Here is a 63581-nt window from a genome sequence, read left to right as displayed (position 1 = left end):
TTGGTCTGAGCACCCTGTGACAGCCGAGTCGCTGCTCAGCGGCAGCTGGGGACTCACCCCACAGCCAGACCCAGGCCCTTTAGGGTCGCCCCACCACGGGGGCTCAGATTTGGATAGGCAGGGGAGTCCCCAGCACACTGGGAGCTGCCCAAAGACCCCAAATCGTGGCCATGGATGGCAGAGCTTAGGTTCGGCTGTGCCCCCACAGAGTGCAGCCGCGAGCACGGGGATTTCTTCGTGAGCATCATCTCCAGCCACGGAGAGGAGGGGGCCGTATTCGGCTCTGACTGCAAACCTCTTAAGCTGACCCGGATCTTCCGGATTTTGTCACCGCAGAATTGCCCGGTGCTTGCCGAAAGACCTAAAGTCTTCTTTATCCAGGTAACGCAGCTGCTGGTGATAATTTGATCCCTTTTTGCTAAGATTCTGCAGTTAGACTAGCACAAACACAAGCTGTCAGCCTGTATTTGGTTTAACTGTGGACTTTGCTACCCCTGTGCAAGCTCGGTCTCTTCTTCACCCCCCCCCAGCTCCCCCCACAACCCACCGCCCCTCTGTTTTTCATGCTGATTTTGGGGTCTCCTTGCTCACTGCACTATCCCCCCCCAGACGCCACCAGGGTGTGGATAAATCAGTAAGAGTTGCCTTCAAATTCCATCACCGTGCCCCCCTCCTGCGGTGGGGCTGGGAGAAGCGCAGGAGGGGCCTGGTGGTGTGGAGGAAAATCCCCACGCCTGGTCCCCTGGGGACTGGGAGCGTGCCCTGGCAGGACAGCACTGGGAGCTGGAAGTGATCGGCTCAGGGAGGATTAGGCTAGCTCCCTGAGGAAACAGTCAGTCTAGCAACCTGCAACCTTGACTGATACCAGCTCTGCCGCTCAAATATGCAGATACACAGAAATCTTCAGCTGAAAGCGAGTGTAAATTACTCACGGTGCTCGCTTCCTTCTGGTCAAAGGGCTCAGCACCGTGCAGGGCATGGTGACGACCAAGGACGTCTCCAACAGCCAAGCCAGCAAAACCGGGGACCGGTGCGGGCCCACGCTGACACCTCGCCCCGAGGGCTGTCCTCCCTTTGGGCTAACACCCCAGGGCCGTGCTGGTCCCCTTGGCATCACCGCGACTCCGGGTGGCCTTCACCCACCTCTCGTTCAGTGCAGCTCCTTTGTGGGCAGCCAAAGCGAGGATTTGCCGCTGGGGCTTTGTAGCACAAGGGGATGCGATGGGTCCTCAGGGCGGGCTCGGCGGTGCTGGTCCTCCTCCAGCCTTCCCCAAACCCCATCCCTGGAAGAAAGCAACAAAGCACCGCATGGAATCAGCAGCCACACACAAAACGTTGCACTCCAGGAGGAGTCTGCTGGCGCTTTCCGAGCAGACTCAGGGGTCTCTGGGTGTATTCCTGGAGCCCCAAAGGGAACCAGGCTCACATAGGGAGGAGAGGAGGCAGCAAGGCTCATGGGGAAGGGAGGCTCAGCAAAGCTGAGCTCGGGCCTGGATGGATGGGGAGGGAAGAGCCTGGAGAGGAGCCACGTGGGGCCTGGGGAGCGGGATGGAGTGCAGAGTTCTCCTGGGGGTGCTGCAGGTCCACAGGGGGGCCCTGAAGACCCCAGGAGCTCTCTGGGAGCAGAGCAGGGGAAGCCAACAGCCGTGGTTCTGCCCACAGGCCTGCCGGGGGGGCACGCTGGACCAGGGGGTGTTTTTGGAGACTGACGGCGGGCAGCCGGAGCCATGCAGCTTCTCAGAGTACCTCCGCATCCCTCCCAACACCGCCGTCATGTTCGCCTGCAGCCCGGGTAAGGAAAAGCCTCGTGAGCTAAAACCTGGAGGAGACACGGCCGGGTCCAACACGTCTCTCCTTCCTCTGCAGGCTACGGGGCCTTCCTGAACCCCTCGGGATCCAGTTTCCTGCAGGCGCTGCTCAGGGCGCTGGACGGGGAGGAGCGGAGCCTGGCCCTCAGCCGCCTGGCCACCCGGCTCAACGGGGACGTGGCCCTTCACTTCCAGGCCCGGGGCACATACGAGGGCTGCAAGCAGATGCCCTGCTTCGTCACCAACCTGCCGCGGGAGGTCTTCCCCTTCTCGGCCATGTCTGGGAGCCCCTGGCTCCTTCCCAGCCTGGCTGCGCAGGGAGGGCCGGAGGAGGAAGAGCAGCAGCCTGGCTGCAAGAAGTCCCTGGCTACGTAGTTGGGGGGCGGGGAAGGGGAAGTTGTGGGAAAACCAGCAGAAAACCCCTCTGAGAAGGTGACCTGGGGTGTGCCAGAACCGCCTGGGGGAGTAGCACCAGGAAGATCTGGGCCAGATCCTTCCCATGTTGGAGGGAGCAGGGTCTGAGAGCAGGGCTGCCCGAAAGAAGCCCGTGATGGCAGCCCTGAGCCCCGGCATGGCTCCAGCAGGGCTCTTGGACCTGCTCAGCCCCCAGCTGTCTCCCACGGAAGAGCTCCAGCATTGTACACTCTATCTTATCTCAGTGAACCTGCACGGGCCATGGGACGTGGGCTTTTTTCCTGGAAAAGGAAAAGCTGATGTTTACCTGCCCTACCCACAATGAAAATACTGCTGCTGCGGTGTAAAGATCACCTCAGGCTCGAGCTGTTTGTTCATAAGGCTGCTTCTCGCTCAAGGCTTTAAAAAATGAGGGTGCTCAGTGGGACTTGCAGGCTGGGGGGTTAACTTGGGATGGGGGCCGGGGTGCGGATTTGGGAGCTTTGCTCAAGGCAGGGCTCAGTTCACGACCGAGAACTGGCTCTTTGCAAGCCTCCTGTTCCACGGGTTGCACACAGGGTGGGCTGGGACACCCCATGGGATGCGTGCAGGGGGCTGGGTGGGCTGGGACACCCCATGGGACCGAGGTGCTTGCTTGACCTGCTCCTCCTGCACGTTCCTGGGTGTCTGAGGCACTGCAGCAGGCAGGGGATGCCCCCACCCTCGCCCCAGGGCTGAGCAGATTTGTGCTCCCACGTTAACTCCTTAACTCCGCCGCCTCCACCCTGAGGGCCTCTCGCAGAAAACCTGCCTGTATCGGTATTTCTCAGCTTAGCCCCGCATAACTGGGCTCCGGTAAACAGAGCCCTGCCCAGCTCGCAGATAATTTGTGTTTCACTAAGCATTTTGCCCTCCCCTGGACTTTGAGACCTCCATGGGCGTGCGGTGTCACTGCCCCGACACAACCCCACGCTCAGCATTCACCTGGAGCCTGGGTCGCCACATCGCAGGACCTGCTAGGGTGCTGCTTCCCTCTACCTGTAGGAAGAAAATAGTTTTGAGGCCCTTATGGCACCCCCAAATCAGGCTGGAACTGAGCAAGGCGGTTGAGGAGTTGTTGGAGGAGCACAACCCTTATTTCTTTGGGAAATCACCCTGAAGACATGCAGCAGAACAGCACTCATCTCCTCGCAGGAAGGTGTGGAAGGGCACTCCGCCTGACAGCCCACCATGCGACCAAACAGAATTTTCATTTTAATTCCCTGCTTTCACCCTTTCTTTTAATTCTCTCAGCAATGGGGTCAACTAGGGGGAAAAAAAGGCAAAATAAAAGCAGCCCTCCCTGTTCCTCCAGCCCGTCCCTTGCACACACCGCAGGGTCAGCCAAGCCGGAGGCGAGCGTAGCAGGGCGGATTTTCTCCTTTCAGAGAAAAAGTGGAGGACAGGGGAAAGTTTCTTCCATGTGGAAGCAGCTGCAGGTGCTACCCCGAGGTGCCCTCAGGAGCGGCAGCTCAGGCCCGTGGCAGCTTCTTCTCCCCGTTCCAGGCTGGTCACCAGCAGCACCCCACACAGCCTGGCCCTGATTCCCTTGGCTCCCTCTTTCCCAGTCCATCCCAGTTTCAGTTGCTGCGCTGGGTCCTGCTCAGGGAGCCTCCCTGTGGGAGAAGGAGGGAATGCAGCAGGACAAATCTCAAAGCATCGCTACTGCAGCCTCAGCTCCTCGCTAACCCCACAGCCTGCAGCCTGAAGAGGGAACCAAGTCAGCAGGCAGGGAAGCGCCTGCTGATCGCGAAGCCGACCGTGAAACCGTCTGGAAACTTCTCACACAGGCTGGCAGCTGAAGGCTGTCTCGGCTCTTTCCGGCTGCAGGGTGCTTGGTGACACGCCGTCTGAGTTTACCTGTGCGAATCGAGGCTCCCCCACAAAGCTTAGAACATAAATCACAGCTCGAAGACTTTGTGGGTTTTCTAAAGCTTTTTTTTTTTTTTTTTTTTTTTGCAAAAGGAGGAACTAACCTGCACCGTCGCTGCCAGGTTTCAAAGACCAGGCAAATAACGCATGCAGAAAAAAAAAACAGAGGTGAAAACAGCATATTTTTTAAATCATTTATTGACTTTATCACACAGAAAAAAGTACAAAGAAATATAAAAATTCTGATCCTTCAAAGCAAGGTGCGTTGCACTGCAGCAGAAAACAAACCATTTGCTGATTCAAACTGGCAAGGCAGCTGGCCTAACAGGAACGTTTGGCAAAAATTACGTACCGACAGATACCATCCATTCAAAAACGTCTTGTGTCCAAAGGGAAAAGGTTCCACGCACCTTGACCAGTTCGAAACGCATTGCATAAATTCAAATTCCATTAAAAACAAAACAAAACAGAAATCAACAGAAGTCATTCCCAGAGGTTTCACGCCGTTGGGGTACGGAGGCTGCTGCCAGGAACAGAGGGCACCTGGGAGCTGCTGGGCAGGAGGAGGCTGAGCTGCGAGTCCCCCGCTGCCGCGCGAGCTCTGCCGGCCGAGGCTCCTGCCCTCGGTGCTGGCTCGGCCTCTCGGCGCCTTCCCGCTTTGCCGGAGCCACCAAGCAAGGCGACAGCTCCGGCAGAGACGTGAGGTTCGATCTCGGCAACCTGGTAAAAAGCTCGTGCTGCTCTGCCCGGCACAACCTGACAGTGGAACAGCGACTGAGACGCCTGAGGTACAGCGGCCCTGCTATCAGAAGCTTCAGCTTGCTACCAACAGCCCAGCGCTCTCAACGGGGGTGGGATTTCCACCAGAACTCGGAGTGATGGAGGACTGAAAGACATCTGAAAAAGCTCGTGGGATATAAAAGCAAGCAAGTTGTAGAAACGCCTTTGTAAACTATTCTTCAATGCTTTTTTTAAAAAAAAGAAACAGGACAAAGCAGGAGCACAGCACAAACTCTAAAACTTCAGGAAGGAGCAGCTCAGACGCACGCGCTATTTCACGTCTTGGCAGACGGTTTCCCCCCGCTGGCACTAGACAGAAGCCCCCGCCTCCCACCCCGCATCCTGTCCGTACACCGGCCGCCCGACAGCGCGCCTGACTTCGCAGCCGGCATCTCTCAAACAGCGACGCCTTGTTGCGCGAGCTCCCACCCCTCCCAGACAGCGCATGTCCCTCCAGGGTTATGTTCCCAGACTTGTTTTCCTTTCTCTTCCCCCCACCTCCCGCTCCCGCTCACCAAAATAGCTTCTGCAAGTACTTTTAGCATCAGAAGTTTGCTACGAAAACCTTGGGAGCTATTTAAAGTCAAGAGGGACTTTCTCCCGCTCTCCCTTTGTGCTGGCTGACAGCTAGGGAAAAAAGGAAAAAAAAAAAAAGGATTTTTCTCTTAAGTGGGTCAAGCTGTGCACAGAGCCCCCCCTCTCCCCTCTTACAAGAGGAATGAGCCACAAGAAAAACAGAACAGAGCTGCAGCTTTCATCTCCAGGCAAGGAAACCAGGCCCCTGTCAACGTGACTATCTGTAGCGACCGCAGGCAGATCCCCGTTTGTCCACAGCCTCGGGAGGCTGCAGGAGGGCAGGCCTGGTGCCGCGAGGCGCTCCTGCGGCCAGCGGAAGGGAAATCGGCCCCCGAGCTCAGCGGCTCACACGGGGACAGGATTCTTCCTGTGCAGTCAGTCGGCAAGGGGATGACTCACGTACGGTCGGCAAGAGCTTCGGGCGTGGAAGCTTACCCGTGTGAAGAACTCCAAATGCGTCGCGCTTTTCTTTTTTCTGCCCACATCGGGGGGGAAAAAAAAAGCACAAAATAACAAGCTGGCAGGCACTTCGCGCGCCCTCCCAAAATGCCCTGTCTCAAACAAACATCTTTGGAGTAGAACTACAAAAATAAGAACAGCGTCACAGCTCTAACTCAGCGATCAACGTGTTTTGCAGCCTGAAATACAGCCGGTACGTCCCGGGCCCTGGTTTAAGTGCTCCACAGTGATACCGAGGCAACCAGCTCGGCGCCGAGCAGCTGCCCGTGTGTGTGCATTCAGCGACACAAAACTCCTCAAAGCAGGGGCTGGCAGAGGCGCGTGAGCAGCCACGATGCCTCCCACGGGCAGGGCACCTGGCTCGGGAGATGCCTCCACGCAGGAGCCACGTGGAGGCAGCGCGCCCCGCCGTGGGCAGCGACGGCTTCGGAGGTGGTGCTGTGAGCCACGAGGTGCCCAGCACGCCGCGACGCGCCCACCTATGTGCAGTCCCAGGACCGGCAGCTTCCTCACGCCTCAGCGGTCTCGGAGCCGCGCTTCTTCAGCGGGAACCGACCCACGGACTCGGGCACAGCGAGCCCCACGATCGACGCGGAGGCTGGCTCAGCGCCGCAGAGAAGAGCGCTGAACGCTCACGGGCCTCGGCGCTGCGTTTCTGAGGAAGGGGGCTGAAGGGCTGCGAGTTTCGCCCATCCCAAACGCTGCCGGATTACCGCACACCTCGCGCTACCACACGGCGACATCCTACAGCAGGGAGGAAATGAAGTCTCTCGAGTCCGCCACAACTCGACCGCAGCGATTTGGCACAGGGCTCCGTAAGCCTGAGCGGCCCCTTCACAGCCTCCAACCGAACGCCACCGTCAGGGCGAGCACCCGAGCCGCGGGGACTGCGAGGGAACGAGCCGCGCGGAGCGCAACCTCCACGAGGCAGGCAGAGGAAGTTTAAGCTACAGCAAAAGGGCCAGGGACAAGCTCCAGCACCTCCCAAGAAGCGCGTTACAGAGAAACCTCGATGTCAGACCGACATTTTCTTCATCACAGGGAGAAAGAAAGCAGGAAAATCAAATCAGGGTCCGTGGCGGATGATTTCCAAGCTAGTGCAATCAGCCTCGCTCTGAACCTTAGCATCCAAATAGAAAGGACAGAGGAAGAGATCTCTGTGCTGGTTTCAAAGGCAGCTCTAGGACTCAGAGGAGACAACCAGATGGCTCATTTCGCAGGCAGACTTTTTTCAAGAGCAGACGTCAGTACAGTAGATGGCCGATTCCACTTAAGTCGGACACAGGAGTTCTGCCAGGTGCCGGGAGCTGGCTTTTCGCGCGCCACAGACAAGAGCCTGGACGCCTGGGCAGAAAAGCAGCTCACCTTCAGGCAGCTGGGGCAGGAGAAATGCATTTTAAGGAAGTGAGAGGTTTAACGTTACCAAGGTGCAGGTGCAGAACTAGAAGCATTTCTCCTTCCTGTTCTCTGAAGTCCGAAGACGACAGCAAAGCTACGATTCAGAGTGCTACAGCAGGGCAGTCGGTGGGGTCCCAGGATTCCAGTGCCGGGCATCCTTGTTCCATTCGACACCTGAGGAGGAATCTAGATCTGGAAAGGCAAAACGAGAGGTTTAAGCAATTACCCTGAGAAAGCACCAGGCCTTCAGAGGGCCGAACCTCGCTGAGGAACTTTCAAACAAAAGCCGAGCCCTTTCCAACTGCCCGGCCACCTGACCGCACCCCAGGGGCAAGTCAGGAAATTCCTGGCAGGGCAAACAACTTCCCCAAACCCTGCGGAGGGGAAATGGGGAGGTTTGAGCCGGCAGATCAGGCAGGCCTTACCTTTTGATCCAGCCTCTGGTAATCGCCAGATTTGGGCCGTCGACCACCTTTCGATCTTTTCCCTTCCAGAGCAAAAGCGATGATCTTTGGAGAGAGAGAGAGAGGCAGGGCCAACGCGGGCAGGTCAGTAAAAACCAAATACCTTCTTCTCACTTCAAACAGAGCCAAACTTCTGCTGAGCTAAGGACAAGCTCCACTTACCTCCGTCTAAAGCCCGTGTTTCATTTGAAAAAGCACTCGAAACAAACAAGTGTCATAATTTAAAAGCAGCTAAGACTGAAAGCAGGCAATGAGGAGCTTTGCCTAACAGGCAGAGAACAGTAAGAAGCTGTTCTCTTTTCCCCACCTCAAAAATAGCTCTGCAGGAGGGAAAAAGCAGCAGAGGACAACAGCTCTGTCCTCTGAGCTGCGTCCCTCCGTGCACTGCTATTTAAAGACGAGTCTTTTGCAACCTGCTACAGAAAACTCCTCGTCTGTGAGAGGCACGGGGTAACTTCACACGTCGTTTCCTTTCCTCCTCTCCCAGCTCCATTTCTCGGAGCTGAAAATAACTGCCGGAGCTGAGGCCACCCGATTTCCATGGAGACCCACCTTCCTCGTCACAACTCCCCTCTGTTCATCCCAAAAACCCGTCACAACACCCAAATTCATCCCAAAAACATGCCACAACACCCAAATTCATCCCAAAAACCCGTCACAACACCCCTCTGTTCACCCCAGAGCTGCTGAGACCGGGGCTCAGATCGACATTAACCCTCAGCGACATTAATGCTCAGCGAACGGGAGGCTTTGGCAGGAAACCAAAGACAAAAACCAGAGCAGCAGAGGGGAAAGGGCTGCAGCCGAGCACGTCCCAGACAGTCTGGCAGGAAGCTCCCAGCCCACAAGGTGCGGTCCAGGTGAGGAGCAGAGGCACTCACCTTGCGCTTGTTGTGGTAGGCGACGTACAGGGCAGCGACAACGATGGCCGTGGTCACCAGATAGGCAAAGAAGTGGCTGTTCTCCGACTGCTCCCTGGGAGCGGCGGGGATGCTCTTCTCTCTCCCCTTACTAACCGAGGAGCCCCCGTTGCCGTTCCCACCCCCACCCTCTTCCTCTTGGAGCTCCCCGCTGTCTGGAGAGCCTTCGTTGTCACGAAGGGGTACGGACGACTGCGACGATGGGTTTTTCTCTCTCTGTGAGCCCGTCTGAGCGCCCTGGCTGCTGCCTTGCTTGTTGGTGTCGCTGCTTTCCTGCCTGTCGGTGTGCTGCTGGCTTCCATTTTCCTTCACGTTGCTCTCTTCCTGGTGGTTGCCAGTTTGCTGCCTGCTGCTGTCTTGCTCATTTTTGCTGTTTTCCTGCCTGTTGTCATCTTGCTGCTGGTCCTTGTTTTCCTGCCTGTTGTCGTCGCGCTGCTGGTCCTTGTTTTCCTGCCTGTTGTTGTCTTGCTGCTGGTCCTTGTTTTCCTGCCTGTTGTCGTCGCGCTGCTGGTCCTTGTTTTCCTGCCTGTTGTTGTCTTGCTGGTCCTTGTTTTCCTGCCTGTTGTTGTCTTGCTGCTGGTCACTGTTTTCCTGCCTGTTGTTGTCTTGCTGCTGGTCACTGTTTTCCAGCCTGTTGTTGCGCTCGTGGTCCTTGTTTTCTTGCATCTTGCTATCTTGCTCGTGGTCCTTGTTTTCCTGCTTCTTGTCTTGCTTCTGGTCCTCGTCTTGCTGCCTGTTGTTGTCCTGCTGCTGGGCATCGTTTTGCTGCTTGTTTCTGTCTTCCTGGTGGTCACCATTTTGCTGCCCATCACTGTTCTCCTGCCTGTTGTTGCCTTGCTGCTGGCCGCCATTTCCCTGGCTGCTGCTGTCTTGCTGCTGGTTGCTGTTCACCCCCCCGTTGTCTTGCTGCTGGCCACCGTTTCGCTTCATGTTGTTGTCTTGCTGCTGGTCGTCACTTCCCTGCCTGTTGTTGCCTTGCTGCTGGGTGCTGTCTACCTGCTTGTGCTTGTCCTGCTCAGTGTTGTTTTCTTCCCCGTTGCTGCCACGACCGTCGTTGCCGCCACCCTGCTGGGTTTTCTTCTGTGTCTCGGTGTCATTGACGCCATTTGGCTCGTTTTTGCCTTCTTTATCTTTGCCGTTCTGACTGCTGCTGTTGACATCATTCTGGTGTTGCCCACCAGTGCTGCTGCCATGCTGCCGGCGATCTTCGTCACTGGTGTTGTCGTTGCCCTGGTGCTGGGTGCTGCCGCTCTGCGGCTCCCCGTTGTTGCCTCCCTCACTCGGGGGATTGCTCTGGTTCCCGTTACCCGTGTTCTGCTCCCGTTTTACCTTTCTGCTGTGGGCTGCCAACAACTCCGAGCTCTCCCCCCACGCTCGGTTCCCGCCGGGCAGGCCGTGGCTCCCGCCGGGCCGGCTTTCCAGCCGCTCGGGGGCACCGGGCAGCGATCCCTCAGCGATCCCGGGGGTGCTGCGGGCCTCGGGGAGCTCCGCGCCCTGCCCCGCACCTGCAACGAGCACACAGACCGCCGTCACCGCCCGCAGCCAACGCTAAAAGCTCCCGTGCGGCAGCCCCGGCCCGGGGGACGGAACGGGGCGGCCCAAAGGGCCCAAACCGGGGCGGGCGGCCCCGAAGCCCCATACGCAGCCCCCCGGGGGGCGAAAAGCCGAGAGTCTGCACGTACCCCAGCGGGACCCAGCCCCCCCCGGGCTCCCCCTCGCGGTCCCAGGGCCCCCGCTCACCCCCGGTCCCGGTCCCGGCGCCGAGCAGCAGCAGCAGCAGCAGCAGCAGCCGCAGCGCCATGGCAGCCCCGCTCCGACCACCCGGCCCGCTTCCGCTTCCGGCCAGGCGGCGCCGCTTCCGGGAGGAGATCTCGCGAGAAGGGGGCAGGGCGAGAGGGAGCGGCCAAGAGCCGCGTGCGGGGCGGGGCTTCGTGTGAGGCGGGGCGGGGCTTGGCGAGAAGAGGGGCGGGGCTAACGGCAGGGGCGGGGCTGTTGGGCGTGGGCGGGGCTTGTTGGTGGGGAGAGCGGTGGGCGTGGCTTTGTGGAGTGGGGGCGTGGCTTAGCCGGAGTGGGCGGGGCTTATCGCCCTGCGGGCCTCAGCACGGCGCGCTCCAGCCCGGGCCGGAAGCGGCGTTTTGGGGCCAAAGCGGCCGGTTTTGGGGCCGCTCCCGGGCCCCGTGTGGCTCCCAGGAACTGGCGGGTCACGTCCCGCTGCGCCTCCCTTCCCCGTTTCCGTATTTCCCCTGGGGTGTGCTCGCTGCGCCCCCCGTTGCACCCTCCAGGCAGGCACTCTGCGTTTCCGAGGATATTGCCCCAAACCGGGGACGGTTCCAGGGCCGAGCCCCTCGCTGCCGTCACCCCCTCAGTGCCGTGGTCCTGCCGCTGCCATCACTCGCTGCCTTCCAGCCCCGCGTCACCTCAGCCGTCCAGAGGTGCTCTGGGGTTGTCTCCTGCCAGGCACTGATGTCTGGGGGCTTTTTGGGGGGGATTCCGGTAAAATAAAGAGTTCCAAACGTTCCTGGGTCTCGTGTTCCTCGCTGCCACCCGGCGAGCTCGGCTCTGTCCCTCGGCGAGGGGAATTGGGCAGGGGTCGCATCGTTCTTCGTGAGGTTTCACCCCAGCTTTCCCTGCCCTCCCCAAACCACGACTTCTGATACCGGGCCTCCAGGCGTGTGAGTGGTGCCGCCGAGCCTCCGCAGTTTGATTTATAGGCACAAATCCCAGCTGCCCTCCCGCTCAGCTCGCTCCTTCCCCTTTGGACCAGCGGATTTGCCGAGAAGAGCCTTCAGGTGTCTGACCGCGCCAGGCCGCGCGCGCTTCCCGGTGTTCCCTCGGTGTCCCCGGAGCCATCTCGTCCGTAACGCACCCTCCTGCGGCGCTGAGCACTGCTGAACCTTCAACGACCAGCAACAAGTCCCACGTGCCTCCAGAAGGAACCGCAAGGATGCCACAAATTCGTTAGCCTCCCCTGTTTAACGCTGAAAAACAGAAAAACAGCACAGCATCATCCAACATGCAAACCGAACGAGTCCTGCGCAGCGCTAATGCTTTGGGGAATAATCCCGACTTGGCCTCGGAGCATGATGGATTATGTGGTTGATTTTTCTTTCTTTCTTTTTCTTTTTTTCAGCCCGCTATTCAATTCAATGCATTCCAATAATCCTAACGGCTCGGTTCTGCCCATGCCTGCCTTTCTAAGGAGACAGAAGAACAGTTGGCCCGATGCTTTTGTTGAGATTTAAAACAGACAAGCGAGGCTATTTCGCATGCCCAGCCAATTCGGCTTTCACTCACACCCCTGGAAGTCAAGAGTAACTGAACCGAGGCCAAGTTCCTCTGGATTTACAACAATATATCTGGGAACTGAATTCTGCCCAAATACCGAGCGCGGGGCTGACATCAGCGCAGCGCCGGGTGGCTCGCACCGGGCTCGCTTTCCTCCGACCCTTTTCTTGACTGAAACAAGATAAAAAGGATGGCGAGCGTGCCCGGCCCCACGCAGCAAGGAAGACCGCAAGGCCACAGAGGAAGAGGAGGGCTGAGGGCCGCTATCGCCGTCCGCTGCAAAGCAGGAGGAGGAAATTCCCCTTGGGTCCCACCCAGCTGCTTCCCAGAGCTGCTTCCCACTTTCCAGGGAAGAGCCAAGAGGCCGAGAGCCGCCAGGACGCACGGATCCGTCCTGCCCTTGGGCACCGAGCGCTCCCCAGGCCCGGCGACATCGCGGTGCCCGGCGCTGACAAAGCCCTCACCTTGCCACAAGTGTCTGCGCCCCCTCCCCTGAGGGCTGATCCGGTCAGGATAAAGGACCGAAAGGAGAAACAATTAGCAAATGGAAGAATTTAACGACGCTAATTAAAATGTATTAAGTGTAGCCACCGCCTCTGCACCAGCTGCTTTGGCAGGAGCCCGGAGCCCGCGGAGCGCCGGCCTTGCCCCGGTGCAGAGCGGGGAAATGGGACATCTGGTGTGCACCCCCCGGCCCCTCGCGAGGAGCGGGCTCGAGGAAGCCTTTGCTTCGTTTGCTGCTGCTCGCCGGGTTCGCGGCGGAGCCCCTAATTAGCTCCATCTCTGCAGGAGACCCCTGGGACCTCATTAGGCATTTCAATTAGTGAATAGCCAGAGCTGCGTCGGGAGAGGGGGCTGGGGGCCGCTGGATCAAGATGGCTGCAATTAGGCAAGCGGGCGGAGGTGACAGAAGTAACCCCGCTTCCCAAAATAAAATAAATATTTAAAAAAAAAAGCAGGGAAAGCACCAAGCTGGCTCCCAGATGCTCCCCGCGCTCACCAGAGCTCTCCGAGAAGTTTGCTCCCAAGCTCTCGACGAGGCGTTCGCCAGCTCCCAGCAGGAAGACACAATGGCTGCAGTGAGCCCAGGGAAAAACGTCACCCTGGTGGCGAGGGGACGGGAGGGACGCGCTGCCCTCATCCAGCGCCTGGTGGCTCAGTGGCATCCGGAGCCAAAACCGGGACAGCGACGGGGTCACCGTCACGGGGACGCAGTTGTCCGATGCAGTTGGGATGTGTCCTATGAACAAGCAGCCTGCGAAGAGGTGTGGAGCGGTGGGTGCCCTGTGTTCTCGGGGTAACGAAGGGAAAGAAATCAGGAATCTTTGGCCCCAACCTTGGGTTTTGTTTTGCTTTTGTCACAAGTTCAGTAAGTGAATTCTCTTAACGGGGAAATAGCGCGGGAGCGCTGCCCGGCCCCTGTGCCCAGCTGGATCTCGGCTCCTAGCTCGGAGGACGCGTTAGGCATCGGCAGAAATGCAGCCTAAAAGTTGTCCCAAAAAGAGGAAGGGGACTACGGATGCCTTTGCCACAGCAGCCATAACCGAAATACGCCAGCCTTTTTGCCCCAGCTGAACCCCAGAATTCTTCTCATTGAAGCGCCTCCAGGAGGATGAAAAACCTTTGGCATTTTTTTGAACATTTTATCTCACGTTTTCACCCAGCCCCGTCGCTGCATGACGAACGTGCGGATTCCCCGAGCAGCCCGGTTAAACCAGGAGAGGTTAAACCAGGAGAGGTTTAACAGGAGAGGTTTAACAGGGGAGGTTTAACAGGAGAGGCTGCTTCAGCGTGCTCGTCTGAGCCCAGAGCAGAGTGTAACCGATCTCCTCCTCGTCTCCTCCTCGTCTGCAGGAGGAGCAGAGCCACGAGGGCTCTCCTGGGCCGCGGCGGCCACTTGCTCCTCTTCCAGCAGGGCTAATCCCAGCCCAGCCCAGCTCAGGAGCACGGCAAAAGCATCGGAACAGATGTTCCTTTTCTGTATGGGAAAATGCCGAGTAAAACAAAGAAATATTCTCCTGCTGAAGACCAACATCTGTTTGAAGCTGTCTGGCTCCGGTTCAGACTTTAATTCTTGTGACAGGTCTCTTCATGCCTTTAATTTCCCATGAAATCTAATTCAAGAAGTTGTTTGTCTGCAGCCTGCTCCCGGTGTTGGGGAGAGCGAGGCCGCATGCGATCCAGACGTTCCTTGCAGAAAACCAGTTTTTTGGAACGGCCTTTCTAAAAAAAGCCCCGTTTTGCCTCTTTTCAAATTACGGCCCCGCACGTTTTCGGCGACACCCTAATCCCCTCAGTTCTGGAGCTCGCACGGCCGCGCGACACGCTATCAGGATGCCATCAATTAAAGCGTCGTGGCCGGTCCTCCGGGGTGCTGCTGCGGAGGCGTCGTGCCCTACCCCGTTTCCGAGTTTGTTCTTCGAAAGCGAAGTGTTTAAACAATTCTGCGCGTGGAATGGAAACGCCTCCCGAGTCCGGGGCTGTCTTGGGTGCGAGGGTGAACGGAGATGCTCCAGGCACCTCCTCGTGCTCAGAGGCTTTGGTGGTGACCACCAGGAGCTGGGGCTGCTGCAGGCTCCTCTCGCTGCTCGAGGCTCTCGGCGAGCCGGGCCCCCTTAGAGCAGTGATTTGGGGAGCTTCCAGCCAGCTCCGAGCTGGGGCTGGCTGCGGATTTAAGCTGTCGCCGAAGACAATCCTCAGCTGGACGCGAGGAGCTGTGCTCGCAGGACTCATCTGGAGCTGCCACATAGCCACAGGAGGTGACATTTGCCCCAGACCCATTCCCAGTGCTCGTGCAAGGGCTCCAGAGTGGCCCCATCCTGTTTTCTTCTCTGCTCCCATAGCTGAGGGCATCCGTCAGCCATGGTTTTGGTAATCCTGCCCAGCCGCAATCCGTGCACAGGAACTCACGAATCCAGGTGTCATCTTCTGGGGCCACAGCTGCCGGCACCATCCCAGGCGCGCACCCATCCTGCACGGCATCTGGCAAAGGCGAGCTCCATCTTCCATTTCCTTGAGGACCAGGCACACGAGGACAGTCCCTTTTCCTTTGACCTGCAGGAGGACGTCCGCTGCTGCTCCAGCCGGCTGCAAACGCTTCCTCTGCGGCATCCCGGATGGCTCAGCACTGGAAAGGAGAAGAGAAATGTCACCACAAGAGGCTACAGCATCGTTTATTCCACCAAAATCATCAAAAGCCTCCTGGGCAACCTGCTTGGGCAGGGGGCAAGACCAGGAGGCCCCCAGAGGTCCCCCCCCCATCCCCAACCATTCGGTGCCACGGTGGGAAGCACCCACCGGGCCGAGAGCCGGTGCCGTGGAGGACACTGCGGTCCCCATAACGCAGCTGGTGGAGGTGGAATGGGCCCCGGGAAATGGAAATCGGCCAAAAAATTCAAAGAGGGGAACGAAATCAGACTGTAAGCACCACGAGTCACCTTTGGGCAGACACTGCTCAGAATCGGATCTTCAACAGAAAGCAAAGTCGTGACTTTCAGCGGGAAAACTTTGAGATAGGTTTTATTCCCATTAAAAAGACATCGAGACAGAATAGCTTTGATTAGCTCAGATGCTGAACTGACCAAAAACTCGAGATCGGTTGAAAATTCACTGGGTCACCCCAGGCTGGTTTTTAGCGTGTCCCATTTCCATCCTTATGGGTTGTTTTGTTCCTGGCTGGGAGGAATCAGGCGCAGGGCACCCCACAACTCCTGGCCGTACGGCACACACCACTAGCACCCGGCTCGGCTTCCTGGGCACCCCAAAAACCGATTTAATCTGATATACCTGGTGCCCTGCATCCTGCTGCCCGCGTCTCTCCCAAGCTGCGTGCTGCCGGCTCGCTCCATCACGGGTTTGTGGCGAACACCCCAAAACCTGCCCGCTGATGTTTTGGGGTGCTGCTTTTAGGCTTGGGGCCACACTTGGCTCCATGGGGGGCCACACCAGAGCCACGTCCCGAGCCGGTTCCCGGGGCACGGCGATGCTCGAGCACCGCCGGGGCGAAGGTGGCGAGGGGCAGGGAGCGAGCGCCTCCCCCACTGACCACGCTCACGCAGCAAGTTGCAGCTGTAGTTTTATTTCCTTTTGTGAAAAACAACAGGGATTCAAGGGGAACCCCCCCGCACGCACACACGGGGGGCTCAGCCCCAGATCCTGCCCACCCCGGCACCACCGCGGGACGGAGCGGGGCAGGAGCTGCGGGACGGGAGGGCTGGGAGCAGCCGGAGGCACCGGGTCAGCGCCCGGCGTTTCGCTTCTGCCCCCGAGACCGAGCGCCGCGTTCGGCGTATTTCCATCGTCGGCACCTTGAGTAGGGTCTTTCTTTTTTTAAAAAAAAAAAAACTTTTTTTTTTCCTTTTTTTTTCCTTTTTTTAATAAAAACGGTCTTTAGGTCGACTGCCGGCAGCAGCTCTGAGCAGAAAAACACCTTCCTCCAGAGTCTGCTTACAAAAAAAAAAAAAAAAAAAAAGAGTTCAGAAAAGGGTCAAATATTGACCAATAATGGTTTGGCTGCATTTGAATCTTGATTGTGGCTTCTGCAACGTACAGCAGGGAGGGGGCGGACGGGCCGGGCGGGGGGGCGAGCCCCCCCTTAGTCAGCCGGTTTGGTGACCAGGGAGAGGGGCTGCGTCTGCAGCACGGCCAGGGCAGCCTGCGGGGACGGCGCGAAGGACGGAGGCGAGGAGAGGAGAGCCGTGGAGGGCACCGAGGTGAAGGGGATGGGTCTGGAGAGGAGCGAGGGCGGGCTGCCGAGGCTGGAGGAGGAGGAGGAGGAGGAAGAGGAGGAAGAGGAGGAGGAGGAAGAGGCGGCTTTGCCCGAGAGGAAGGCGAGCTGAGCCCTGGCCTCCGGCTTGGTGGTGAGCGAGAGCGGCTGAGCCTGTTCCGAGTGGGTGGCAGCCGGGGCGGCCGGGGAGGCCAGGGCGGCCGACGGCGTGGCGGGCGAATCCAGCATGCTGCCGTGGGACGAAGCGGGGCTGTCGCAGGGCTTCTCGGCCGGCAGGTACTGCACGCACGGCTTCTTGCTCTTGGAGGCCAGCGCGCCTGCGGGTGACGGAGGAGGCCGTGAGCCACCGACAGGCCGGGCGCCGCGGCTCCGGCCGCCCGGGGGGTACTCACTCTCCGTGTCGTGGCTTTGCTGCTGGGCCAGCTTTTCTCGCTTCCTCTTCTTTTTCTTGCCCTGCAAAAGATTACCAAGCCCCGATGTGGCTTTCCGCAGCCGGAGAGGGGGTGCTCCTGTTGGTGATGGCTTTCCGGACCGACAAGACCCCAAGGAGAAACGGGGCTGACGGTGCCGCAGAGCAGCCCCGGGGACTCAGCACCATTGCTGCCACCCTCGGCACCCCCAGCCATGAACCCGGGGTCCCCACTTACGTAGTTGTCCCGTGCGGACCACGTCGGGTAGAGCTGCGAGTGCAGCTGCCGCTCCTTCCGCGCCAGCTCGTAGTACTTCGCCTGCTCCTCCCGCGACAGCGAGTGCCACTGCAGGGGGGAGGAAAAAAGCACGGTGTGAACCCTGGAGCCGTGCATCCAGCCCCAAGGACACGTGGCCCCACTCGCCCCAGCCATCTCATGGCCACTGGGGTCCCCACCACCTCCCCAGGACCCCTGCCAAGGGCCAGTGGTGCCCCAGGATGAGGCACCAAGGCGCTGATGGAGGTGGTGTAAAGGGGGCTGAAAGCCGATCGATGGCTCAGAGAACGAAGACCCCGTACCCGTCTGCCCAGGATCTGGTTGATGGCCGCGCTCTCCTTCAGCGTGCACTCGGCCACCACCTTGGCCCTCATCTCCTTCATGTACAACATGAACGCGTTGAGCGGCTTCTTGATGTGGGGCTTCTTCTCCTCCTCCTTCTTCACAGTGACGGGGGATTTCCTGCGGCGAGCGGGGCGGGGGGTCAGGATCGGGGTGGACGTGACCCCGTCCCCGTCCCCAGGGCCACCCCTTCCCCTCCCCACTCACGAGCTGCCGCCGGGGCTGGCGCTGGGCTGGGCGGGTTCCTGCTTCACGATGGGCGAGACGATGGTCGGGTGCGGGATGCCCGAGGGGTGCAGCCCGTGGGCGGGCGGCGGGACCATGTGCGGGGAGAAGCGGCTGGACATCAGGCTGCAGCGGGGGGAGCGGGAGGCCCCGTCAGCTCCCCACGGGTGCCGACGACCCGGTTCCACCCCAAACGCTCCTGAGAACCTCAGGAGGAGGTTACGGGAGCACAGGCCCCAACCTGTCCAGGGGCTGCCTTCACGTGAGAGGCCACCCGTGTTGGCAGCGTGGTATCCCAGCCCAGGGGACATCGCTCTTCACCCACGGGGACCATCCCCAGGTATTTTTGGCCAAGGAGGCCACCGCAGCCTCCCGGGGCCAGGCTGTACCCATGCAGAGGTCAGCGAGCACCCACGGCCAGCGCTGCTGCGGGCCCGCGTCCCACATCGTCCTCAGGGAAGTGGCCAAAACCCAGCACCAGCGTGGGGACATCCAAGGGGGTCCCTTGTCCCTGCCGAGAGCCACCTGGACACGGAGACCCACCTGGACACAGGGACCCACCTGGACATGGAGGCGTTCATGGCGAGGGCTGGGTAGGGGTGCCGAAAGCCGCCGGGAGGGATGGAGTACACGGGCTGTCCCTGCCTGCAAACGCATGAGCTTGAGCAGACAGAAGCAGGAATAAGCGTCCTCCCCCAGCCCTGGGGACCCTCAGCCCGGCCCCAGCCGATCTTGGTCCCCAAAATTCCCAATTTGTGACTCCCTGCGGGGAGGAGTCCCCATTCCCAAGCCCTGAGATTGCAGAGGAACGAGCAGATGACGCGGGAAGGAGAGGACGCAGGGGGGTGAGCCCATCCTTACTGCGGCACGAGCCAGCCCAGCGGGTGCGGGATCTGGCCCACGGCTCCTGGCGACAGCGGGTAATAGGGGGGCAGCTCGGGCGGGTGGGGCGGCCGCGGGATTCCTGCAGTGGCAGCGGGGGGCAAGGGGAAGCAGCGTTAAAACACGGGCACGGCGGTGCCAGGCACCCCATGACCCTGCCAGCACCCATCTCCCTCCCTGCACCCATCTCCCTCCTTTCACCCATGTCCCTCCAAGCACACATCTCCCTTCCAGCACCCATCTCCCTTCCAGCACCCATCATCCTGCAGCCATCTGCCTCCTTCCAGCCATCTCCCTCCCTGCACCCATCTCCTTCCCTGCACCCATCTCCCTCCTTGCACCCAACTCCCTCCCTGTGCCCATCTCCCCCCCAGCACCCATCTCCCAGCACCCATCCCCCTATGCCCACCTCCCCCCCAGCACTCTGCCCCCCGGCTTTTTCCTCACCCGTCTTTGGGTCGATCTCGGGTGAGAGGTGGCCGGGCGGCGAGCCCGGCGAGAAGTGGTCGTTGCTGTAGGTGATGAGCGGCGTCAGCGGGTGCATGTGGTGGGCGTGCTGCACCACCGGGACCTTGTTGGACTGCGGGGCAGCGAGGGGGGGAGCACGTGGGAGGGCGAAAATCAAAATATCCCCCCCCCAAAAACCACCTGCGAGTATCAGACCGGCATCGCGGCCGGCTTTGGAGCGCGGCTCTCCCCGGGGACCCACGCGGTGGCGCGGGGCCGCTCTTACCAAGTGCGCGGGCGACGGCGAGCGGCTGTCCTTGAGCGTGGCGCCGGCCGGCACGTCCAGCAGCGGCCACTTCATCTGCAGGTACTGCAAGAGAGCCGGGGGTCACGCCGCCCCCCAGCCCCAAAACGCCCCCCAGCCCTCGGCCGGGGTCACCCCGACCCAGGGGGACACCGTGGGGCGGTGATGAAAGCAGTGTGGGGGTGCCTGGGGCTCTTGCAGCCCCTGTAAATAGTGCGGAGCCCTATTATTAATAGTGGAGCCCTGGATCCCCTCCACCCGACCCCAAAAGCAGATTTTGGGGCCAAAGGCACAGTGCTGCTGGTGTGAGCCGCCACCGCCCCGCGGGCGCACTGAGGGCACGGGGGCTGCGTGCAGCCCCATCTGGCGCACCGAGCCGGCACCCGGCCTCGCGCCCTCGCGTCTTCCCTTCCTCGAATTCTCACGTCTTCCCTTTCCTTTCCTTTCCAGCCCCGAATCGCAAGGGAACGGCACGGGACCGCCGCAAGGGCTGGCGGGGAGGCGAGCGCGGCGGTGCTTTTTGGCTGCCCCCTGCCCGCCCGTAAACCTGGCTGTGGGACGAGCGTTTTGCCCCGCTCCGTTCCCGGCACGGGACCTAAGCGGCCCCCCAAAGAAAGGTGCATTGTGCTGCGTTTTTCGGCGGGGGGGGGTGGTGGTGAAGGCATTTCCCGGCAGCCGGCTGCAGGGAGGCACGTCCTGCGAGATGCCAGGGCTGGGGAATGCGGCCGGGACGGGCTGCAGCTGCGCGCAGGAATTTCCCCACCGTACAAACCTTCCTGATCCGAAGCAGCTGGAAGGAAAGCCCAGCTCGGAGCGAGGAGCTGCGGGGAGCGTTAACTCTTCCACCTCTGGAAAGATGCATCCCCGCCTGCATCGCCTCCTGCAGCCCCCCATAGTGCCCCGTGTGTCCCCCCCCAGCATCGCCTCCCGCCTCGGCCCAGCCTCCAGCATCCCCACCTCCACCTCCAGCATCCCCCCCCATCCCCCAGCCCCTCCTGCATCTCCTCCTGCGTCCTGCCCGGCCTTCCCTCCTCCATCGCCCCGCACCTCCAGTACTGCTTCCTGCGTCCCCTCCCACATCCCCAGCATCCCCCGCCATCCCAGTACCCCCCATCCCAAGTACCTCCCATCCCAGTACCCCCCATCCCCAGTAACACCCATCCCAGTAACCCCCCATCCCCAGTAACCCCCATCCCAGTACCCCCCCTTCCACAGAAACCCCCATCCCAGTACCCCCCCGTGCCCAGAAACCCCCATCCCAGTACCGCCCCATCCCCAGTATCCCCCCGTCCATCCCCAGTATCTCCCCATATCTCCAGTACCCCCCCATCTCCAGTACCTCCCCATCCCCAGCATCCGCCACCACCCCAGTACCCCCCTTCCCCAGTAACCCCCATCCTAGTATCCCCCTTCCCCAGTACCCCCCTCCATCCCCAGTGCCCCCCATCTCCAGAACCCCTTCCATCACCAGTACCCCACCATTCCCAGTACCCCCCATCTCCATTCCCCCCCCTCCACCCCCAGTACCCCCCTATTTCCAGTACCCACCCATCACCAGTACCCCCCACCCCCAGTACCTCCCCGTCTCTAGAACCCCCTTCCATCCCCAGTACCTGCCCATCCCCAGTACCCCCATCTCCAGTACCCCCCTATTTCCAGTACCCCCTCTAGTACCTATTTCCCCGCATCCCCCCCCTCCATCTCCATTCCCCCCCCATCCCCAGAACCCCCCAGCACCCCCAGCATCCCCGCGTGCCCCGGTCCTGCCAGCGCCTCCCGGCAGCACCAGTACTGCCCGCTGGGAGCCCAGAGCCACGCTGAGAATCCCGCTGGCACACCAGGGAGTCACCCAGGGAAGGTTAAAGCAAGAAGGGAAGTTCCCAAGGCGGCGATTCGCCATTTGTCACTGGAGGTTGGATGGAGCCGTTGGGGTTTTGCTGCCAAACCTCTCCCCAGACCCCAAAAAGATGCATGAAATACCAGCGGCTGCTGCACAGCCCCAGAAAAGCCCAAAGCGAGGATTTCCCAGGGTCTGACCATTCCCACAGCTGCCGGCACAGGGGATCCCCCCAAAACCTGCCCGTGCTTTGCTTCAACACCTGGAGCCGGCGCTGCGTGGTGCCGCGGGGATGCTCCGGGAGCAGCTTTCCCCAGTCCCGAAGCCTCCGCGCGCTCTCCCCCCCGGGGAGATTTGGGGCAGCGGGATTTTCCCCACCGGGATGCGACAGCGGAGGGCCGGGGCCGCCGGCGCTGGGAGCCGTAACCAGATCCGCTCCTAAAAAGGCCGCCGGCGGAGGCGGCCGGGGCGCCGTGCGCGCGCGGAGCACGCTTGGTATGCGGGCGGCCCCGTGGCCGGCGCGGGCTCGCGCCGTGACCCGCGGTACACCCTGCGCCGCCAGTACAGTAGGAGCCGTTTCCTGAAGCGCTGGCTTTGATGCGCCCTCCAAATCTCGGTGATCAAAGCCGCCGGGCTGCGGCGGGGAAGTCCCGGGGTCTGGCTGCCGTACAACTCCGCGCTGTTTCCAAACAGCCGCGCGCCGCCGTGCCGCGCGCCACCGAAGCCGCGGCGTCGCGTGGCTGGATTTCAGCTAGGGACGCGGCCCCGCAGCCGTGCCAGGGCGACGCTCGAGGTGCCCCGAGTGTCCCCAGGGCCGTGCTGGGACAGTGCACGAGGTGCCCTCGTATCCCCGTGATCGTGCCAGAGCAATGCATGAGGTGCCCCGACATCCCCACAGCTGTGCTGGGGTGGCGCATGGGGTGTCCTGAGCATCCCCACGGCCATGCTGGGGTGACAAGCGAGGTGCCCCAACATCCCCAAAAACACGGGGTGACACACGAGGTGCTCCAGTATCCCCCAAACCATACTGGGGTGACACATGAGGTACCCCAAAACCCCCACAACCAAGCCAGGTGACACAGGAGGTGCCCCAACATCCCCAAAATATGTTGGAGTGACACACAAGGTGCCCCAACTTCCCTACAAACACATTTAGGTGACAAAAAAGGTGCCCCAACATCCCCACAACCATCCTGGGAGGACACATGAGGTGCTCCAACATCCCCATAACCATGTTCGGGTGACACCAGAGGTGCCCCAACACCTCCACAACCTTATTGGGGTGACACAGAAAGTGTCCCAACATCCCCATGAACATGTTGGGGTGACAAACGAGGTGCCCCAACATTCCTACAACCATGTTGGGTTGACACAGAAAGTGCCCCAACACCCCCACAAACACACTGGGGTGACACAAGAGGTGCTCCAACACCTCCACAACCATGTTCGGGTGACACAGGAGGTGCCCCAACATTCCCAAAACCACACTGGGGTGACACATGAAGTGCTCTAACATCCCCACAACTATATCGGGGTGACAAAGAAAGTGCCCCAACATCCCTATGGACATGTTGGGGGTGACAAACGAGGTGCCCCAATATCCACACAACCATACTGGGATGACATACGAGGTGCTCCAACACCTCCAAACTATGTCGGTGTGACACATGAGGTGTCCCAACGCCCCCCTTTGTTGGGGTGATACACAAGGTGCCCCAACATCCCTACAAACACATTTGGGTAACAAACGAGGTGCCCCAACATCCCCACAACTATACTGGGATGACACACAAGGTGCCCCAATGCCCCCCTAACCATGTTGGGGTGACATAATAGGTGCCCCAACATCCCCACAACCAGGCCAGGTGACACAGGAGGTGCCCCAACATCCCCCAAACCATATTGGGTTGACACAGAAAGTGCCCCAACATCCCCACAACCATGTTGGGGTGACACACAAAGCGCCCCAACACCCCCACGGCAGTGCTGGGGTGACACACAACATGTCCCGACGTCCCCACAACCAGGCACAGGGTGACACAGGGGAGCACCCTCCCACCCAACCGCTCCAGGGACACCCAGGGGACACCCACCATCCCCGCGACCGCACCACGCCAAGGCGCGAGGTGCCCCGCCACCGTGCCGGGGTGACGCAGGAGGTGCCCCGCGCATCCCCGGGGTGACGCAGGAGGTGCCCCGCGCATCCCCGGGGCCCCGGCGGGCGCCTTTCGCTCCGCCTCACCACCCCCTGCCCGCTGCCCCCATCACAAAGGGGGCTTTCTCGTCTATTCTGTAAGCGGAGAAGCCGCTGGGGGACGGCGGCTCGGGAAAGGCCGTATATAAAAGGCTGCTTCTCATTTTGAAGCCGTTTCAGGAGGCCGGGGAGGGGAGAGGAAGGGGGACCCTTTCAAAATATACAAAGAGGGGGGGGAGCTGGCGAACGGTTCAGTGGTAATGTGGAAAAATGAAGCCCCCCCCCCCAACCCCCCCAGGCCCCAGCCGCGGACACAGGCTCCCACTGTACCACCACGTGCGGGAGCCGCGCGAGAGCAGCAGATTGGAGCTATTAAAAAAAAAAAGAGGAGGAAAATAGTTGAAAATCGGTCACATTCCAGAGAGATTAGAGCAAGTTCTGGTTCCTCGTTACCCCCCCCCCCCCCCAATTAAAACCAGGGGGGTTAACCCCTTCCCTGCCAGAGCTGTGGGACCACAATGAGCCCTCCTGTCTGCCCGTCCCCCCCCCCGGGGCGGGTGAGCCCCCGTGGCCGGACGAGGGGCTGGGGGCCCCGGGGGGGCTGCGCCGTGTGGCGGTGGTGGCAGCGGCTCGCCTGCGTGCTTGGGGAGGAGGCGCAAACGCCGCGGGATCCCCTAATGCCCAATTAGGGACTTTAATGAGCGGATTTCCTCTCCTCTTCCGCACACGGGGCTCCTTCCCGGTGAGATGTTTTCCTTGGAAAAGGGGAAGTGGGGAAAAGCCCCAAAGACGGTGCGGTGCATCGTGGTGTCCTGCACCCCGGCGTTGTGTGTCCCAGCACCGCGCATCCCGCTGGTGCACATCCTGGCACCGCGCATCCCGCTGTTGTAGATCCCAACGCAGCACTGCTGAGGGCTGCAATACCCTGGTGGTGCAAACCCCAGCGGGGTTACAGATCCCAGTGGTGCTGTGCGTCCTGGTGCTGTGCGTCCTGGTGCTGTGAGTCCCAGCGCTGTGCGTCCTGGTGCTGTGCGTCCTGGTGCTGTGTGCCCTGGTGCTGCGTGTCCCGGTGCTGTGCGTCCTGGTGCTGTGTGCCCTGGTGCTGCGTGTCCTGGTGCTGTGCGTCCCAGCGCTGTGCGTCCTGGTGCTGTGTGCCCTGGTGCTGCGTGTCCCAGCTGTGTGTGTCCTGGTGCTGTGCGTCCCAGCATGTCTTCTCCCAGGATTTCCCATCCTCCTGCTGCAGGTCCCGGCGTCCTCTCAGGGTTTCCCATTAACAGGTCCTGGTCACAGCGTGTCCTAGCATCATGTCCCGAAATCCCACATCCTGATGCGTGTCCCAGCACCCCAGGGCTCCTCTCCATGGGGCTCAGCCACCACCAGCCTCTCATGTGAGGAGAGAAAAGGTCCGTTTGCGGCCCAAACATCAGCCCTCAGCTGTTTTTTAGGGGGGGAAAAAGCTGTCTGAAGGCTCTGAGGGCAGAAAACCCCACAGTGGGTTTTGACTGTGCACGGGAACAAGCCTGCAGGAACCACTGGATGCAGGCGATGCCGGTACCCGGCCACCTCGTCCCCATCCCCAAACCCCCCCGGGTGAGCCGTAGAAGCACCAGGGGATCCCCTGACACCACTCAGCCACGGGACCCCTGCCCCATCCCGAGGCCTCCCCCCCCCCTTTTTTCCCAGTACCAAATTCCTTGGCGCTCTCAAAGCCGGCGGGCTCGGCGAGCCGGAGCGCGCCCCCGCCGCAGCCCCCGAGCCCTCCTCGCTCCCAGCCTGTTTACACAGCTGCGGGATAACTGACAGCTCGCCCTCCCCCCAAAACGCCTCCGCTCTGGCCCTTTTTCCCCCAAAACGCGTGCCGAAACCACGCTGCAGGAGAAGGAGAGGGCTGAGCAGCAGGCAGCAAGCCATGTTGCACAGGGCGCTTAACGGAGCCCCCCAAATTCTTCGTCGGGGTGTTTGTCACTTGGGTTTTTATCCACGGGATGCTCTGGTCCCACCACATTCCCAGTTCCCAGAGCTGGGCAGCTGGGCTAAATCCAGCCAAATTTGGCTCCACCAACACACGAGGGATGCAATTCTCCAGGGAAAGGGGTTTTGTGGGCTCCACGCTGAGAGCCACCAGGCCCAGGGTGGCCTCATCGCCCTTCATTCACTTAACGCCTCTCCCAAGAAGCAAAAAGCTGCAGAAGCCCCAAATCTCTCGAAGCCTGGAGGGTGCCGCCAAGGAGGTTTCCGAGCAGAGATGTGGGGATGGCGCCTGCAGCCGTTGTGCCCGAAAAATGGGGCAAAAAAGGGGCAAAACCCTCCTGCTTGAAGGCAATCATGGGATGGGGGAAGCTACAGCAAGTCCCACACGGGGGGGAAATCTCATTTAAATGCCCCCAAATCAGCTGGCATCAGCATCCACGCCAGGCTCTCAGCACCGGCGTTCACCCCATGCAGAGCCATACTGCCGCTGTGCTTTGGGGAAAATGCAGAAAACTCAGGGGAAATGGCTCCAGGGCACGGTAATCCCACATTTTGTTTGTATTTTGAGCTTGCCCTGCGTGGGACACGCCAGGCTCTGGTGGTTCTGCAGGTTGTAAAGCTCAGTGCGTTGGGAAACGCTGAAAAAAACTCTTGGTAAACACACTTGGAAGATGCTGGAGCTGCACTGGGATCAGGCATCCTTCGCTCCGGGGCTGTTTCCAGCCTGAACGATGCCAAAAAGGGAAAAATAAATAAGAAAAGCACCGCATCCCCGCACGGCACGTCACCCGTCCCCGCACCCCTGCGCGGGAGCCGTGGCGTTTCGCTTTCCTGCAGCCAATTAGGGAGGGAGAGGTCCCAATTACAGCTGGGATTTACAGCCCAGGACACAAGCCGTAAATCATCGCCCCCTCCCCGCCTCGCTCCCCTCCGAGCCCGCCCCAGCCGAAGCGGCTCCTCCAGATGTTGGCTGCGGCTGCGCGGGGCCGAGACCTTTCCCGAGGGCGAGCCCACAAAGCAGGGGCTGAGCAGGGGGCGAAGGAGAAATCCCCCTGCGAGGCCCTGCCGCTCGCCTTCACACCACAGTCCCTATGTGGCATCCGACCCCAAGCTGGGCCGTCGGTGTTTGCCCCCCCAAGACAATGCTTTAAACGGATTTGGGGTCAATTATTGACCTCGGAGCCCGGCGTGCAGCCCTTTTCCCAGCGCTGTCCCCGGAGAGGGGCTCGGGGTGCCCACAGGGACGTGTCCTGTCCCCTCCTGGTGTTCTCAGGGTGACACGAGGCGGCCAAAGCCACCCCAGGTGGGGGGAGGCTGCTTTTGGGGCGGGAGCAACGCGATGCGGGGACTTCGTGACCCCTGCGAAAATGATGCTCGGCCGTTCCCGCGACAGAGCCCAAACACATCAGCAAGAAGCGGGAAAGGCAAACCGCGCCGGGCTGCGCAGAGCAGGAAAAGAACCCGGGAGCTGAAAAATAAATTTAAAAAAAAAAAACAACAAAAGAAGAAGCCTTTGGGAGGCAGCGCTTTGAGCCGACCATATCTCTAGCCGCCGACCCTGCGTCACCGTGTCGGGGACGCCGGGCGGCATCTGCCCAGCAGCTTGGCCCCGGTGGCGGCGGGGAGGAAGCGGGACGCAGCCGGCTCCTGGCACGGGGACACGCGAGCATCCCGCGCGTTCGGGACCCCCGTCCGCCAGCACTTCCCCTCCCCACCGCCGCCACCACCCTCCCGAAACCTGGTGGTGGCAACAAGTTTTTCCCCGCCGCCCCGGGGCTTTTGTCTGCAGCTTTCAGCTCCCGTCCGTCAGGCTGAATGGCTCCATTCATCCCGCGCTCACGCGGCCGCGAGCGGTGCAAAGGGCTCTGGCTGTCCCGGTGAAAAAATCCCCCCAGCTCCGGAGCCCCCGGCCCCAGGGAGCGGGGTTTAACCCGGCCCCGAGCTCCCAGGGGACCAAAAACCCGTGCAAAGGGACAGGGACGCGGGCAGCAGCTGCTCGAAGCCGTGTTGCGGCAGCAAGGTGGCCCAGCCTGCCCCAAATCCCCCGCTTTTCAGGGCTAAAACCTCCGGAGACGGCGTCCCTGCGTCCTGCGATGCTGTGGCCGGGCTCGGGGGCTCTGCCCCCCCGGGTGGCACCCATGGGACTCCCGGTTTGGGATTCCCAGCGCTCGGGATTGCAAGCGCTCACGTGCAGCCGGGCTGACATCACTACAAAAACCACCCCAAAACACGCCGCGAAGCCAGCTATCGCCATCACCCCCGCCCCTTCCTCCTCCTCCTCCTCCTCCTCCCTCTCCTCCTCCTCCCCCCCCCCGGGGTGCCTCCTGCTTTCCCAAATCGCGGTGCGGGCAGGGGGCACGGCGCGAGCATCCTCCTCCGGCCGGGATGCGCCGGGCGCTGCTCTCGGGCTCCTCTTTCCCCGCTACCGCCCGCGACTTCAAGGAAGAGACGCTAATGAAAAGCAGCTGCTCGGAATACCAGAAAGATGATGAATGCGCGTTAAGTCCCCTTAACAAAACCAGGTCTTATGAGAGTCGCCTGGAGCACTTACTTCATTGCTTTAATTTGTGAATCGTGTTGGAAAAGGGAGGGAGGGGGGCGGAGGGAAAAGCGGGGAGCGGGGGGGGGGGGTTTAGTGGAAACCTCCCGTAGGTCTCATTTAGCCAAAAAAAAAAAAAACCAGGGTAATTAGCCGAATAGCATAATTAAGGAGCAGACATAAAGGGGCCATTGTGTGCAAAGGCTGAGCGCGAGGAGCACCTCTGCGGCCCGCGGGGAAACCGAGGCACGGCGCGGCCCCGGGGTGCCCGGTTGCCAGCGAGCGGCCCCGCGGCTGCACGGGGTGAGACCGGGAAGCCAAAACGTGCCCCAAGCCCTGTCCTTAACATCTTCCAGGCAGGGCTCCCCAAAACACGCCCCAAACCCTGTCCTTAACATCTTCCGGGCCAGGCTCCCCGCGACGTCCCCACTGGGTTTCGGCGGCGGCACCCACCCGAGCTGCTCCGGCACCGTCCAACCAAACAGCGGGGAGCAGAAGGTTCCCAAACCATGAAAAACAAAACGAAACCAGCAAAATCCAGCACCACGGCGGCGGCTCCGTCCCCGGCACGCACACAGCCCTCCCGCCCTGGTCGGGAGCCGCCGGCGTTTGGCGCAGCCCTGCCCGTGCCAAGATCTGTATTTTAATCATTTTTCTTGGCAGGCGCGTCCCGCGTGTTTAAGAGGAGATATTTTCTTTTGCAGACAGATATGCCTCTGTACGGCAGCCCGCGCGGGTATCGCGAGCTCATCGCAGGAACGCGGCCCGGGGAAAGAGCCGAAACAAGCCCAGGTTTTTTAGAAACATCTCATTTATTTTCGGGACCGACGCGCGTTAACGCCGAGCGCATGGCGGCAGCGCCCGTGGGGGAAGCTGCTTGGGTGCCTCGGCCCAACTTCCACACCCTGCGGGGTGCTCGGGTGGCTTTTAAAGGTTCGCCTCGAGCCTCGAATTCCTGGGGCTGAGCTGCCGGCTGCGGGGCGGCTGCAACCTCGCGGGAAGGTTTCTCCCCTTTGCCAACGCGGATGCTCCCCACAGGAGCCGCAGCGGAGGAAGAGGAGGATGCACGGGGGCGATTTGGAGGCTCCGGATGCGGCGAGGCCATTTCGCAGCCAGAGGTTGAGCGGTTTCACCCGTTTCTGCTCTACAAGATGCTCAAGAGGATGGGATGGATCCGGCACAGAGGCGTTGGGGTTCATGGCTGCGCACAAGGCCCGAGCTTTTCCTTTCCATCCCCTCCTTGGGCACCTTCATGGTCACTGTTTGGGGTGATTACGGTCCCCACGCTCTCCGGGAGCCTCAGGTTTCGCTCTCTCGATGCCTGTATCCCACTGATCCCCCATTCCCATTGCTCCGGCGCAGCCACGGAGAAAATTGGGCTAAAACACCCCAAAGAGCACCGCTGCCGCCAGACCCGCTGAATTCCTCCGCCGGCTTAGAGCAGCCTGGCAACGCTGCGCCAAAAAACGCCACCCTCAGCCACCGGGAGCTTTTGGGAAGCCGCCAGAAAGCGATACCGGGGGCAGCAACGCCCCCCGTGATACCAGAGCAAATCAACCCGAATAAACACCGAGAGCAAACTGGTGCTTCGCTGCCTGCCCGCTCTGCGTGGGGATGGGCGCGTTGTCACCCAGCTTGGGCACACGACGGCGTTGCCTTGCCAGATTTCTAAATAATTTGGAGAGGAGAGGTGCGGGAGCGCCAGCTCGCTTGCCATTGTCCATCACCAGGAGGTTTCCCTGCTGCCCGGGCATCCCTGGGCAGTGCCAGTGTCCGTGTACAGCACCCCAGGTCCCCAGCAGCTCTCCCCCTGCCCCAAGCATCCCCCGGGCGCAGGGACGGGGTGGGCTCACCCCAAACCCTTCTTTGATTTTTTCTTTTTTAGTTCTTTTTTTGCACGGCTCCATGGGCATGGCGGTGGTAGGGACGGCAGGCTGGCCGGGCGCTGTGCATCCCCTCACCCTTCGCTGCGACGGGGGAAGAGGAAAGGGGGAAAGAAAGAAAAAGGCAAAAAAGCACCCTGCTGGGGCCGCTCAGTGGCCGCCCGCCTCCTTGCCGCGCGTGCCGCAGCTTGCCACGAAGCCTCTGGGGCCGAGGGCGGGCGGCGGATGCATCCGCACAGAGACAGTGCCTGCGGGCGCCGGGGCGACGCAGCGATGAAGCCCCCGGGGGTCTTCATGTTTCTGCTCCCCCCTGACCCCCTGCGCCCACGCCGGGGGCTTTTGGGGGCCTCCAGGGCTCCGTTGAAGCAGCCTCAGCTGCCGTTTTCCGCAAATCCCTACCCAAACCCTGTCCCCTGTAATCGTTCCTTATTCCTCGCTGGTATTTGGGACGGCGGCCAGCGGCGCATCAGCTACAAAACGGAGCGGTACCAATAGTGACAAATTGGGAATCTAACCTTTATGCAGCGGCCGGCCGGCGGCCAAGCACGTGGGGGTTTGTGCAACCCCGGCCCCGAGGCCCCCCTGCCCTCCCCACGCCCCGACGGGATTTGCCCCCAGCCATCCAAAAGCGGCCCCTCGGGGGAAAGCAGAAAAACACAGCAAAATGGAAAACCACCGGAAAACAGGACCCCGAGTGAGGAGCCCGCCCAGGGATTTTAAACCCCAAAAGTGACCGCAGCGACTTGTGCCACCCTCCGCATTTCCCATATGGGAACGCCGCTTCCTCCAGGGCTCGCGCGCCGCGAGCCGCCCGGCGTTGCTCCGCGTCCCGCCGAGAAACGCGCCCGGAGATGTGGCAGCGTGCGGCCGGGGCTGGGGGGACCCGCGTGGGCGCAGCCCCCATATCCCCGGGGCACGGCACCTTTCCTGCCGTGCTGATGGGCTTAGGTGTAGGGCGTCCGGCGGGTTGGGATTTCGGTTGGGATTTCGGGTGCTTCGCGCGTTTCGGGAGCGTCGGCGCCTGGGATGCAGGGGGATGCTGTAGGGGGGCCGGGCCGCTCTCCCCTAATGCTCGCTCAATTTGCTTAATCAGTTTTCTAAACGCCAAAGCAGGGCCAGACAATGTCAGCCCATTAAGAGCTTTAGGAAGTCGCAGGGAGCCCTTTTCAATGAGAAAGGCGGCGCAGCCCGGGGTCAGGTTTCTGGGCCGTGCATGCCAGCGGGCACCCGCAACGCGCCCCAAAGGCGCCCAAAGGCCCCAAACTCACCCAAACCCCCAAACACAACCAAACCCCCAAAACTCACCCAAACCCCCAAAACGTGACCAAACCCCCAAAACTTGACCAAAACCCCAAAACTTGACCAAAACTCAAAACTTGACCAAATACCAAAACTTGACCAAACCCCAAAACTTGACCGAAACCCAAAACTTGACCAAACCCCAAAACTCAACCTAACACCCAAAACTTGATCAGACCCCAAAAGTCTCCCAAACCCCAGAACTTGACCAAAACTCAAAACTTGACCAAACACCCAAAACTCCCCCAAAACTCCCCCAAATGCCCCGAACTTGCCATGAGAGCGGCGCTGCAGCCCGCCTGGAAGGGACCGAGCGCCCCAAAAGGGACCAAACCCCATTTCTTTCTCTTTTTTTGCCCCCGCCGAGCCATCCCATCACCTTCCTTCGCGCAAACGAGCCGGGGCACGAGTCCACGGCCCTTGACCGCAGCGGGGCCAGGGCTCGAGCATCGCTTCCGCGCGGCCCCAAATTGGCCCCCCCGGCACTGGGGGTCGTGGGGGCGGAGAGGGGGGGGCACTTACGGTGCGGGCGCCGCCGGGGGACAGGGCTCCGTTGGAGAGGTAGGGGCTGCCCAGCTCGGGGAGCATCAGGAAGGGGTAGCCGGGGTAGGGGGGGCCCTTAAAAAAACCCCCATCTTGCTGTCGTCTCACCACTGGGGAGAAAAGGAGGGGGGGGTCAGGAGGTCGGGGGGGGGGGGCTTGGGGTTGGTCCCATGGGTGTTCAAGGGGGGGCACTGTGGGGGTCAGCTTCCCCCAGAGGGGGGGGCCTGTGGAGGGGGTCCCAGTCTTATAGGGGGGGTCCCACTCCCATGGGGGGGGTCCCACTCTTATGGGGGATCCCATCCTTTGGGGCAGGGGGCAGTCCCATGGAGGGGGCAGTCCCATGGGGGGGTCCCAGTCCCATGGAGGGGTCCCAGTCGCATGGGGGGGGGGTCCCAGACCCTCTTGGGGGCTCCTAGGCTGGTTCTGCCCAGGCAGTCCCGGCTGCCCTGGCGGGGGGGGGGGGACCCGGGGCCGGTTCCGGGGGGGGGGCGCCGCCCGCAGGGCTGGGGGGGGTCCGGGCCGGCTGCGGGGCGGGGGGGGCCGGGGCTCGATCCTGCGGGGGGGGCGGCGCCGCTCGCTCCCGGAAAGGGCTGCGGGGGGCGAGGGGGGGGTGGGGGGGCGCGCTCCCGGTTCCTCCGGTGGATTTTTTTTTGGGGGGGGGGAGGGGGGTCCGGGGCCGGTCCCTCTGCACGGGACGGACCCGGGTTTGCTTTTTTTTTGCGAAGGGGGGGGCGGGGACCGGGGGCCGGGCGGGACCGGTTCCTGGGGGGGGGGGGGGAGGTGGAGGGGGGGGCGCAACCGGGGGAAGGGGCGGGGGGGGAGGCACCGGGAGAGCGGGGAGGGGGGAACAAAGAAGTCGCAAAGCTGCGGGGGGGGGCACCGGTACCTTCGGCGAGGGCGTCCCGCGGCTTCTGGAAACTTTCCCGGGGCTGGGGGGGCCGCTCCGCCTGCGGGGGAGCGGGGGGGGCGCGGTGAGGGGCGCGGAACGGGCCGGGGCCTCGCGGCCTCCCGCCGGAGCCCGGCCTCACCTCGGCGTCGGAGCCGGCCCCGGAGCCCCCCCGGCTCTCGGTCTCGCTGACCAGCGACGATTTCAGCTCGTCCAGGTCGCCGTGGGCCGAGCCGCGCCCCGCGCCCTTGTCCTGCTCCTCGCCCTCGTCCTGGAAGGCGATCAGCTCGTCGGGGGCCCCCAGGTCGTCCCCCCCCGCCGGCTCCAGCTGCGGCATCGCTGCCCCCCCCCCCGGGGCCGCTCCCGGTGCCGGGGCCGCTCCCGGTGCCGCTCCCGGTGCCGCCGCCGCCGCCGCCCGGGAGGGTCGGGAATGCGCGGGGCGGCGGGCGGGGAGGAGCCGGGGCTGCAAACCGACACCGCGGGGCAGGGCAGGGCGCTCGCACCGCCCCGAGCCCCCCCCCGGCACGCGGCCCCCGCTGGGGTCCCCCCCCCCCGGCTCCCGGCCTCGGTCCGCCCCGGCCCGGGGGCTCCGGCTCCGCCGGGTGCCCCCCGCCCGGCCCCCGCTCCCCCGGGGCAGCCCGGGGGCTCCGGCTCCGCTGGGACCCCCCCGTTCTGTGCAGGGTGCCCCCCGTCCCGGACGGGGTCCCCCCCATCCCATTCGTAGGTCTCCATCCCCTTTTGCGACCCCCGTCCCAGACGGGGCGCCCCCGTCCCGTTTGCGGTTCTCTGGCTCCTTTCGGGACCCCCACCCCGTCCGGGGTGCCCCGTCTCGTCTGCCGCCCCCCCCATCCCATCCAGGGTTCCCCCCCATCCCATGTGGGGGTCTGTGTCCCCTTTTGGGACCCCCATCCCATCAGGGGTCCTCCATCTTCTTTTGGGACCCCCGTCCCATCCAGGGTTCCCCCTCCATCCCATCCCGGGTTCTCCATTTCATCTGCCCCCCCCATCCTATCCAGGGTCCCCAAATCTCATCCAGGGTCCCCCCCATCCCATCTGGGGTTCTCCATCCCCTTTTGGGACCCACATCCCATCTGGGGTCCCCCCATCCCATACAGGGTTTCCCCATCCCTTCTGGGGTTTTCTGTCCCCTTTTGGGTCCCCCCGTCCCATCCAGGGTTCTCCGTCTCCTTTTGGGACCCCCATCCCATCCCGGGTTCTCCATTTCATCTGCCCCCCCCATCCCATCCTGGGTCCCCAAATCTCATCCAGGGTCCCCCCCATCCCATCTGGGGTTCACCACCCCCTTTTGGGACCCCCATCCCATGCAGGGTCTCCCCATCCCATCTGGGTGTCCTCACCCTGCCACTGTCCTGTCCAAGGTCCCCCCCCCCTCCCATCTGGGGTTCTCTGCCCCCTTTTGGGCTCCCCGTCCCATCCAGAGTTCCCCCCCCATCCCATCCAGGGTGCTCCAGCTCATCTGAGCCCCCCCCCATCTCATCCGGGCACCCCCCACCCCATCCAGGGTCCCCCCATCCCATCTGGGGTTCTCCATCTCCTTTAGGGCCCCCCCATCCCACCCAAGGTGCCCCCCTCCTCTGGGTCCCCCCTTCCCATCTGGTGTCCCCCCCCCCATCCTGTCTGGGTGCCCCCGCCCTGCCCACGGTGTCCCCCTGCTGTTACGATGTCCCTGTCCCACCGAGGGTCCCCACGTCCTGCCTGGGCACCCCATGTCCTGCTTAGGGTGTCCCTGCCCTGCCCCATCTTATCGGGGTGCCCCTGTCCCACCCAGGATGTCCCCGTCCCAATGAGGTGACCCCATCCTGCTGGTGTGTCCCATCCCACCAGGGTCCCCCTGTCCCACCAGGACATTCCTGTCCCCCCAGGCTGTCCCCATCCCACCAATGTGTCCCCATCCCACCGGGGTGTCCCCATCCCATCAAGGTGTCCCCGTCCCACCAGGCTGTCCCCATCCCACCAGGGTGTCCCCATTCCCCATCCCACCAGGACATTCCTGTCCCCCCAAGGTGTCCCCATCCCACCAATGTGTCCCTGTCCCACCAGGGTGTCCCCATTCCCCATCCCAGCAGGCTGTCCCCATCCCACCAATGTGTCCGCGTCCCACCGGGGTGTCCCCATCCCATCAAGGTGTCCCCGTCCCACCAGGGCATCCCCATCCCACCAGGGTGCCCCCATTCCCCATCCCACCAACGTGTCCCCATCCCACCAGGGTGTTCCCATCCCCCCAAGGTGTCCCCATCCCACCAACGTGTCCCCATCCCACCAGGCTGTCCCCGTCCCACCAGGCTGTCCCCATGGCAGTGTGGTGCTCAGGGAGGATTCCCCGTCCCACCCCACCCCGGGCAGGGATCGGGGTTCCCGCGCAGCTCCAGGACCACCCTGCAGGGCAGGACCCCGCAGAAAACCCCTTTTACTTCAGTCCCCGTCCCTCGGGGCCACCCCACGTCGCCGAACCGACCCCAGCGGGGCACGAAGCCGCCCGCCTGCCCCCAGCCCCCCCCCCCCCCGGCACCACACCACAAAGGTCCTTCAGTGGCTTCCCCCGAAATATGGCACGGGAAGGCTGAAAAGCCCTTTGTGCCCCCGAACCGGCGGTGACCCCGAGCCCCCCGCCCGCGGCTCGCAGGGAGCAGCTGCCGGGTGTCGGGGCGGCCCTCCCCGCGCAGCCCCCCCAGAGGTTTGATTGCCCCTGCTTTTAATTAACAACTCGTTACGGCGCCGCGCACAGCTGGCAGCGCCCGCGCCGGCTGCGGGATCCCCCCAGGATGCGCCCGAACCCCACAGATCTGTAGGGTTTGGGGGCAGCTCCCCGCACGCAGGGGATTTAGCCCCCCCCCCGCCGTGATTTCTGCTGCCAGGTTTTGGGGTGGGGACATCGATGTTGTCCCCCCCCCGTGTCCCCCCCCGTGGTGACAGCAGCCCATGCACAAGGGCTGTGGGGAGGAGGCACCCATGGGTGCTTGCACCCACGTCCATCCCACCATCCCGGCACCTGCCATGCAGGGGGGCGCAGGGGTAGCTTGGTGGTGGGGTGGGGGGGTCCAGGGGTCCTGGGGTGTCCCGAGGGTCCTGGGGTCTCTCAGGGTGCCCAAGGGTCCTGGGGTGTCCCAGGGATCCCATAGTGGCAGGGGGGGGCAGGGTGTCCAAGGGGGCTTGGGGCACCCAGGGGTCCTGGGGCACCGAGGGGTCCCGGGGTGTCCAGGGGGTGCTGGGGTGCCCAGGGGTCCCATGGTGACTGGGGGTCCCAGGGGTCCCAGGGTGTCGGGGTCCTGGGGCACCCACAGGTCCTGGGGTGTCCCAGGGCATCCAAGGGGTCCTGGGGCATCCAGGGGTCCCGGGGTGTCCTGGGGTGTCCCAGGGGTCCCGTGCTTGACGGGGGTCCCATGGGTCCCACGTTCCCCAAGGGGTCCCGGAGCATCCATGGGGTCTGGGGCGTCCAAGGGTCCTGGGGTGTCCTGGGGGCCCTGGGGTGTCCCAGGGGTCCCACGGCGGCCGGGGTCCCCGGGGTCCCCAGGGTGTCTGGAGGGCCCCAGGGGGGGGAGCCCAGGAGTCCTGTGGCTGCTGGGGGTCCTGTGGTGAATGGGGGGGTCCGGGGGGGTCCCGGGGGGTCCGGGTGCCCCGTGGTGCCTGGGGGTCCCCCTGTCCCCAGGGGTCCCCAGGTGTCCCCGGTCCCGCAGTCCCAGGGGGGACACCTGCAGCCCCCCCCCCAGGAGGCCCCCATGGGTTGGGGGGCGAGCTCCGAACGGCCCCGGGGCAGCCGGGGGGGGGGGCCGGGCACAGGGTGGGGGGTGGGGGGCACATATACACGGAAACCGGGGGGGAAAAAAATGAACCCGAAATCGCCCCAAAACGCCCCAAAACGGGACGGGGCGGGAGGGGGGGCGCGGGGCGGGGGGGGGGGGGGCGGGGGCGGGGCGAGACTTGGAGGGGGCGGGGCTAGACGCAGAGGGGCGGGGCTTGGTGGAGCGAGGGGGCGGGGCGATGCGCAGGAGGCGGGGCTATGTCCAGAGGGGCGGGGCTTGGTGGAGCGAGGGGGCGGGGCGATGCTCGGGGGGGCGGGGCGATGTCCGGGGGGGCGGGGCGATGCGCAGAGGGGCGGGGCTCTCCAGAAGGGGGCGTGACCCAGGGGGCGTGGCCTTTCTGCCCGAGGGCGGGGCGGGGCGTCGCCCAATGGGGGCGGGGCGTCGGCACCTGGGGGCGGGGCGAGGGGCGTGGCCACCGGAAAGGGGGCGTGGCCTCGTCGGCGCGGCGCGGCGCGGGCCGGGAGCGGGCGCTGCCATGGCGCTGAACCTCAGCAAGAACGGGCGGGCGCTGCAGGAGGCCTACGGGAGGGTGGTGGCGGCGGGGAGCCCCACCGACTGGTGGGCGCGGGGGGGCGAGGGGGGGGCACCGGGATGGGGGGGGGAGGGGGCGGGGGAGGGGCTGGGGGGGGAAACGGGGGGAGGGGGGAAGTGGGGGGGAGGGGGCGGGAAGTGAAAGTGAAAGTGGGGGGTGGGGAGGGGGCTCTGGGGGTGGGGGGGGGGGGAATTGGGGGGTGCACGGGGGGTATGGGAGGGGGGTGGGGGGAGGGGGAGGAGGGGTTCTGGGGGGTGGGGAGTGAGGGGATGGGGGTTGGGGGGGATTGGGGTTGGGGCTGGGGGTGCATGGGGGGGTGGGGTACCCGTAGGTAGGGGTTTGGGGGGGCTGTGGGTGCATGGGGGGGTGGGGTGGGGGTATCCCGGGGGGGAGGGTTTGAGGGTGCTGGGGGATGTAGGGGGTGCAGCGGGTTGGGGCTGGGCGGGTGCGGGGGGGGGCAGGGGGTGGGGTACCCATAGGTGAGGGTGTAAGGGGGCTGGGGACTGGGGGGGGCAGGGGTGGAGGCTGGAGGGGATGGGGGTTGCACAGGGGTCGGGGTGGGGGGGCCGTGGGTCACCCCCCCCGGCTGTCCCGCAGGGCCCTGTTCACCTATGAAGGCAACAGCAACGACCTGCGCGTGGCCGGCTGCGGGGGTGAGCGCGGGGCACGGCCCCCCCGGGAACAGGGAAGTGGGCGCCAGGCTCTGCCCCCTGCCCCCCCCCCCCCCCTCCTTGGGCCCGGCTGTGGGTTCCCACGCTGGAGCCTGGCGGTGCCGGTGCCGCCCATCCCTGCCCGGCGGATTTGCATCCAGCGGCCCTTTCCTTCCTGCTCCGCCGCCCCAGCATCCCGCCTGCCCTTCGTGCAGGGGGCACGAGGAGCTCGGAGGGGGGGGGGCAGGGTTTAGGGCTGGCACTGGGGACTTTTGGGTGCGGGTCGGAGGTCCCGCGCGTCCCCTCCCGCGGAGCATCCGATGCCTTTTCGCTGGGCCATCAATATTTCATAGCGGCGAGGAAGGAGAGCTCCGGTCTGAGCAGGCTGCCACCAGTGAGCATCAGCCCCTTTTCTGCTTTGCTGGGCTCAAAGCAGGAGGGATCCTCGCTGGTGGGCTCGGTTTTGGGGATGAGAGCGGGGTTTTTGGGTGATTCCCTGCTGGGGGCGGCTGCGGGGCCAGGCAGGAGGTGCCGACGTCCCCTCGTAAGCCCCAACCCCGCTCCTCTCCTGGCGCAGACGGGGGCCTGGAGGAGATGGTGGAGGAGCTCAACAGCGGGAAGGTGATGTACGCCTTCTGCAGGGTGAAGGACCCCAACTCCGGCCTGCCCAAATACGTCCTTGTCAACTGGGTGAGTGGGGACGGGGACCGAGACACATGTTGGGGACCTCCCCCGGTGCCAAAAAATGCCCGGTGGCCAAAAAAACCAGCAGGTGCCCTGCAGCCAGGCAGCACCGCGGTCCCCAAATGGCACTTGGGGACAGTTTTCCATCCCAGATTCAAGGTGCTGCTGCTGGAGAGACCCCCGTGGGCTGGGACCCCCCCGGTAAGCGGGTGCCAATGGTTTCCCTTGCAGACAGGCGAAGGCGTCAACGACGTGCGGAAAGGAGCCTGCGCCAACCACGTCAGCACCGTCGCCGGCTTCCTGAAGGTCCGGTGGGCTCCCGGTGCCCCCCAACCCTTCTCCTGCCACGGGGTGGTCCCCGAGGATGTCACCTCGAGGCCACCCCTCTGAGCCGGGGCTGTCCCCGTGCAGGGCGCGCATGTCACCATCAATGCGCGTGCCGAGGAGGACGTGGAGCCTGAGCTCATCATGGAGAAGGTGGCCAAAGCCTCGGGGGCCAACTACAGCTTCCACAAGGAGAGCAGCCGCTTCCAGGACGCCGGACCCCAGGCTCCCGTGGTGAGTTGGTGTTAGGAGACGCCCGAGACCACCTTACGGCTGTCCTGCGGTGCCGTGATGTGCCGGGCACGGGGCTGGATGGAGCTCAGAGTGTTTTTTGGGGGAGCTCGGGGGCTTTGCTCAGCCTCACAACTCTCTGCTGCCCTGCAGGGCTCCGTCTACCAGAAGACGAACGCGATGTCTGAAATCAAGAGGGTGAATAAAGATAATTTCTGGGCCAAAGCCGAGGTGAGTGCCGGGCAGCCGGGCTGCTCTCTGCTCGCCGATGCCAAGCTCTGGGGCTGGGGGGCTGTGGAGCCGACCCGTGCGCGTGTCCCGGCAGAAAGACGAGGAGAACCGGCGGCTGGAGGAGAAGAGGCGGGCGGAGGAGGAACGGCAGCGGCTGGAGCGCGAGCGGCGGGAGCGGGAGCTGCAGGAGGCGGCGGGGCGGGAGCAGAGATACAAAGCCCGCTCCAACGAAATCGAGGCCCAGAAGTGAGTCCCTGGCGGCCGTGACGTGTCCCCGGCTCGCGCTCCCGTGACACAACGGGAGGTGTGGAGAGAACCCTCTGGCCGTGTGTCCGCCTCCGGCCGTGTGTCCGACGCCAGCCGTGTGTCTGCTCTCCCCGGGGCTGGGGAGGCTCCGAGCATCGCTCCCCGTGGGCAGAGCCTTCCCCAGCTCCCTGGGGCAGCTCCCGCTGTGCTGTCCCCGTCCCCGCGTGGCCGTGGTGCTTAGCTGTCCTTTTGTCACCCTCTGTCACCGCAGGAGGCTGCAGCAGGAGGCGGAGAGGAGGGACAGGGAGCAGCAGCAGCGGGTGAGCCTCGGCACCGGGCTCTCTGAGGGTCTCGGGGTGCCGAATCCAGGGGGTGTCCCCCCTGTTCTCCCTCTGCCACCCCTCCTTGCCCCCATTTCTGCGGTCCCCGGGGGGGTGGCTCCATGTCACCGACCCCTCTTGTGCCGCAGAAGGAGCAGGCGGAGGAGCAGGAGGCCGAGCAGCGGAGAGGCTTCAGGAGGAGCGAGTCAGTGGAGAAAGCCCAGGTGCGCTTTGCTGGGGGGGACCCGCGCTGGGGGGCTGCTCCCGGCCCCTCTGCCCCTTCCAGCCCCTCCGGCCCCTGCTTAACCCCTGGTTCCCGTGCAGGAGGCAGCGTCGCTGATCGCTCAGAGGCCGGTGAACCCCCGCGACATCTTCAAGCAGAGGGAGAGGTCGGCACCCGGGGACACAGCAGCTGCTGCCCAGCCAGGTGGGACGTGGCAGTGGGCACCGGGGGGCTCCCGGGGGGGGGGGGAAGCGTTAACAACCGAGACTGCCGTATCCGCTGTACCCCACTGTACCTGGGAAGCTTTAGATTTCTTCATATTTTTTTAATGAGACGTACTAATGCCGGAAAGGAACCCGGCCTGGCTGCCTGCCGTCCCGCCCGGCTGCTCACGCGCTCGAGCGCAGCCGACGAGACCGAGCCGCTCCGCGGGGCAGGAGCCAGGAAGTTGTGAAAACCGAAGCTGGGGCTGCAGCCGAGGAAGCCGCTGCAAACACGTGATGTGCCCAGGCCAACATCCCCCCCCCAGCAGCCCAGCCCCCAGAGAACGACTCGAATTAGTCCGGAGTAACCCATGTTCCCCGGTTTTGCGGAAGGAGCGCGAGCGCACCTTGGTGGCGCGGCCCCGTGCTTGTTTGCGCTCGGAGGCACCGATGGGCGAGATAAGAGCGGCAGGAAAATCCCCGGGGAGCCGGCGCTGCCTGCCTCGGAGCTGCTCCGCTTCCCCGACACGACGTCGGGGCAGGTTTCTTGTTCGCTCGGCTGCGGCGCTGCTGTAACCAGTCGACAAACTCGTTTTTTGCAAGAGGGACCGGAGCTGGAAAATCCTGCCGGGGGAGGCGAGCCCGGTGGCAGGCAGATGGCGAGCGAGGGGTACCTGAGCCCCTTCCTCCAGCACCTCCATCTCCTTTTCCAGGCAAATTGCGCAGCCCCTTCCTGCAGAGGGAGGCGAACGCGGTGCCGAGCCCCGGCCCCCCGGCGCGGGAGACGCCGCCAGCATCGCCGGTGCCCGCTGCAGGTGCGTGCCTTCGCGGACGGGCCGAGCACAGCTTCTTGCCGCGCCTCTCCGAAGCATCCCCGGAGCTGGCAGCGGGTTCTGCTCGGTTTCTGCCTTGTCCCCATCTTCCTGCGCCTCGGCAGAGAGCAGGCAGGGTTTGGCTTTGGCTCGAGGTCTGAGGGTGATGCTGAAGCCAAGGGGGAGGATGGGGAGCGGAGGGGATGGAGCCGGGCTCCTTCCAGCGGTGCCCAGTGCCAGGCCCAGCGGCGCTGGGCACAAACTGGAGCCAGGGAGGCTCCCCCACGAAGCGCGGCCGTGCCAGGCGGGTGCCGGAGCCCTGGCACAGGTCCTCAGGAGGTGCCGGAGCCTCCTCCTCGGAGCCTTCGCACCCGGCTGGATGTGGTGCAGGGCTCTGGGTGGCCCTGCTGGAGCTGGGTGGCACCAGAGGGGCCCGGAGATGCCCCCAGCCCCCATCACCCCGCGGTCCTGTGACCTCCGGGCTGAATGCTGGTGTTCAGCCTCCGGCCTGGGCTTCGCCATCCACGCTGAGCCTTTCCCCGGGGCCGCTGTGCGGGCGGCCGGGGCCGGCTGCGGTCACCACTAGATGCTGCTCTTGGCCAAGGTCTCGGCGCCGGCCCTTCCCCGCCGCTCGCCGCAAGCAGCAGAGCCTGGCTATTTGCGTCGCTGGTATTTTAGGAAATGATGAATCTCGGGCAAGCTCACTCCGTTCCCCATCGGAAATGCTGCGTCTCATCCTTTTTAGGGCTCCCCAGCCCCACGCTTTTCCCCCTTGCGGGGTTTGTGCTCGCTCAGCCCCTTCCCTGCAGCGCAGGGACCTCGGGGACGGTGGCAGGGGGGAGCAGGGAGCGGGTTGGTGACACACGTTCCCCTTGCAGGGTACAACTCGAGCGCCCCGGAGCCCCCTGCGGACGAGGCCAATGTGTACGAGGAGCCGCCGGACGCCTCGGCCATCTACGAGGAGCCCCCTCAGGTTGGGTGGCACGGACGGGATGCACCCCGAGCATCCCCGTGGGTCCGAGCCCCGCTGGTGCCCTCGGGGCTTTCTATCCCCTACACCTCCTCCTCCTGCTTGCACATCCCAAAGCAGCAGGGCCAGGCAAGGCCGGCTGTTCTCAGCAGGCTGCGTCAGATTCTCCGCTGTGTACTAGCGGGGTTGTGTCACGCTGCAGCACTTCCTTTGCAGATGTGGTGGATGCTCGGTTTCCTCTCTTTAGCTGGAGGGGAGTGTTCTGGACGTGGCCTTCCTGGACTCGGGGCACCGGGGTGGCCATATCCAGCAAACAATTGTGCTGGGGGGACGCTGCTCACTGGCTGCATCCTGCACCGGGGCAGACCCCGTGCCCCAGAGCCTGGCTCCGCCTAACGAGGCACAGCATCGTTAACACCCTTTTCTCCCTCCCGAAGGACCACGCTGATGGGGCTAAGTACGACTACCCGGCCGAGTACCAGCAGACGCTGGACCTGGCGGGGAAGGGGCTGTGTGCCCGGGCTCTCTACGACTACCAAGCGGGTACGGGCTGGGGGGCTCCTCCGAAATGGGGGGCGCGGGGCCCAGAGCTGGGCAGGGCATTGCCCATCGCGCTGCGGCATCCGCAGCAGGGCCGACAGGGAGCAGCTCCCACCCCCTGCAGAGCTGGGAAAGCAAATGAAGGGGGACGATGCCCTCCCTCCCTTTTATTTCCTACAATCTGTTTCTTGCTGTCCTCCCTCCTGTCCCGGAGCCAGCTTTGCCCGGATATTTGTGTTTTGTAACGTCTGAGCCGCCCTGGCTCCCTCCAGCCCTGGCCGTGCCAGCAGCTGGATCCCCAGCACCGAAGGAGGGACACCCGAGGCGGGCGGGGGGCTCGGGGCAGCCCCGGGGGTCCGGGCTGTTCCTCACTCACCCCCCCTCCGTCTCCTTCCAGCTGACGACACTGAGATCTCGTTTGACCCTGAGAACATCATCACCAACATCGAGATGATCGACGAGGGCTGGTGGCGGGGCTACGGCCCCGACGGCCACTTCGGCATGTTCCCCGCCAACTACGTGGAACTGATCGAGTAAGGGGGCGGCGGGGGCCACGGCAGCTCCCGGCCCCCCGGGAGCGCTCGGCTCCAGCCTGGTTCTTCCAAGCAGCGCGTGGCTTTCCTTCCTTCCTTCCTGCCTTTCTTCCTTCTCTCTGAGTGACGTGCCATGGCCCTGAGACCCCCGACCCTGGAGCCCCCATAAATGCCCCCCCGGGGGCACTGGCAGAAGCCCCACAGCTCCGTCCCGGCGCGGAGCAGCCGCCTGCCCCGCGGGCTCCCCTTCCTTCTGGCATCTCGTGCGGTCCGACCCCTCGCAGGGAGCCCAGAGCTGCAGCCAGCGCTCGGCTTTCCAGCTGGGGAGGAGATCAAACGAGGCCAAAGTGGGGGTTTTTAGCAAAAGCTGTGAGCGAGGGCTCCCCCCTGCGTGCCCCATTCACTGTGAACAAGGAAGAGCCCGGTCCGGCTGCCGCCTTCCTCTCGGTCGCCTCCAGCTCCTTTCCCTGGTGTTGCTTTTGGAACAGAAGGACGCGACGGGTTTTACGACGGGTTTTAGCAATGCTGGGGCTGCTCATGCCCCCCCCCCCCCCGGTCAATAAAAGGGCTTTTCTTTGGTGACGGCTGCACAGGACCCGGCCGTGCCCCTGCTGCTCTGCGCCACCATCAGGGTCCCCGCTCTGCGCTCCCCTAACCCCGCGCCCCGTGGTTAATCCCCACTCCTACATTGGAAGGCTTTTCAGCATGATTTGGGGTGAAATGGCGGTGTTTTGGCACAGGGCTGGCAGAGGGCATGGGTTTTTAATGCCAGCCGCCAGCGCCAACGAGAAACCTTTAATAAGGGGAAGCTGAGCTGGGCGTGGGGCTCAGTGCCAGTTTCGCAATGGGTCTGAAGCTGCGGCCGCGCTGCGCCGAGCGGGTTCGTGCGCCAGGGGGTGAGGGCAGGGATAATTAGGTGGGCAATTAGTATTGGTTCTGGTGATGAGTCTAACGAGGGAGGGAGGTTTGCTCAGAAGAGCGGCCAAGAGACCGCAGCCGGAGTGAGCAGTGGGGGGGTCCAGGTGCGTAGGGCACTATAGGGGCGTTTTGGGGACCTGGGGACACTGAGGGCGAGGGGGAAGCAGGGGACACGGGGATAGCAGGGTGTGGGGACACCAGGGTGAGGGGACCTTGAGAGGGTGCCCCCGCAGCCCCTTTGCCTCCCTGTCACCTCAGCACCCATGGGTGCTGCCAGGCCCCAGGGTGTCAGGGCCACCTTGCTGTGGCCACCATCACCCCCTGCTGTCCCCAGCCCCACATCTTCCTGCCCCCCAGGCTGGCGGTGGGACACGGGGCTCAGCATCGGGCCTTTATTCGCCAGGCATGGGTGCAGGAGGGGGGTGGCACGTGAGCATGGCAGCGACGGGGCACGGGGGTGGCACGGGGACGTGGCGTGGGCGCGGCGGTGACGTGAGGGCACGGGGCAGGGTGGAGGTGGCAGAGGTACAGCAGCAGAGCGGGTGGGGAGGGGGGTGGCAGGGGACAGGCGTGGGCATGGGGACAAAATGGGCTTGGGGACAGCAGGGGATGGGGCACGGGGGTGGCAGTGGCGTGGGGATGGGGTGACAGCAACGGCACCGGGGTGGAGATGGAGGGGGCATGGGGATGGCACGGGGGTGGCTTGGGCATGGAGATGGAGGGGGCACGGGGGTGGCATGGGGACGGCATGGCCTTGGAGGTAGCAGGGGCTGAGGGATGGCACGGGGGTGGCCTGGGCTTGGAAATGGCCCGGGGGTGGCAGGGGCACGTCCTGGCCCCGTGGTGCCCTCCCCTCACTTCCAGTTGGCGAAGAACTGCTTGAAGAGGGGCGTCTCGCAGCCCTGCGGCAGGATCTCCACCTGCGGGACGGGGACACGGTGGGGATGTGGGACGAGGGGACATCACCGTGGCACCCCCCAGCCCTCCCGTGCCAACCTGCGTGCGGGGCGAGTAGCCCATGCGGGCGATGGTCTCCTCGGCCACGCTGAGAGCCGCCTGGCGCTCCTGCTCGTTGGCTTTGCGCCCTGCGGATGGAGACGTCAGCCTTGGAGGGGGGGACCTGTCCCCTGCCCTGTCCCCGTCCCCGTCCCCGTCCCCAGGCACCTTTCCACACGTAGACCTTCCCCCCGGCGCCCGTGTCCAGCACGAAGCAGTCGTCGGGGCAGAGCAGGCTCTGGCTGAAGGGGCTGCTCCTGGCCACCTCGGTCAGGTCCATGCGCCCCGTCGCGTCCGACACCTGCGGTGGCCGGGGTGTCACCGCCGTGGTGTCACCACCAGGCCACCCCAGTGTCCCTCTGTGTGGCCCTGTGCCCCTTGCCACCACCACAGCGTCCCCAGGCCGTGCCCAGCCCCTCGCCCCGGGCCATGGTGGCCTTGCCTTGTAGAGGACGGCCGTCCCCGCGCTCTGGTCGGCCACCGCGTCCTCCTCGGGGCTGCCCTCCTGCAAGCTGGGCTTGGGGCCCAGCACCTGCGGGGCGAAAACACGGCATGACAGAGCCCCGGCAGGGCCACCCGCGTCCCCTTGCGTCCCACGGGCACCCACCTGCAGCATCTCCGGTGGCTCCTCGCCGTCCACCACCACCTCCAGGCGGGCCTTGCCGCCCCGCTCGCTGTCCCGGATGGCCGCCGCCAGCTCCTGGGCCCTGCTGCGCTCCAGGACGTTGCAGCGGGCCCCGCACCAGGTGAAGATGGCCTGGGGACACGGAGAGGGATGGCGGTGGCGGGGCTGGCCCGCACCAGCCCGGTGGCCACCGCTAGGCAAGGGGACACCCCGACAGATGGACACGCAGAGGGACAGACAGACACCTATATGGATAAACTGATACTCTGATGGGTGGATGGATGGATGGATGGATGGACGGACAGACAGCCCTATAGATAGATGAGATGCCCTAATGGATGCCCAGGACAGAGGGACAACCCAGCAGACTGATGCTCAGAAGGACAGACGGACAGACAGACGCTCGTATGGATAAACAGATGCCCTGATGGGTGGATGGATGTCCACAAGGATGGACAGACAGCCCTAGGGATAGACAAGATGCCCCAATGGATGCCCAGAAGGACAGAGGAACAACCCGGCAGACTGATGGTGAGGACAGACAGACACCCCAACAGATGGACACCCAGAAGGTCAGGTGGATAACCCCACAGACTGATGTTCAGGACAGACAGATATGGCCACCCAGGACAGGTAGACACCCAGAAAAATAACCAGATGGAAACCTACAGACAGATGGACACCCGGAAGGTCAGACAGACACCCCTATGGATAGACAGATGCCCCAGCAGACGGACACCCAAAAGGACAGGTGGACAACCCAACAGACTGATCAGGACAAACAGACACCGCAATGGGTGGACACCCAGGACACACAGACGCACCGCTATGGATGGGGAGACACCCCAATGGGCTGATGGCCCCCAAGGACATACGGACACCCAGACGGACACGGGGCACTTGCACCAAGCGGGAAGGGTCTGGGGGCCGGCGGGGCCGGGGCCACCCACCTCACCCAGATCGAGGACGAAGCAGTCACCGGTGTTGAAGCTGGCCCAGCTCAGGTCCCGCTCGGTTGCCCGGATTTTCTTCCTGCCCTTCACCTGGTAGAGCCGGCGCACGGGGCCGGGGCCAGCACCGGGGCGCACGGACCTGAAGGCTGAATCCACGCCGCCCTCCTGCCGGCACAGGGTGCTGAGCGCCCGGCAGGGACACCGACCGCTGGGAAGGGGTGGCCAGCACCCGTAGGGGGTGCTGAGCACCTAGGGGGGGTGCTGAGCACCCAGCACGGAGACTGGGCATCCGGAGAGGATGCTGAGCCCCATGGTAGGGATGTTGAGGGCCTCAGAGGAGGTTCTGGGCACGCAGGGGTGATGCTGAGCGCTGGGGGTGGGCAGCACCCAGCAGGGACACCACGTGCTCGGTGGGGAGCAAGCGGGGTGGGGGGATGCTGGGGGCTTGGGGGCATCCTGCACACCCACCACGGATGCCCAGCACCCATTTGGGAAGCCCAAACACCCACCAGAGTTGCCCAAGCACCCATTTGGGATGCTCAGCACCCATTAGAGATGCACAGCACCTACTGGGGATGCCCAGCACCCATTTGGGACGCCCAGCACCCACCGGGGATGCCCAGCACCCCCCTGGCACCCTCGGGCTCCCGAAGCCCGTACCTGGTAGGTGACGCCGCGGGGGAAGTACTCCATGAACTCATCGGACTCGTTGCCCTGCACCTCGCGGTGGGTGACGGGGCGCTCGCCCAGCGCCGCGTTCAGCTGGGTGCAGAGGAGGGCGCAGGCGCCCTGCTCGTCCCGCGACGCCTCCTGGCCTGCGGCGGGGAGCGGGGGCGGCTCAGCGGGACCCCCCCCACACATATTGCCCCCCCCCAGCCCCGTGCTCACCGATCCAGAGGTGCAGGTGGGCTCGCTCCTCGGGCCCCAGGTGCAGCACCAGGTAGGCGTCCCCCGAAAAAAAGGTGCCCCAAGAGGCCTCCGGCACCGGCACCGGGCGCAGCTTCTCCACCCGCCAGATGTGCAGCCCCGGGCGGGTGGGCACGGGGCCGAAGGGGGAGCCGCTGCGGGGAGGGGGGGTGTCAGGGGGGGTTTGGAGGGGGAGCGAGGGTTTTTTTGGGGGGTCGGTACCTTTTGGGGAGCGCCGTGTACATGGTGGCAGGGAGGCGGCGGGGAGAGCGGTGGTCTGAGAGCGGGTGGTCCTGTGGGGAGAGGGGACGCGGCGATGGACAGACGGACAGACGGGAGGGCAGGCGGACAGCCAGAAGGAGCGGTGGGCACCCCAACAGGTGGATGGATGGACAGACAGCCAGAAGGATGGACAGACAACCCCTCCCTCCCGACAGACAGCTGGGCACCCCAATGGGTTGTTGGGCGCCCCGATGGACAGACGGACGCCCCAGTGAGTGGACGCCCAGGAGGACAGACAGACGGACAGCCCGATAGACAGATGTGCCTCGACGCACAGCTGGACGGACAGACAGACAGACAGGTGGGGAAGGCGGGCACACCCCGACAGATGGACGGACGGACACCTGGGAGGACAGACAGACACCCCAGCAGACAGACGGGCAGGGAGCCCCCAGGGACGGACGGACGGACAGACAGATGGACGGACAGACAGACAGACAGACGGACATCCCCACGGGCACACACCTTGCCTGCGGGCACCCCAAAAGACACCGCCCCCCCCCTTCCCCCCCCCCCGGACAGACGGACAGACGGACGGACCCCCCCCGACAGGCGGACACCTGGGCGGACGGACAGCTGCCCCGACGGACAGACGGACACCCCACGGACACCCCACGGACACCCCACGAGCCGCGGGACACCCGGAAGCCGGGGCCGGGTGGCGGTGACTCAGGCGGCAGGAAAGGGTGGGGACGGCGGGGGGGGGCCGGGCCTGTCCCCGCGTGTCCCCCCCCCGGGGGCCCTGCTGATGCCGCTGGCGCGGGGACCCCCGACGGGGGGGTCGCTGTCACCCGTTGTCCCCACGGGGGTCCCGGCCCCCTGCTCCTGCTGGGGCTGGTCTGGGGGGGCTGTACTGGGAAGGGGGGGATGGACTGGGAGGGGCTGTACTGGGAACTGGGGGGTGTACTGGGAGGGGCTGTACTGGGAGGGGCTGTAGTGGGAACTGTGGGGGGTACTGGGAGCTGCACAGGGGGCTATACTGGAGGGGTTGTACTGGAAACTGAGGGGTGTACTGGGAGGGGCTGTGCTGGGAAGCTGGGGGGGGGGGGGGTGCCGTACGGGAGAGATTGTACTGGGAACTGCACTGGGGGCTGTACTGGGGGAGCTGTAATGGGAACTGGGGGGGGGGAGGTGGGGTACTGGGAGCTGCACAGGGGACTGTACTGGAGTGAGTTGCACTGGGAGCTGTACTGGGAACTGGGGGGGGGAGGTTGTACTGGGGGGGTGTACTAGGAGGGGCTGTACTGAGAACTGGGGGGGGGCTGTACTGGGAGCTGCACAGGGGGCTGTACTGGGAACTGGAGGAGGGTAATGGGGGCTGTACTGGGAGAGGGGCTACATGGGGGCTGCACTGGGAGGGCGATATGGGGGAGGGGGGGGTCTGCATGGGGGGGTACCGGGAGCTGCATGGCGCGGGGAGCTTAATGGGGAGGGGTGCTGCACCGGAGTGGGGCGGTACTGGGAAGCACTGGGCGGCACTGGGAGGCACTGGGCGGCACTGGGCAGCACTGGTTGCCGCAGGGCAGCCCCCCCCCCCACCAGCCGCCCCCGCCGCAGCGTGTCTGGTCGGTGACTCACGGCCGGGCCGGGGGCCACACGTGTGCTGAGCGCGGGGCTCAGCCCGGCCACGTGGCCCAGCCCGGCCACCGCGGGGCCCGGGGAGCCTGCGGGATCCTGCCGGGGCCTGGCGCGGTGCTGGGCCAGCAGGGACGGGGCACGCGGTGCCGTGAGGCCCGTCCAAAGTGGTGCTGGTGGATGGGGCCAGCCCGGTGCCGCACGCTCGGTGGCCACGGCGTGGCCGTGCCGTGCCCGTGCGCTGCACGCGGTGCTGGGTCCCCTGCCAGTGCTGTGCTGGTTCCAGTGCAGAGCTGGTGCTGAGGCAGTGCCAGCGCTGAGCGGTGCTGGTCCTACACGGTGCCGGTATCGGTGCCGATGCAGCACGGTGCCCGCGTGGTGCTTGTGCCATGCCGTGCCAGCGGTGCGAGTGCCAGTCGCGGTGCCAGGAGGTGCCAATACGGTGCCGGTGCTGGTGCCGTACGGTGCCAAAGCAGTGCCATTCCCACGCGGTACCGGTGCCGGTGCCGTGCAGTGCCAGCACCGTGCCGTGCCAGTGCGGTGCCAACTCAGTGCCAACTCGGTGCCGGTGCCGTGAGGTGCCAATGCCGTGCCGTGCTGTGCTGTGCCAACGCAGTGTCGGTGCCGTTCCCGTGCCTACGGGATGCCAACACAGTGCCAGAGCCGTGCCAATGCGGTGCCAACTCGGTGCCAACTCGGTGCTGGTGCCAGGTGGTGCCAACGAAGCGCCGTGCCGTGCTAACGCGGGGCCGGGGCTGTTCCCGTGCCAACGCGGTGCCAACGCGGTGCCGGTGCCGACGCCACGCGGTGCCAACACCGTGCCGCTGCCGGGCCATCCCCGTGCCGTGCCAACGCGGTGCCAACGCGGTGCCGGTCCCGTTTCCCCCCCCCCCCCCCCAAAAACCCCCGCCCGGTGCCGCCCCCGGCCCGCCCCCGCCCCTCCCCTGCCCTCCCCCGGTGCTCGGCGGGGCCGGGCCGGGCCGTGCCGGTGCTCGGCGGCGGCGGCGATGGCGCTGGCGGGGCCGCCCCGCTCCTGCCTCCTGCTGGCGGCCGCGCTGCTGCTGCCGCTGCCCGGGGCCGCCCCGGACCCCGCCGCGCCCGCGCTCACCGACGCCGAGATCGAGGCGTTCCTCAGGGGCTTCCTCGGGCCCGACGGGGACCGGGACGGCGACGGCGACGGGGACGGCACCGAGCCGGGCTTCGCCACCGAGCCGGGCGCCGGCACCGGGCTGGGCACCGGTGAGGGGGGGGGGGGGGGCTGCTGGGGCTGCCCGGTACCGGGAGGGAGTGGGATGGGGGGGGGGGGGGAGTGATGGGGGGCAGCGGGGGGGTGCTGGGCTGGGGGTGCTGGGTTTGGAGGTGCTGGGTTCGGGGTGCTGGGTTGGAGGTGCTGGGTTTTGGAGGTGCTGAGCTGGGGGTGCTGGGTTCGGGGTGCTGGGCAGGGGCTGCCCCCACGCCCCCCCGACCCGACCCCCCCCCCCCCCCCAGACCCCCCAGAGCAGCTGCCGGAGCCCGAGGCACCCAAGAAGGCCCGGAAGGACAAAGCCCCCAAACCCACCAAGAAGCCCAAGGAGAGAGCGCGGGGCTCCAAAAAGGACAAGGACAGGGACAGGGACAAGGAGCGGGACAAGAGCAGGGACAAGAGCAACGACAGGGACAAGCCCCCCAAGAAGCCCAAGGAGAAGCCCCCGAAAGGCTCCGAGAAGCCCCCGAAAGGCTCCGAGAAACCCCCCAAAGGCTCCGAGAAACCCCCCAAAGGCTCTGAGAAACCCCCCAAAGGCTCCAAGAAGCCCAAGGAGAAGCCGCCCAAGAAGCCACCCAAGGAGAAGCCGCCCAAGGCCACCAAGAAGCCCTCGGGCACGAGGCCACCGGAGCCGCCGGACACCCCCTGGGAGCCCCCTGTGGCCCCGCACCCCCCACGGGGTGAGGACAGAGAGGGGACATCCCTGTCCCCAGGGCAGCCTCGGGTCCCCGAGGAGGAGGAGGAGGATGGCAGAGACCGAGGTGAGCGGGGGGACACCGGGGGTCCCGTCCTGTGCTGAGCGCTTGTCACCCACGTCCCCTCAGCTCCCCCGCTGCTTTGTCCCCGGGGGGCTGCATGGTGTGGTCGGGGTCACCCCCGTCCTGCCCCTTGTCCCCCGTCTCCTCCCTCCCTGGGGTCCCCTCGCTGGGGGTGGGCCGGGGACGCCAGCGCTGCCACCCCTCTGCGTGTCCCTGTCCCCAGGCGAGCTGGAGGAGCTGCCGACGGAGCGCTGGGAGCTGGGCGGGGAGGACTGGCAGCCCGCTCCCGAGGCTGGTGAGAGCCCGAGGCCACCCCCTGCGTCCCAGTGCCACCTCCCGGCATCCCAGTGCCACCTCCTGATCCCCCGTGTCCTCTCGCTGCGTCCCAGTGCCACCTCCTGGCATCCCAGTGCCACCCCCTGATCCCCGGTGCCCCCTCCTTGTGTCCCCAGCGCCACTCCCTGGTCCCCCGTGTCATCTCCCGGTGGCCTGCTGCCACCTCCCAGCATCCCAGTGCCACCCTCTGATCCCCGGTGACCCCTCCCTGTATCCCCAGTGCCACCCTCTGATCCCCCGTGTCCTCTCGCTGTGTCCCAGTGCCACCTCCCTGCATCCCTTTGCCACCCCTCTGGTGCCACCTCTCCGTGTCCTGGTGCCACCTGCCTCCATCCCAGTGCCGTCCCCTGATCCCCAGTGCCACTTCCCTGTGCCTTGGGGCCACCTCCCCCCTAGTGCCATCCTGTTCCCCTGTGCCACCTCCCTGTGCTCTGGTGCCACCTCCCTACGTCCTAGTACCACCCCTGGCATCCCTGTTGCCACCTCCCTGTGTCCTGGTGCCACCTCCTTGCGTCCCAGTACCACCCCTGACATCCCTGTGCCACCTCCCCGTGTCCCAGTGCCACCACCCTGTGTCCCAGTGCCACCTCGCCTTGCCCTGGTGCCACCTCCCTGCATCCCAGTACCACCCCTGGCATCCCTGTTGCCACCTCCCTTGTCCTCTTGCCACCTCCCCGTATCCCGGTGCCACCTCCTTGCGTCCCAGTGCCACCCCTGTGATCCCAGTGCCACCTCCCCTTGCCCTGGTGCCACCTCCCCGCATCCCAATGTCACCCCAGCATCCCCAGTGCCACCTCCCCCCGTGTCCCAGTGCCACCCCTGTGATCCCGCTGCCACCTCCCCGTGTCCCAGCCCCACGTGTCCCCCCCGCAGAGGTCCCCGTGGAGCCGGAGCCGCCGACGCTGGACTACAACGAGCAGCTGGAGCGGGAGGACTACGAGGACTGTACGGTGCCGGGGGGCGGGCGGGGACCGACGGGGTCCCCTGGGATGGCTGGGGGGGGGGACACAGATGCGTCCCCCCCTTCCCCTCCGCCTCGCAGCCCCGCAGTCATTGTCCCCCCCCCCCCCGTCCCCAGTCGAGTACATCCGGCGGCAGCAGAAACCCCGCAAGCCCCCGAGCAGGAAGAAACCCGTGCGAGTCTGGCCCCAGCCGGAGACGCCACCACGTCAGTGCGGTGACGGGGGGACAAAGGGGGCTGGTGGGGGGGGTCCCCAGCCCCGGGTGGGGGGCAGCATCGTTTTGGGGCAGCCCAGGGCTGGGACGGGCATGGGGACACCAGAGATGTACGGGGAGCACGTGAGGGTGCAGGGGACACTGTGGGGACACGGGGACCCCGTAGGGGCTCGAGGGATCCCATGGGGACATGGGGACCCCATAGGGGCATGGGAACTCCACAGGGGCTCAAGGGATCCCGTGGGGACATGGGGGCTTATTCAGGAACCTGGGGACCCCACAGGGCAATGGGAACTCCACAGGGGCTCGAGGGATCCCGTGGGGACATGGGGACTCATTCAGGGCCATGGGGACTGCAAAAGGGGTTTGGGGACCTCATGGGAGCTACAGGGGACAGAGAGGCGCCCATAGGGGCATGGGGACCCCTACAGAGGCACTGGAGACCCTGTAAGGTTACAGCGACCGCACAGAGGCGTAAAGGACCCCACAGGGGCACCCCCAAACCCTTTTGCCACCCCCAGCCAAGCCGGAGGAGCCCCCCGCACCGCTGCCCGCCCCCGTGACCGAGGGGGACTACGAGGAGGGCTTCGAGCGACCCGACTACGATGACCGTGAGTGACGAGCCAGGGGGAGACTGGGGGCACCCCTGCCCCTGGCGGGGGCTCTGTGGGGCCGCGGGCCGGCCCCCAGGTCCCAAAGGGGCGTCCCAGCCCTGTTCCCACCCCACAGTGGACTACGGGCTGCCCCCGCCGCCCAAACCCAAGAAGCAGCCGGAGAAAGAGGAGGAGATGGAGACGGACGAGGAGAAACTGAAACCCTGTGAGAGGCTGGGGGGGCGGCACGGCACGGCCCCGTCCCCATCCCCGTCCCCATCCCCATCCCCGTCCCCATCCCCGTTCCCGTCCCCATCCCCGTTCCCGTCCCTGATGGCCGCTCTCCCCTGCCAGGGAAGCCCAAGAAAGGCGGCGGCAGCAAGGAGGACGAGGAGGAGACCTGGGCGGAGGAGAAGGGCCGGGACCGCAAAGGTGGGTGCGGGTGGGGGCCCCCCGCCCCATGTCCCCCCCACACCCTGGCTCTGCCCCCTCACCTCGCTCCCGTTTTCCAGGAAAACCCAAAAAAACAGGGGGGAAGAAGTGGGAGACGGATGAGGACGAGTGGGCGCCGCCAGAAGAGAAGACAAGTGAGTGTCCCCGTCCCTGGGGACAGGGGGAAGCGGTCACCGTGCTGGGGGGGGTGGCACTGACTTTGTGCCATGTCCCCCACCCCCCAGAGTGTCCCCCCATCGGGCTGGAGTCCCACCGCATCGAGGACGACCAGATGCTGGCCTCCTCCATGCTGCGCCACGGGCTGGGCGCGCAGCGCGGGCGCCTCAACATGCAGGTGGGCGCCCGTCCCTGTCCCCATCCCCGTCCCCGTCCCTGTCCCTGCGCCACCCTCGCTGTCCCCTCGCTGTCCCCAGGCGGGTGCCAATGAGGACGATTTCTTCGATGGCGCGTGGTGTGCCGAGGACGACAGCCGGGCGCACTGGCTGGAGGTGGACACACGCCGCACCACCAAGTTCACCGGCGTCATCACGCAAGGACGCGACTCCCAGATCCAGTAAGGGGACGGGGACAGGATGGGGGGGGGTGGCCCCGGGGCCAGCAGCGGGGCGGTGGGGGTGACAGCCACCCCCACGCACCTTCCCCTTCCCCCCGCAGCGACGACTTTGTCACCAAATTCTACGTGGGCTTCAGCAACGACAGCCAGAGCTGGACGATGTACACCAACGGCTACGAGGAGATGGTGCGCGGCGTGGGGGGGCTGGATGGGGGTTGTTGGGGTGGCGCTGGGGACCCGCTGCCACTCCCGCGTGTCCCCTCCCCAGATGTTTTACGGCAACGTGGACAAGGACACGCCGGTGCTGACCGAGTTCCCCGAGCCGGTGGTGGCGCGCTACATCCGCATCTACCCGCAGACGTGGAACGGGAGCCTCTGCCTGCGCCTGGAGGTCCTGGGCTGTCCCCTCTCCAGTAAGACGGGGGTGGCAGGGGGGGGACAGCGGGGCGGTGGCAGCCGCTCGGTCCCCAGGGCCACATCGCTGTCCCCTCCGCAGCCATCAGCAGCTACTACAGCCAGCAGAACGAGGTGACGTCCGCCGACAACCTGGATTTCCGCCACCACAGCTACAAGGACATGAGGCAGGTGAGCGCGGTGGCACCCCGTGGGGCAGGGGGGTGCCTTCCCCGTCCCCGTCCCGTGCCCCAGCGCTCGCCCCCTGCGCCCGCAGCTCATGAAGGTGGTGAACGAGGAGTGTCCGACCATCACCCGCATCTACAACATCGGCAAGAGCTCGCGGGGGCTGAAAATCTACGCCATGGAGATCTCCGACAACCCCGGCGAGCATGAGACGGGTGAGGCAAGGCAGGGGGCGAGGGGGGACGGGGGGACACGGGGAGGGGACGGCTGTGCCGTGATGCCACCCGTCCTGCAGGTGAGCCCGAGTTCAGGTACACGGCGGGGCTGCACGGGAACGAGGTGCTGGGCCGGGAGCTGCTGCTGCTGCTGATGCAGTTCCTCTGCAAGGAGTACCAGGACGGCAACCCCCGCGTGCGGAGCCTGGTGACCGAAACCCGCATCCACCTCGTGCCCTCCCTCAACCCCGACGGCTACGAGCTGGCCCGCGAGGCGGTGAGGAGCAGGGACGGCGCCGGGGTGGCGGTGGTGGCACCGGGGACATCGGCGCCACCGGGGGCTCACCGCCGGTCCCCCACCACCCGCAGGGCTCCGAGCTGGGCAACTGGGCGCTGGGCCACTGGACGGAGGAGGGCTACGACCTCTTTGAGAACTTCCCCGACCTGGCCTCGCCGCTGTGGGCGGCCGAGGAGCGGAAGCTGGTGCCGCACCGCTTCCCCAGCCACCACATCCCCGTCCCGCAGCACTACCTGGAGGAGGATGCCACGGTGAGCGCGGGGCGCCTGGCGGGGGCGGTGGCGGCGGTGGGCGAGGGGCCGGGTGTCACACCGCCTCTGTCCAGGTGGCGGTGGAGACGCGGGCCATCATGGCCTGGATGGAGAAGAACCCCTTCGTGCTGGGAGCCAACCTGCAGGGCGGGGAGAAGCTGGTGTCCTACCCCTTCGACGCGGCCCGGCCCCCCAGCGAGACGCCGGCCGCCCCGCGCCCGCCGGACGACTACGAGGACGACAACCCCGAGGTGCACGAGACGCCCGACCACGCCATCTTCCGCTGGCTCGCCATCTCCTACGCCTCGGCCCACCTCACCATGACCGAGACCTTCCGCGGGGGCTGCCACACGCAGGACATGACCGACTCCATGGGCATCGTGCAGGGGGCCAAGTGGCACCCCCGGGCCGGCAGTAAGCGGGGCCGTGCCGTGCCAGCGAGCCGCCGGGTGGGCGAGGGTGACCGCATGCCAACGGGCCCTCGGTTGTTTTTTTGGCAGGCATGAACGACTTCAGCTACCTGCACACCAACTGCCTGGAGCTCTCCGTCTACCTGGGCTGCGACAAGTTCCCGCACGAGAGCGAGCTGCAGCAGGAGTGGGAGAACAACAAGGAGTCGCTGCTCACCTTCATGGAGCAGGTAGGCGCGGGGCCATGCGCGCGTGCCGGGAGCCGGTGGCCGCCCCGCCGGCCCCACGGGCTCCCCTCGCCCCTTTCCTCCGCGCAGGTTCACCGGGGCATCAAGGGCCTGGTGACGGACCAGCAAGGAGAGCCCATCGCCAACGCCACCATCGTCGTGGGGGGCATCAATCACAACGTCAAGACAGGTAGGGGGTCGGGGGGACGCGAGGGCGCCGCGGCCCTGCTCCGCAGCCCCCTCACCTCCCCTCGCCGCCCGCAGCCAGCGGCGGGGACTACTGGCGCATCCTGAACCCGGGCGAGTACCGCGTGTCGGCCCGGGCCGAGGGCTACAACCCCAGCGTCAAGACCTGCAGCGTCCTCTACGACATCGGGGCCACCCAGTGCAACTTCGTGCTGTCGCGCTCCAACTGGAAGCGGATCCGCGAGATCATGGCCATGAACGGGAACCGGCCCATCCGCCGCATCGTGCCCGGGCGCCCCATGACACCCCGCGAGCGCCTCCGGCTGCGCCAGCGCCTGCGGCACCGCATGCGGCTCCGGCAGCAGATGAGGCTGCGGCGCCTCAACGCCACCACCACCACCCACGGCCCCACGGCCCCCCCAGCGCCCACCACGGCCCTGCCCAGCCCCTTCAGCAGCACCACCTACGCGCCCTGGAGCCAGGAGCCTCCCACCGCCGGCACCTGGGAGATGGAGACCGAAACAGAGGTGGTGACCGAGCTGGTGACGGAGACGGAGGCTTGGGAGGTGGGCACGGGGACGGAGCAGCCCTTCACCACGGCCGAGACCTACACTGTGAACTTTGGTGACTAGAGGACGCCCGTTCCCTCGCTCCCGCCTCCAGGCGCTCGCGCTTGGTCGAGTTTTGCCCGCTGCAGGCGCCGTCACCTGCTTCCGCAGCGCTCCTCGCCCGCGCCGGGCAGGCTGCAGCTCCCACCCGCCTCGCTTGCCAGGACCACGGCCACGCCACCCCGATGCCTGCCCCGAAGGCCAGCAGCTGCAGCACGTCCCCCGGGCTGGGCTCAGGCGAGGACACACGGCCCCGTCCCCAGGGACCCGGCGGTGCCACCACGGCCGGGCAAGGAGGACGCAGCCCAGGTCCCCAGCACTGCGGCTCGGCCGGGGCGGTCGCGCTCCCCAGGGCAGGGCCCTCGCGGCGCCGGCCCCAGTCCCCTCCACGCGGTTTTGTTACACAAATAAACCAAGCTGTATTGGTAGCAGCGCCGCGTCGCTTCTCCCAGCGGCTGCTGGTCCCGCACCGCGGCAGCTCCGCGGCTCCGTGCGGTGACAGAGTCCGTGCCGCGCCGTCACTGCCCGACCTCCATGTCCCCGTCATCGTCCTCGGCCCCGAAGCCGGAGAAGCTGATGGGTTGGCAGCTGAGGTCGCGCAGGTTGACGAGGCAGGCGGTCTGCGTGGTGCTGAAGGCGGGCACCGCCACCAGCAGGACCCGCTGCCCCTCGTCCCCTGCGGGGACAGGCGGGCGTCAGGCGCCAGCCCCGGCGCGGCCGCGAGCGAGGACGGGGCCGGATGGGGCCGGGACTCACCCGTGATCACCTTGGACTGGAAGCGAGGCGCGCTGCCGCAGAAGTAGACGTGAGGGCAGTCGGTGAGGATGAAGGGATCCGACTTGTAGAAGGGGTAGCAGCCTGCGGGGGCGGAGGTGAGGAGGGGAACCCGTCCCCACAGCCCCCCACGGGGCACTCGGAGCCCCGCAGCCCCCGCCTCGGGGCAGCACAGCGGTGCCCCCCCCTTACCCAGGGTGTCCGGCGCCGTGGGGCTGATGTGTCCCGCCCGCAGCGTCCACTCCAGGATCTCCAGGTAGTCGTCCATGCTGCTGTACTTGAAGATGTCACTGATGTTTTGCCCCGACGTCCCCAAAAACCTACGTTTTGGGGGAAGGAAGGGCGGCTCCATGCTCGGTGCGACTTGTCCCCAACCCCCCTTGTCACCAGCGGCTGTCAGAGCCCTGGTGGCACGTCGGTCCCCACCTGACGCCGTCCACGTCGGCCTGGTAGGGGTTGGTGACCAGCTGCAGCGTGGAGTAGGCGCTGGCGAGGGGCAGCATGCAGTGGTGCAGCGGCTGCTGCGGCAGCGTGTAGTTGGTGGGGTCGAACTCCCCGGGCATCACGTCCACGGGCACAGAGGTCTGCGGGGCACAGCGGGGGCTGTGTGGGGGGGGGACCACCACCCATTGCCCCACGCCGAGGGGCTCTGGGAGCTGCTCTCCCACCCCAGCACCCGCATCGAGCCCTGGGCACTCACACAGAGCTGCAGCAGGATCTCGTCCAGCATCTTCACGGCTTCCACACTCGCAGCCTGCGTCTTCCTCGTCAAGTACCGGGCCTGCGGCGGCGGGGAGGCGGTGAGGAGCGCAGCCCCTCCGTGCCCCCCACGCCCAGCCTTTACCAGGCCCCCCCCGCACCTTGTGGAGGCTGTCTCGGCTCTGCGTGCTCTGGCTCAGCAGGTTCCCCGCCAGGATGACGCGGGAGATGAGCGCGGCGCAGCTCTGCTGGCCCTCGGCGCCCAGCTGCCCCGTCACCGCGTCCACCAGCAGCTGGGTGCCCAGCAGGGACTCGCCGCTGCCGCTGCCCAGCCCCAGCCCCGAGGCCAGCAGCACGAACCTGGGGGAAGAGAGGGCGGGCAGCGGGGACGGGGGCCTCTGGCGGTCCCCAGGGCTGCGGGACGCGGCGGGGACACGATGGGGACGCGGTGGGGACTCACCTGTCCGAGCTGGGGCCCGCCCAGGGCAGGGGCTGGGGCAGCTCAGCGAAGCAGAGCTCTTCCACCAGGAACCCGCCGTCCTCCTGCTCGCTGCCGTACACGGCGAGGATGGTGCCTGCGGCGAGCACGGCGCTCAGCCCCGGCGGTGCCGGCAGAGCCGAGGCCGCCCCGCCGCCGTCCCCTACCTGTCACCATCTTGGACACCTCGACGTTCCCCGCCAGCTTGATGCGCTGCAGCTCGTCCTCCAGGATCAGCTCGTCCGAGGGGTGCACGTACTTGGGCAGGGGCGGCTGGGGCACCAGGTTGTGCTGCGGGGACGAGGGCGGGACCCCGGGGGCGGGGGTTTTTTGGGGTCCGGGCAGGCGGGCGCAGCCCCCGGAGGAGGCCCGGCCGCCCTCGGGGCCGCTCGCCAGCTGCGTGCCGGTCGGGGCTGTTTCCACTTAGCGCTTCCCCGCGACGCCAGCAGCGGCGCGGCCGTCGGCCAAGGAGGAAGCGGCTCAGCCAGGGAGGGAGAGGCGGCCGCGCCGCCATCACCGCCGCCGGGGCCAGCCCGGCCCCACGAGCCCGCCCGCGTCCCCCTCCCCGGGGGGACGGCACGGCACCCGCCGTTACCTCCTCGCTTATCTCCTGCAGGATGGAGGGCTGCAGCTGCATGGCCTTGAAGAGCGTCCCCACCACGCAGCACCGCTCGCCCGCCCGCAGCTCGCACAGCTTCCGCAGCGCCACGCCGCTGCCTGCGGGGACGGACGGGGGCTCAGCGCCGGGACCCCGCTCACGGCATTTCTTTCCCCTTTTTCCCCCCAAACTGGGACCGTTCCCTAAATTCATCCCAGAGCGAACCGCTCGCCCTGCTTCAGCAGAAACAACAGCAGAAGGGGGCCGTCGAGGGAAGCCCCCCATGGCCAGGGGCCCTCCCCAGGCTGCCGCTGTCACCTCCTCGCCCGGGGAGTGCTGGGGAGTTTGTCCCCGTGGGGCTTGGGGACGGGGGTTTGTCCTCATGGGGCTTAGGGACGGGGGGTTTGTCCCCGTGGGATTTGGGGATGGGGGGTTTGTCCCCGTGGGGCTTGGGGACGGGGGTTTATCCCCGCGGCGGGAGGCCGAGGAGGGCAGCGGCGGGCTGGGAACGGCGTCAGCACCGCCAGGAATGCGGAGGCTTCGAGGAGGCAGGAGAAAAATCAGGAAAACAACCCGCTTCGGCTGCTCCATCCCAACCCCCCCCCGCCACGATGCGGTGGTTACGGGGGGGGTCACGTCCTCCATCCTTCCCCCGCGGCGTCCCCCGGCCGAAAAGCAACCGGGGGAGCAGCGCAGCGGCGACGTTTCGCCCCGCGGAGGAAGGAAGGAGGCCGGGGGGCTGCCGGGGGTCGTTTTTTTTTTTTTTGGGGGGGGGGGGGGGAGGGGGGCTCACCCCATCGCTGCTGCGCCCGCTGCGCCAGGCGGGGCCGCATGCAGAGCAGGCGGGCGGCGTAGAGGTGCGCGTACTGGCGGCTGAAGCTGCGCTCCCCCAGCAGGAAGGGCTGCGAGCGGTCGGCGAAGTCGCTCCCGGCCCGGGCGAAGGTGGGGGCCTCGCCAGAGGGGGGGGACAGCAGGGCCTGAGCCGGGGGGGCCGCGACCGACGAGAACATGGATGGGCTGGCGGGGGGGGGGGGGTGCCTGGGGGATAAAGAGGAGAGTGAGGATTCCCGAAATGGCCCCCAAATCTGTGCCTCCCCCCCCCCCCCAGCAACCAGAAGCCCCCCCAGCCCCAAAACCCACCTGGGACCCCCCCAAGGCCTGGCCCTGCTGTCCCCCCCCCCCCCCAAGCACACAGGGAGCGCAGGCCCTGCCCCCCCCCGGACACCAGGACCCCCCCCCCCCCCCAAAAAATGGGACTCCCCCCATCACCAGGAGCCACCCCCAAGGGACACCAGGATTCCCCCCCAAGGACCAGGAACCCCCTTACCAGAACACCCCCCCCCCCCAAGCACGAGGACCCCCCCCCTCACCAGGAAACCCCGCCCAAATACCCCTTGGGACCCCCCCCTCACCAGAAGCCTGTCCCAGGACATCGGGACCCCCCCACACACCTCAGGACCCCCCCAAACACTGGGACCCCCCTCCCTGGACACCGGCAACTTTTTCCCCCAAACACCAGGACTCCCCCCATACACTGGGACCCCCCCCAAACACCGAGACCCCCCAGAATCAAGTGCCTCCCCCAGGACCCCTCCCCAAACACCAGCCCCCCCCCAGGACACACACCCCCTAAACCCCGGGACCCCCAAAACCAACAGGGACCCCCCCCCATACACTGGGACCCCCCAGACCAACTGCGACCCCCCCCCAAACCAACCGGGACCCCCCCAAACAGCTGGACGCCCCCCCAAACGAACCGGGACGCCCCTTGGGACACCGGGACCCCCCCCCCCCCAAACACTGAGACCCTCCCCAACCCAACCAGGACCTCCCCCAGGACACCAGGACCCCCCCCCCCAAAACACTGGGAGAACCCTCCCTCAAACACTGCCCCCCCCCAAACCAACCGGGACCCCCCCAAGGGCACCAGGACCCCCCCATACAATGGAACCCCCCCAAACACCGGGACCCCCAAGACCAACCGGGACCCCCTCAGAGCAATCGGGACCCCCCCAAGGGCATCAGGACCCCTCCCCAAACACCAGGACCCCCCCCCCCAAAACGAACCGGGGACCCTCCCCCAAACCAACCAGGACACCCCCAGGGCACCGGGACCCCCCTTGGGACACTGGGACCCCCCCCCAAAACACTGGTAGACCCCCCCCCAAACACTGCCCCCCCCCAAAACAACTGGGACCCCCCCAGGACACCGGGACCCCCCCCCAAACGAACCGGGGACCCCCCCAAACCAATCGGGACCCCCCCAGAGCACCGGGACCCCCCCTCAAATACCGGGACCCTCCCCAGGACACCGGGAGACCCCCCCTCAAACATTGCCCCCCCCCAAACCAACCGGGACCCCCCCAAAACAACCGGGACCCCCCCCCAAGGGCATCAGGACCCCCCCAAACGAAGCGGGGACCCCCCCCCAAACCAACCGGGACCTCCGCAGGACCCCGGAGCCCTCCCCCCCAAATACCGGGACCCCCCCAAACCAACCGGGACCCCCCCAAGGGCACCGAGCCCCCCCCATCACCCCCCCCCCCGCCGCTGACAGCCCCCCCGTGACGTACGGGGTCAGAGGTCAGAGGTCAGGGGTCGGGGGGGGGGCGGGGGCCGCCGGCCCGGCTGCACGCGGCGCGGACGGGACGGGGGGGGGGGGGGGGGGGAGGAGTTGGGGGGGGGGGGGGAATGGCGGGAACCGGGCCCGGAAGCGGCGTCACCGCGGCGCGGAACAGACGTCACGGCGGCGGGGCGCCATGGCAACCGCGGGGGCGGGGGCGCCGTTCCCATGGCAACGGGGCCCGCGGGGCTGAGCCCCCCCCCCCCGAGCCCCCCCCCCCCCCGCTTCCTGCCCCGCGTCCGAGGCCTGCGGATTGATTTTTGGGGGGGGGGGGCGGTGCCACTCGTGTCCGTGGGCCCCGCGTGGGGCCGGTGCAAAAGGCCCGGGGCGGCCCCCCCGCGGCCCCCCCCAGGGGTTTTGAGCCCCCCCCCCCGGGGTTTTGGGCCCCCCCCGGGGGTGTCAGGGCCCTCATAGGTGCGTTGGAGCCCCCCCCCCCCCGGGGTCTGCAGCACCCCCAGGGGGTTTTCGGGGCCCCCACGGCTGCTGGGGGTCCCTCAGGGTGTCAGAGCCCCCCCAAAAGTTTTGCCCCCTCCCCCCCGGGTTTTTGGGCACCCCCCTGGGGGCGTCAGAGCCCCCCCCCAAGGGGTTTCACCCCCCGCCCCATGGTTTTTGGGCATCCCCCGGGTTTTTGCCCCCCCCAAGGAGTGTCAGAGGCCCCCCCTCATGGTTTTTGGACTCCCCATCAGGGGTGTCAGAGACCCCCAAGGTTGTCAGAGCCCCCCCATGGTTTTTGCCCCCCCCCCCCCGGGTTTTTGGCCTCCCCCGGGGGTGTCAGAGCCCCCCCCAATGGGTGTCAGTCCCCCACATGGTTTTTGCCCCTCCCCGGGCCTTTTGCCCCCCCCTCCCGGGGGTGTCAGACCCCCCCCCACGGGTGTCAGCCCCCCACATGGTTTTTGAGCCCCCCCCCGGTGATTTTGGCCCCCTCCCGCTGCCCCCCCCCAGGCCGCTTCCTGCCGAGGCGAGGCCGGGGGCGGAGGTGTGGGGCCGCGAGGCGCGGGCCGCGCTCCATTTTAAGGCCTCGGTGGGTTTCGGCGGCGCTGAGTGGCTCCGCCGGCCCCGCTGCCGGCTCCTGGGGGGCTATAAAAGCCCCGGGGTGGGGCACGGGGCCGGCACCCGTCGGGTCAGCGTCTGGGGGGCTCGCCATGGCCGCTGCCTTCCTCCTGCTCCTCGCCCTGGTGGCAGGTACGGGG

The 63581-nt window shown here is 65.5% G+C and overlaps 8 protein-coding genes across 11 annotated transcripts in view; 4 read left to right on the top strand and 4 right to left on the bottom strand.

Annotated features, from left to right (window-relative positions):
* Positions 1 to 2806, top strand: part of LOC310886820 (caspase-7-like) — a 3882-nt gene extending 1076 nt beyond the window's left edge. Inside the window, exons 2-4 of one of the 2 annotated variants that reach the window (XM_083811918.1) lie at positions 209 to 381; positions 1663 to 1792; positions 1911 to 2806. In XM_083811918.1, coding sequence (XP_083668044.1) covers positions 209 to 381; positions 1663 to 1792; positions 1911 to 2236 — 629 coding nt within the window. In that variant the 3' untranslated portion in view covers positions 2237 to 2806. Of the gene's footprint in view, positions 1 to 208; positions 382 to 1662; positions 1793 to 1866 lie in introns of both variants that reach the window. The other variant, XM_083811917.1, reaches the window with a different exon arrangement.
* A 4135-nt stretch (positions 2807 to 6941) lies between these two features.
* Positions 6942 to 10639, bottom strand: TGOLN2 (trans-golgi network protein 2). Its single transcript, XM_083811744.1, has 4 exons — positions 10450 to 10639; positions 8671 to 10214; positions 7751 to 7834; positions 6942 to 7517 (listed from the first exon to the last, which is right to left on the bottom strand). Exons 1-4 carry the CDS (start codon positions 10508 to 10510, stop codon positions 7512 to 7514), a joined length of 1695 nt encoding a protein of 564 aa, XP_083667870.1. The 5' UTR covers positions 10511 to 10639; the 3' UTR covers positions 6942 to 7511.
* Positions 10640 to 16056: 5417 nt separating this feature from the next.
* TCF7L1 (transcription factor 7 like 1) lies at positions 16057 to 33213 on the bottom strand. 3 transcript variants are annotated; one of them, XM_083811743.1, is made up of 12 exons: positions 32901 to 33212; positions 32759 to 32819; positions 31852 to 31982; positions 19589 to 19672; positions 19303 to 19435; positions 18835 to 18937; positions 18535 to 18618; positions 17956 to 18099; positions 17709 to 17868; positions 17368 to 17475; positions 17113 to 17173; positions 16057 to 17037 (listed from the first exon to the last, which is right to left on the bottom strand). In XM_083811743.1, exons 1-12 carry the CDS (start codon positions 33093 to 33095, stop codon positions 16589 to 16591), a joined length of 1713 nt encoding a protein of 570 aa, XP_083667869.1. In that variant the 5' UTR covers positions 33096 to 33212; the 3' UTR covers positions 16057 to 16588. The 3 variants fall into 3 exon arrangements, with proteins under 3 accessions (XP_083667869.1, XP_083667868.1, XP_083667867.1); XM_083811742.1 differs by having other exon boundaries at positions 19303 to 19672; positions 32901 to 33213; XM_083811741.1 differs by having other exon boundaries at positions 16057 to 17173; positions 32901 to 33197.
* Positions 33214 to 36982: 3769 nt separating this feature from the next.
* Positions 36983 to 43673, top strand: DBNL (drebrin like). The gene is made up of 14 exons (XM_083811529.1): positions 36983 to 37137; positions 37709 to 37764; positions 38339 to 38451; positions 38677 to 38751; positions 38857 to 39003; positions 39154 to 39231; positions 39326 to 39477; positions 39749 to 39797; positions 39947 to 40021; positions 40122 to 40224; positions 40937 to 41038; positions 41914 to 42008; positions 42443 to 42548; positions 42943 to 43673. Exons 1-14 carry the CDS (start codon positions 37055 to 37057, stop codon positions 43080 to 43082), a joined length of 1374 nt encoding a protein of 457 aa, XP_083667655.1. The 5' UTR covers positions 36983 to 37054; the 3' UTR covers positions 43083 to 43673.
* A 701-nt stretch (positions 43674 to 44374) lies between these two features.
* On the bottom strand, positions 44375 to 48452 carry CAPG (capping actin protein, gelsolin like). The gene is made up of 10 exons (XM_083811530.1): positions 48319 to 48452; positions 47699 to 47769; positions 47459 to 47631; positions 47231 to 47385; positions 46568 to 46735; positions 45600 to 45749; positions 45435 to 45524; positions 45161 to 45293; positions 44993 to 45081; positions 44375 to 44916 (listed from the first exon to the last, which is right to left on the bottom strand). The coding sequence occupies exons 2-10, from the start codon at positions 47719 to 47721 to the stop codon at positions 44851 to 44853; spliced, it is 1047 nt and encodes a 348-aa protein (XP_083667656.1). The 5' UTR covers positions 47722 to 47769; positions 48319 to 48452; the 3' UTR covers positions 44375 to 44850.
* A 1841-nt stretch (positions 48453 to 50293) lies between these two features.
* Positions 50294 to 57647, top strand: AEBP1 (AE binding protein 1). Its single transcript, XM_083811526.1, has 21 exons — positions 50294 to 50572; positions 50822 to 51337; positions 51558 to 51629; positions 52544 to 52615; positions 52749 to 52838; positions 53368 to 53457; positions 53576 to 53665; positions 53794 to 53871; positions 53952 to 54026; positions 54117 to 54226; positions 54306 to 54445; positions 54547 to 54631; positions 54714 to 54858; positions 54942 to 55030; positions 55116 to 55239; positions 55320 to 55516; positions 55609 to 55788; positions 55863 to 56202; positions 56289 to 56428; positions 56516 to 56615; positions 56690 to 57647. The coding sequence occupies exons 1-21, from the start codon at positions 50341 to 50343 to the stop codon at positions 57241 to 57243; spliced, it is 3519 nt and encodes a 1172-aa protein (XP_083667652.1). The 5' UTR covers positions 50294 to 50340; the 3' UTR covers positions 57244 to 57647.
* POLD2 (DNA polymerase delta 2, accessory subunit) lies at positions 57614 to 60804 on the bottom strand. Its single transcript, XM_083811527.1, has 10 exons — positions 60562 to 60804; positions 59766 to 59887; positions 59338 to 59461; positions 59153 to 59267; positions 58854 to 59052; positions 58694 to 58774; positions 58420 to 58577; positions 58186 to 58313; positions 57976 to 58077; positions 57614 to 57895 (listed from the first exon to the last, which is right to left on the bottom strand). Exons 1-10 carry the CDS (start codon positions 60776 to 60778, stop codon positions 57738 to 57740), a joined length of 1404 nt encoding a protein of 467 aa, XP_083667653.1. The 5' UTR covers positions 60779 to 60804; the 3' UTR covers positions 57614 to 57737.
* Positions 60805 to 63400: 2596 nt separating this feature from the next.
* Positions 63401 to 63581, top strand: part of LOC310886654 (antimicrobial peptide NK-lysin-like) — a 1601-nt gene continuing 1420 nt past the window's right edge. The window contains exon 1 of the mRNA XM_083811528.1: positions 63401 to 63573. Coding sequence (XP_083667654.1) covers positions 63534 to 63573 — 40 coding nt within the window. The 5' untranslated portion in view covers positions 63401 to 63533. The remainder of the gene's footprint in view (positions 63574 to 63581) is intronic.

The sequence above is a fragment of the Anser anser genome (assembly GCF_964211835.1).
Source record: "Anser anser genome assembly, chromosome: 26".
NCBI lineage: Eukaryota > Metazoa > Chordata > Aves > Anseriformes > Anatidae > Anser > Anser anser.
Note: the sequence above shows the minus strand (reverse complement) of the source record. Positions and strands in the feature narration are given on the sequence as shown.

Excerpts from the sequence above, each read along its gene's own strand:
- AEBP1 (XM_083811526.1), top strand. The coding sequence starts at position 50,341 with ATGGCGCTGGCGGGGCCGCCCCGCTCCTGCCTCCTGCTGGCGGCCGCG. Across the intron at positions 51,630-52,543 it reads GCAGCCCGCTCCCGAGGCTG|AGGTCCCCGTGGAGCCGGAG; the intron begins GTGAGAGCCCGA and ends TCCCCCCCGCAG. Across the intron at positions 54,446-54,546 it reads GGACGCGACTCCCAGATCCA|CGACGACTTTGTCACCAAAT; the intron begins GTAAGGGGACGG and ends TTCCCCCCGCAG.
- POLD2 (XM_083811527.1), bottom strand. The coding sequence starts at position 60,778 with ATGTTCTCGTCGGTCGCGGCCCCCCCGGCTCAGGCCCTGCTGTCCCCC. Across the intron at positions 58,578-58,693 it reads AGATCCTGCTGCAGCTCTGT|ACCTCTGTGCCCGTGGACGT; the intron begins GTGAGTGCCCAG and ends TGTGCCCCGCAG. Across the intron at positions 57,896-57,975 it reads CCAGTCCAAGGTGATCACGG|GGGACGAGGGGCAGCGGGTC; the intron begins GTGAGTCCCGGC and ends CTGTCCCCGCAG.
- TCF7L1 (XM_083811742.1), bottom strand. The coding sequence starts at position 33,095 with ATGCCGCAGCTGGAGCCGGCGGGGGGGGACGACCTGGGGGCCCCCGAC. Across the intron at positions 17,476-17,708 it reads ACCAGATCCTGGGCAGACGG|TGGCACTCGCTGTCGCGGGA; the intron begins GTACGGGGTCTT and ends TCCCCCCTGCAG. Across the intron at positions 17,174-17,367 it reads GGTCCGCACGGGACAACTAC|GGCAAGAAAAAGAAGAGGAA; the intron begins GTAAGTGGGGAC and ends AATCTTTTGCAG.
- CAPG (XM_083811530.1), bottom strand. The coding sequence starts at position 47,721 with ATGTACACGGCGCTCCCCAAAAG. Across the intron at positions 45,294-45,434 it reads GGACGGCCGTCCTCTACAAG|GTGTCGGACGCGACGGGGCG; the intron begins GCAAGGCCACCA and ends CGGCCACCGCAG. Across the intron at positions 44,917-44,992 it reads GCTACTCGCCCCGCACGCAG|GTGGAGATCCTGCCGCAGGG; the intron begins GTTGGCACGGGA and ends CCCGTCCCGCAG.
- TGOLN2 (XM_083811744.1), bottom strand. The coding sequence starts at position 10,510 with ATGGCGCTGCGGCTGCTGCTGCTGCTGCTGCTGCTGCTCGGCGCCGGG. Across the intron at positions 10,215-10,449 it reads CGCCGGGACCGGGACCGGGG|GTGCGGGGCAGGGCGCGGAG; the intron begins GTGAGCGGGGGC and ends TGCTCGTTGCAG. Across the intron at positions 7,835-8,670 it reads CCTACCACAACAAGCGCAAG|ATCATCGCTTTTGCTCTGGA; the intron begins GTGAGTGCCTCT and ends CTCTCTCCAAAG.
- DBNL (XM_083811529.1), top strand. The coding sequence starts at position 37,055 with ATGGCGCTGAACCTCAGCAAGAACGGGCGGGCGCTGCAGGAGGCCTAC. Across the intron at positions 39,232-39,325 it reads ATTTCTGGGCCAAAGCCGAG|AAAGACGAGGAGAACCGGCG; the intron begins GTGAGTGCCGGG and ends GTGTCCCGGCAG. Across the intron at positions 42,009-42,442 it reads TCTACGAGGAGCCCCCTCAG|GACCACGCTGATGGGGCTAA; the intron begins GTTGGGTGGCAC and ends TCCCTCCCGAAG.